This window comes from Oncorhynchus nerka, linkage group LG28 (assembly GCF_034236695.1).
Source record: "Oncorhynchus nerka isolate Pitt River linkage group LG28, Oner_Uvic_2.0, whole genome shotgun sequence".
Taxonomy (NCBI): domain Eukaryota; kingdom Metazoa; phylum Chordata; class Actinopteri; order Salmoniformes; family Salmonidae; genus Oncorhynchus; species Oncorhynchus nerka.
In genome coordinates this window covers 5062565-5134653 of record NC_088423.1, presented here as the reverse complement: position 1 = coordinate 5134653, position 72089 = coordinate 5062565, and the positions used below count along the sequence as shown (strand labels likewise).

At 41.9% G+C, this 72089-nt stretch overlaps 1 protein-coding gene across 1 annotated transcript; it reads left to right on the top strand.

Moving 5' to 3' along the window:
• The first annotated feature begins 25081 nt into the window (after window positions 1–25081).
• On the top strand, window positions 25082–32217 carry LOC135565616 (keratin-associated protein 10-1-like). The gene is made up of 21 exons (XM_065013214.1): window positions 25082–25089; window positions 27471–27612; window positions 27706–27774; window positions 27897–27906; window positions 28003–28059; window positions 28323–28379; window positions 28685–28741; window positions 28841–28993; window positions 29215–29271; window positions 29398–29454; window positions 29718–29776; window positions 29951–30007; window positions 30211–30348; window positions 30471–30477; window positions 30575–30676; window positions 30837–30893; window positions 31136–31183; window positions 31371–31429; window positions 31610–31614; window positions 31838–31944; window positions 32132–32217. The coding sequence occupies exons 1-21, from the start codon at window positions 25082–25084 to the stop codon at window positions 32215–32217; spliced, it is 1392 nt and encodes a 463-aa protein (XP_064869286.1).
• Window positions 32218–72089: the final 39872 nt, after the last annotated feature.

Here is a 72089-nt window from a genome sequence, read left to right as displayed (position 1 = left end):
TTTTCCACAGTCAAACAAATCAAAAAGCTAAAACCAAGATTTTATTTTATTTTTATTTCACCTTTATTTAACCAGGTAGGCTAGATGAGAACAAGTTCTCATTTGCAACTGCGACCTGGCCAAGATAAAGCAAAGCAATTCGACACATACAACAACACAGAGTTACACATGGAATAAACAAACATACAATCAATAATACAGTAGAAAAGTCTATATACAGCATGTGCAAATGAGGTAGGATAAGGGAGGTAAGGCAATAAATAGGCGATGGTGGCGAAATAATTACCATATAGCAAATAAACACTGGAATGGTAGGGCGTGCAGAAGATGAATATGCAAGTAGAGATATTGGGGTGCAAAGGAGCAAGATAAATAAATAAATACAGTATGGGGATGAGGTAGTTGGATGGGCTATTTACAGATGGGCTATGTACAGGTACAGTGATCTGTGAGCTGCTCAGTCAGCTGGTGCTTAAAGCTAGTGAGGGAGGTAAGAGTCTCCAGCTTCAGTGAGTTTTGCAGTTCGTTCCAGTCATTGGCAGCAGAGAACTGAAGGAGAGGTGGCCAAAGGAAGAATTGGCTTTGGGGGTGACCAGTGAGATATACCTGCTGGAGCGAGTGCTAGCTGAGATAAGTCGGGGCTTTACCTAGCAGAGACTTGTAGATGACCTGGAGCCAGTGGGTTTGGTGACGAGTATGAAGCGAGGGCCAACCAACGAGAGCATACAGGTCGTAATCGTGGGTAATATATGGGGCTTTGGTGACAAAATGGATGGCACTGTGATAGACTGCATCCAATTTGTTGAGTAGAGTTTTGGAGGCTATTTTGTAAATGACATCGCCGAAGTCGAGGATCAGTAGGACGGTCAGTTTTACGAGGGTTTGTTTGGCAGCATTAGAGAAGGATGCTTTGTTGTGAAATAGGAAGCCAATTCTAGATTTAATTTTGGATTGGAGATGCATAATGTGAGTCTGTAAGGAGAGTTTACAGTCTAACCAGACACCTAGGTATTTTCAGTTGTCCACATATTCTAAGTCAGAACCATCCAGAGTCTTGATGCTGGAAGGGCGGGCACGTGCTGGCAGCGATTGGTTGAAGAGCATGCATTTAGTTTTTCTTGCATTTAAGAGCAGTTGGAGGTCACCCAAGGAGAGTTGTATGGCATTGACGCTCATCTGGAGGTTAGTTAACACAGTGTCCAAAGAAGGGCCAGAGGTATACAGAATGGTGTCGTCTGCGTAGAGGTGGATCAAAGAATCACCAGCAGCAAGAGCGGCATTATTGATGTATACAGAGAAGAGAGTCGGCCCGAGAATTGAACCCTGTGGCACCCCCATAGAGACTGCCGAAGGTCCGGACAACAGGCCCTTCGATTTGACACACTGAACTCTATCAGAGAAGTAGTTGGTGAACCAGGCGAGGAAATCATAGCTAATTGAGCCTGCAGGAGAGGCTCAGCTTTTCTAGAGCAAGTTTGACAAACAGGCTTTACGTAGGAGAGATGGCCATTGTTTGTGTGACTCTGTCCTGCTGGCCACATAGCGACAGAGATGTTTTAAATTCTTTCGGGATCAGTGTCCCTTCCATGGGACGGTTAAGCTAACGTAGGCTAATGCGATTAGCATGAGGTTGTAAGTAACATGAACATTTCCCAGGAAATAGACATATCTGATATATTCTTGTTAATCTAACCACACGGTCCAATTTACAATAGCTATTACAGTGAAGTAATACCATGCTATTGTTTGAGGAGAGTGCCCAATGTTTAACATGAACAGTTATTAATAAACAAATTAGGCACATTTGGGCAATCTTGATGCAAAATTTTGAACAGAAATGCAATAGTTCATTGGATCAGTCTAAAACTGTGCACATACACTTTAAATTACACCTGGGATGGAATAATACATTATGGCCTTTCTCTTGCATTTCAAAGACGATGGTACAAAAAATACAAACGAACGGTTGTTTTTTTCTTTGTATTACCAGATATATTGTGTTATTTTCCACTACATTCCTTTCACATTTCCACACACTTTAAAGTGTTTCCTTTCAAATGGTGTTTCCTTTCAAATAACACCATAGTACCCTCCAAACTCGTCATCAAGCTCGAGACCCTGGGTCTCGAGCCCGCCCTGTGCAACTGGGTACTGGACTTCCTGACGGGCCGCCCCCAGGTGGTGAGGGTAGGTAACAACATCTCCACCCCGCTGATCCTCAACACTGGGGCCCCACAAGGGTGCGTTCTGAGCCCTCTCCTGTATTCCCTGTTCACCCACGACTGCGTGGCCATGCACGCCTCCAACTCAATCATCAAGTCTGCGGACGACACTTCAGTGGTAGGCTTGATTACCATCAACGACGAGACAGCCTACAGGGAGGAGGTGAGGGCCCTCAAGGTGTGGTGTCAGGAAAATAACCTCACACTCAACGTCAACAAAACAAAGGAGATGATTGTGGACTTCAGGAAACAGCAGAGGGAGCACCCCCCTATCCACATCGACGGGACAGTAGTGGAGAGGGTAGTAAATTTGAAGTTCCTCGGCGTACACATCACGGACAAACTGAATTGGTCCACCCACACAGACAGCGTTGGGAAGAAGGCGCAGCAGCACCTCTTCAACCCCTGGAGGCTGAAGAAATTTGGCTTATCACCAAATGCACTCACAAACTTTTACAGATGCACATTCGAGAGCATCCTGTCGGGCTGTATCACCGCCTGGTACGGCAACTGCTCCGCCCACAACCGTAAGGCTCTCCAGAGGGTAGTGAGGACTGCACAACGCAGGTAAACTACCTGCCCTCCAGGACACCTACACCACCCGATGTCACAGGAAGGCAATAAAGATCATCAAGGACAACAACCACCCGAGCCACTGCCTGTTCACCCCGCTATCAACCAGAAGGCGAGGTCAGTACAGGTGCATCAAAGCAGGGACCGAGAGACTGAAAAACAGCTTCTATCTCAAGGCCATCAGACTGTTTAACAGCCACCATTAACATTGAGTGGCTTCTGCCAACATACTGACTCAACTCCAGCCACTTTAATAATGGAAATTGATGTAAAAAATATATCACTAGCCACTTTAAACAATGCCACTTGATATAATGTTTACATACCCTACATTACTCATCTCATATGTATATGTACTGTATATACTGTACTCTTTATCATCTACTGCATTTTTCCATCTTTATGTAATACATGTACCACTAGCCACTTCAAACTATGCCACTTTTATGTTTACATAGCCTACATTACTCATCTCATAAGTATATACTGTATTCGATACCATCTACTGTATCTTGCCTATGCCGTTCTGTACCATCACTCATTCATATATCTTTATGTACATATTCTTTATCCCTTTACACTTGTGTGTATAAGGTAGTAGTTGTGGAATTGTTAGGTTAGATTACTCGTTGGTTATTACTGCATTGTCGGAACTAGAAGCACAAGCATTTTGGTAAATATTGCAACTGTCACGTTCTGACCTTAGTTCTGTTATTATATCTTTGTTTTAGTATGGTCAGAGTGTGAGTTGGTTTTTGAGTTCGGCCTAGTATGGTTCTCAATCAGAGGCAGCTGTCAATTGTTGTCCCTGATTGAGAATCATGCTTAGGTAGCCTGGGTTTCACTGTTGGGTTGTGGGTGTTTGTTTTCTGTGTGAGTGTTTGTCGCCACACGGGACTGTTTCCTTTTGCTCACATCATTTATTGTTTTGTTCCTGTGTTCAGTTTGTTTATTAAAAAGACATGAACACTTACCACGCTGCGTTTTGGTCCTCCGATCCTTCTCGCTTCTCCTCCTCAGAAGAGGAGGACGAGATCCCTTACAGCAACATAGAAACTGTCCATGCTATAACCTGTTTGTGAAAGTAGAATCGTGATCTGAAAGTTAAGGTAATGGGTCAGACAACAGAGCCATAGCACACATGACCATACTGACACCTAACTAAATAGCCCATTTTTTTTTCCTGGATTTTGTTCTCCTATAGTCTTGTGTTTTATCATTACTGTTATATACTGTATGATAGAGTTCAGAGTTAAAAGTGTGCTGCCTCATACGGTTTATAAGTCTCTCACTGAACTCTCTGAAATTTGAGTGAAATATCCCATTGATTTTCTCAAAGCCTTTTTGATCCGGTCCAAAAGGAAGTGATTGTATGGTTGTTCCCCTCCATTAAAAGCCTCGATTACTGCACATTAGCTATGGGCCTAGATTAAAAATAAACGGCATTGAAACTTCCTTCAATACCACAATGACCGCGGAAATGTTTTGTTACACACTGGGAACAGGAGGAGCATTTGTTTGCACTGAGCGATTCCTTTCAAGGTCTTGAATGTTCTGAACTGATCAAATAAACAGCTACATATGAGAACAAGTTTCAAAGCAAATGTTACAATTTCAATAACTACAGAGATGTAAATGCACTATTCCACTCTTTATGATATACAAAAACTCAAATGTTTTACATTAAAAAAGTACTCTTTAAAAATGTTTGATTTACTTTCAAGGTCTTTGCAATATTGTCCATACATTTTAACTCCATACAATCAAACTGACGTCAGTGTGAACAGTTTAAAACTCATGCAATTTGAGACTGCTAATCATGTGGTCAAACAGCAGAAGGCATTTCATGATTGCACTGCAGATGATTCTCAAATGGGATATTTGGCTTGTGTTTTTAGTCAATGTAAATATACCATTATACATGTATGTGTATTGTTACTGCAAATTAGTGTGAAATGCAATGAAAAATGTGATGTATAATTGCAATGTTCTAAATGATCTCAATAGAAAAATAATACATGCATGTTCTATTATCTATGTACTGTATGTAGTTTGACTGACCAAAGATTCATTGTATCTTATTTGATCAAATAATAATATTTGATCAAATCTCTTTCCTCTTGTCTTGGACGTGTTGGGGTTTACTGTAAACCCCAGAGATATTCCATAGACTGTTAGAGTGTATCAGATAATGTGAAGATTAACAGCGGACCACCCCAAACGCAAACAGGATGTAATGGCTGTCTGCATTTTTTCCTCTGTCATCAGTCATTTGGGTCAAAGGTCGCACGATTAATCAAAACTGTTTCTGCGGTGTGAGATACACAAATGAGCCTCTTAGGATTACCCAGAGCTGAAGATGGCCCCGTCTGTTTATATCTTCCAGGCCGCAGGGTTACATTAAACTCCCCATTTCCAGTCTGGTGTGAACTAATCAGCCATTCCATTTGAGTGACTTTACTCTGTCCTCCATTTCCTATTCTGCTGTCATGATGAGCTTTGTATAGGACTCGTATGAGGTCCTGCCGGTTACATTAGCTGGTGTTTGGACATCTGTGGGGCTTGGCTCAATGAGGAGGCCTGTCAACGTGGCTTTTGTAAATCGAGAGATAGTCCAAACACTCGGACACGAGGTAATAAAAACAAGCCCCTGTTCCCTGCATTAGCTATGCGTTAGTGGAGAGGGATGGGTCTGAGTGATGCATCATGCATTTCTGTTACAGCTAAAGGGTAATTTCACCCTGGGGGAATCTGGGCTTGTTTTCATGATGTCTGAGGCATTTCCAGGACAGTGAGATGTTATACTGATCACACTATGTTATACTGATTGCACTGTACGTTTTTGTGGGTGTAGATATGATTGTCCTTGTTTGACAGAGCCATTGTCCATATTTCAGCAATGCTCCTATCAGCGGATTCATTGTTAAATATACAAGCAGACACATTTTTTCCAGTCTCTGAAAGACTACAATTTGTTCTGGGCGGTGCTTTATGCTCTGGCATCCGTCCCTCCCCCAAAAGCGGGATCTTTTGAAAAGGAGGCAGACACTAACAGCAAAACTGAAAGAACTGACCAGAAGAAATAGCTTCTGGACTGCTCTCATCAACACGAATTAGACGATAGAGCATCTATTAGCTACATGGTGACATTCAACTATAAATGTTTCCACCGGAATATAGAGAAGACGATTAGAAACAAAGAGTTTGCTAACTTTAGAAGTTCAGCTCCAGCTCATGCCAGCAGAGGGAGGACAGATGACAAAAACAGTGCCTAGCTAAGTAAGTCATTTTTCCTGTAAGCCACCTAGCTAGCTAGCTAACTTCAGTTTATCTACTGAAACCCATATTGTGTATTGCTGGTCAACATACTACTTTGTTACAATGGGGGGGAAATCAAATCATTTGTATGTTTGCTAAGAGAGCTAGCTACTGCGCATTTGGAAAGTTTTCAGACCCCTTCACTTGTTCCACATTTTATTACATTGCAGGTTTATTCTAAAATGGATTAAATTGTTTTTTTCCCTCATCAATGTACACACAATACCCCATAAAGACAAAAGAAAAATAGGTCTTTAGATTTTTTTGCAAATGTATTAAATATAAATAACTGAAACATCACATTTCCATAAATGGTCATAACCTTTACACAGTACTTGTTGAAGCATCTTTGGAAGCAATTACAGTCTCAAGTCTTCTTGGGTATGAAGCTACAATCTTGGCACAGCTGTATTTTGGGATTTTCTCCCATTATTCTCTGCTGATCCTCTTAAGCTCTGTCACATTGGATGGGGAGCGTTGCTGCACAGCTATTTTCAGATCTCTCCAAAGATGTTCAATCCGGTTCAAGTCCAGGCTCTGTCTGGGCCACTCATGGACATGCAGCGACTTGTCCCGAAGCCACTCCTGTCTTGTGTTGGCTGTGTGCTTAGGGTCGTTATCCTGTTGGAAGGTGAACCTTCGCGGCCAAAATCTCATGGCTTGTTTTTTGCTCTGACATGCACTGTCAACTGTTGGACCTTATATAGACAGGATGTGTGTCTTTCCAAATCATGTCTAATCAATTGAATTTACGACAGATGGATTCCAATTAATCTCAAAGCAAACGGTCTGAATACTTCTGTAAATACGTTTTTTTAATTTTTTTTTTTTAATACATTTCAGAGACCTGTCTTCGCTTTATCATTATGGGGTATTAATTCAGATGTTTTTTTAATACATTTTTGAATAAGGCTGTGACATAACAAAACGTGAAAAAATTCAGGTGGTTTGAATATTTTCCGAATGCACTGTATATACAGTACCAAAAGATAGTTATATCATATAACTGATGTCTTTCAGAGTTCAATACAGAACTTTGACATTAGCTAGCTAGCTAAATTAACCAGCTAGGCAAGCAAGCTTATTGAATGTCTTCCATTTTGTTGTGAAGGAAAAACATGTATGGTATCTCATCACATCTCAGCTCTCGTCAAAATGGATACCCCATGAGTTCAGTTTGAAAATCTTTCTGATAATCTTTGGTCACCGCATCATTCTTGATAGCCGCAAGAATCGGAGTGAATGTCTGGTAGGTAGAATGGTGAAAGATAATTCATTTTTGTGAGTGTTTGTAATTAGCACAGCCAGGCACCATACAGGCATGATGAAAAACGTTGAAAAACAAACACTTAAAAAAAAATCTTGCCTAGGGAAAATCAGAGATTACTGTGTGTTGGTTGTTCGAAGTAAACACCATCATTATTCAAGTTTATTGGCACACCCACTCTGCCTCGGTATCAGTATTCGCTTTGAATGCTAATGCTAAGGACTGTGTGGTTCACTATGAGTACACTAATACACAAGGAGTGGAAACTTCCCGATTCTACCAGTGAAATGAAAATGTACGCGTTCTAGCTTGTGGTTCAGATAATTGTGATGGTTATGATCATTTTCAAACAATTGTTTACAGACAGATCATTTCACTCATTCACTGTATCACAATTCCAGGGGGTCAGAAGTTTACAAACACTATGTTGACTGTGCATTTAAACAGCTTGGAAAATTCCCCAAAATTATGTTATGGCTATAGAAGCTTCTGATAGGCTAATTTACATAATTTGAGTCAATTGGACCTGTGGATGTATTTCAAAGCCTACCTCAATCTCAATGCCTCTTTGCTTGACATCATAGGATAATCAAAAGAAATCAGCCAAGACCTCAGAAAAACAATTGTAGACCTCCACAAGTCTGGTTCGTTGTTGGGAGCAATTTCCAAACACCTGAAGGTACCATAGTCATCTGTACAAACAATAGTACGCAAGTATAAACTTCATACTGCTCAGGAACCGCTCCTAGAGATGAACGTACTTTGGTGCGAAAAGTGCAAATCAATCACAGAACAACCACAAATGACCTTGTGAAGATGCTGGAGGAAACAGGTACAAAAGTATCTACAGTGCCTTGCGAAAGTATTCGGCCCCCTTGAACTTTGCGACCTTTTGCCACATTTCAGGCTTCAAACATAAAGATATAAAACTGTATTTTTTTGTGAAGAATCAACAACAAGTGGGACACGATCATGAAGTGGAACGACATTTATTGGATATATCAAACTTTTTTAACAAATCAAAAACTGAAAAATTGGGCGTGCAAAATTATTCAGCCCCTTTACTTTCAGTGCAGCAAACTCTCTCCAGAAGTTCAGTGAGGATCTCTGAATGATCCAATGTTGACCTAAATGACTAATGATGATAAATACAATCCACCTGTGTGTAATCAAGTCTCCGTATAAATGCACCTGCACTGTGATAGTCTCAGAGGTCCGTTAAAAGCGCAGAGAGCATCATGAAGAACAAGGAACACACCAGGCAGGTCCGAGATACTGTTGTGAAGAAGTTTAAAGCCGGATTTGGATACAAAAAGATTTCCCAAGCTTTAAACATCCCAAGGAGCACTGTGCAAGCGATAATATTGAAATGGAAGGAGTATCAGACCACTGCAATTCTACCAAGACCTGGCCGTCCCTCTAAACTTTCAGCTCATAATCAGGCCCATGATCACTCTGGATGAACTGCAGAGATCTACAGCTGAGGTGGGACACTCTGTCCATAGGACAACAATCAGTCGTATATTGCACAAATCTGGCCTTTATGGAAGAGTGGCAAGAAGAAAGCCATTTCTTAAAGATATCCATAAAAAGTGTCGTTTAAAGTTTGCCACAAACCACCTGGGAGACACACCAAACATGTGGAAGAAGGTGCTCTGGTCAGATGAAACCAAAATTGAACTTTTTGACAACAATGCAAAACGTTATGTTTGGCGTAAAAGCAACACAGCTCATCACCCTGAACACACCATCCCCACTGTCAAACATGGTGGTGGCAGCATCATGGTTTGGGCCTGCTTTTCTTCAGCAGGGACAGGGAAGATGGTTAAAATTGATGGGAAGTTGGATGGAGCCAAATACAGGACCATTCTGGAAGAAAACCTGATGGAGTCTGCAAAAGACCTGAGACTGGGACGGAGATTTGTCTTCCAACAAGACAATGATCCAAAACATAAAGCAAAATCTACAATGGAATGGTTCAAAAATAAACATATCCAGGTGTTAGAATGGCCAAGTCAAAGTCCAGACCTGAATCCAATCGAGAATCTGTGGAAAGAACTGAAAACTGCTGTTCACAAATGCTCTCCATCCAACCTCACTGAGCTCTCGATGTGCAAAACTGATAGAGACATACCCCAAGCGACTTACAGCTGTAATCGCAGCAAAAGGTGCCGCTACAAAGTATTAACTTAAGGGGGCTGAATAATTTTGCACGCCCAATTTTTCAGTTTTTGATTTGTTAAAAAAGTTTGAAATATCCAATAAATGTCGTTCCACTTCATGATTGTGTCCCACTTGTTGTTGATTCTTCACAAAAAAATACAGTTTTATATCTTTATGTTTGAAGCCTGAAATGTGGCAAAAGGTCGCAAAGTTCAAGGGGGCCGAATACTTTCGCAAGGCACTGTATTTCCACAGTAAATCGAGTCCTATATTGACATAACCTGAAAGGCCACTCAGCAAAGAAGAAGCCACTGCTCCAACACCGCAATAAAATAGCCAGACTATGGTTTGCAACTGCACATGGGAACAAAGATCTTACTTTTTGGAGAAAAGTCCCCTGGTCTGATGAAACAAAAATAGAACTGTTTGGCCACAATGACCGTTGTTATGTTTAGAGGAAAAATGGGGAGCTTGCAAGCCGAAGAACACCATCCCAACCGTGAAGCATGGGGGTGGCAGTATCATTTAGCAGGGGTGGTTTGCTGTAGGAGGTACTGGTGCACTTCACAAAAAAAGATGGCATCATGAGAAGTAAAATTACATGGGAAGTTAAAGTTAAAGCTTGGTCACAAATGGGTCTTCCAAATGGACAATGGCCCCAAGCATACTTACAAAGTTGTGGCAAAACGGCTTAAGAACACCAAAGTCAAGGTTTTGGAGTTGCCATCACTAGCCCTGACCTCTATCCTATAGAAAATGTGTGGGCAGAACTGAAAATGCCTGTGCGAGCAAGGAGGCCTACATACCTGACTCAGTTACACCAGCTCTGTCAGGAGGAAAGGGCCAAAATTCAACCAAACTTATTGTGGGAAGCTTGTGGAAGGCTACCCGAAATGTATGACCCAAGTTAAACAATTTAAATGCAATGCTACCAAATACTAATTGAGTTTATGTAAATCTTTGACCCACTGGGAATGTGATGAAAGAAATTAAAGCTGAAATAAATCATTCTTTCTACTATTATTCTGACATTTCACATTCTTAAAATAAAGTGATGATCCTAACTGACCTAACACAGGGAATTTTTACGATGATTAAATGTCAGGAAATGTGAAAATTTGAGTTTAAATGTTGTTGGCTAAGGTGTATGTAAACTTCAGACTTCAACTGTATAATATAATAATATTATAACTGGTATATATAATAATATTATAACTGGTATATATAATATAACAACATTATAACTGGTATAAACAATATTGTAATATTATAACTGGTATATGTAATATAATAACATTATACCTGGAATATATAACATAATAATATTTTAACTGGTATATATCGTTTAATAATATCATCACTGGTATATATAATATAATAACATTATAACTGGTATACATAATATAAAAACGGTATAACTGGTTTGTATGAAATAATATCATTATAACTTGTATACATAATATAACAATATTAATACTGGTGTAAATAATACGACAACATAATAACTGGTGTATATAAAAAATTATAATATTATAACTGCTGTACATAATATAATAATATTATAAATGGAATAAATAATCTGATAATTTTATAACAGGTGTAGATAATAAAATAATACTATAAATTGTATAAATAATATGATAACATTGTAACTTGTATATGTAATATAATAATATTATAACTTACATATATAACATAATATTAAATCTGGTATAAATAATATTAACATTATAGCTGGTATATATAATAATATTACAACTGGTATATATAATATAGAAACGTTATAACTGGTATGTATAGAATAATAACATTCTAATTGGTTTACATAATAAGATAACATTTAAACGGTATATATATTATAATAATATTGTTACTGGTATATATAATAATATTATAACTGGTATATATAATATAATAATATTTAATACTGGTATTTATAATACAAATGTATACCTTGTGTGCAAAATATTATATTATTTTAACTGATATAATATAATAACATTACAACTGGTATTTATAATACAATAATATTATAAATGCTAAATATAATATAACATTCTTATGACTGGTATGTATAGAATAATAACATTATAACTGGTTTACATAATATGGTAATATTAAAACTTGAATATATATTATAATAATATTGTAACTGGTATATATAATATTATAATTTTATATCTGGTATATATAATATAATAATATTTAATACTGTATATATAATAAAATATTATAACTTTTATACAAAATATTATATTATAATATTATAACTGGTATGTATAATATAATAATTTTATAACTGGTATACAGAATATAATAACAGTATAACTAGTATGTTTAAAATATCAACATTATAACTGGTATATATAACATAATAACATTAGAACTTGTATAAATAATATGATAATATTACAACTGGCATATATAATGTAATAATATTATCATAAGCGGTATACATAATATGATAACATTATAACTTGTATATGTAATATAATAACATTGTAACTGGTACATATAATAATATTGTAACTAGTATGTACAATTTAATAATCTTATAATTGGAATATATAATATACTAACATTTTAACTGGCATATACAGTATAATAGCATTATAACTGGTATATATGTAATATAATAACATTATACCTGGTATATATAATATAATAACAATATTACTGGTATAAGTAATATGATAACTTTATAACTGGTGTATATAATTTGATAACATTATAACTAGTATATATAATATAATACTATTATAACTGGCATATATAATATAATATATAACTATTATAGCTGGTATACATAATATAATAACGTTATAACTGGTATTTCAAATAATAACATTATAACTGCTATGTTTAAAATAATAACATTCTACATTTTAAATATAATACAGTTGAAGTCTGAAGTTCACATGCACTTGGGTTGGAGTCATTAAAACTCGTTTTTCAACCACTTCACAAATTTCTTGTTAACAATCTATGGTTTTGCCATGACACAAGTAATTTTTCCAACAATTGTTTATGTAACTTATAACTTATCACAATTCCAGTGGGTCAGAAGTTGCATACACTAACTTGACTGTGCCTTTAAAAAGCTTGGAAAATTCCAGAACATTATTTATGGCTTTAGAAGCTTCTGATAGGCTAATTGACATCATTTGAGTCAATTGGAGGTGTACCTGTGGATGTATTTGAAGGCCTACTTTCAAACTCAGTGCCTCTTTACTTGACATCATGGTAAAATCAACAGAAATCAGCCAAGACCTAAGAGGAAAGAATTGTAGACCTCCACAAGTCTGGTTCATCCTTGGGAGCAATTTCCGCACGCCTGAAGGTACTGAGTTCATCTGTACAAACAATAGTACGCGAGTATAAACACCATGGGACCACGCAGCCGTCATACCGCTCTCTGTCTCCTAGAGATGAACGTACTTGTGTGCGAAAAGTGCAACTCAATCCCAGAACAACAGCAATGTAGCCAAGTAGGCTCATGTTAACTAGCTAACTAATTTTGATATATTGCGTTGTTGATTTGATGATGTTTAAATGTTTAAGTTGAAATGGTGTTGAAATAGCGGAGGCAGAGCTCCTGTTGTATGTTCTGCCTTGCGGTAACTCCATGGTTCTAAATCAGTAGTTGTTTAGGAAACTGAAACTCAGGCAACTCTCTGTCGGCGATGCTGATGTTAAATCACAGTTCAGAAAATGCCAAATAATATGGGAGACAAACAACTCTGTACCTTCAACAACTCTGTACCTGCACAAACACACACACAAACACACACGCACAGTCTTGTACAGCTAACCTTGTGGGGGACACACATCTTCTGGTCCCCACAAGAATAGTTAACACACACACACACACACACACACACACACACACACACACACACACACACACACACACACACACCCTCACACACACACACACACACACACACACACACACACACACACACACACACACACACACACACACACACACACACACACACACACACACACACACACACACACAGACACAGACACACACACACACACCACACACACACACACACACACACAACACACACACACACACACACACACACCTCACACACACACCCTCTCACACACACACACACACACACACACACACACACACACACACACACACACACACACACACACACACACACACACACACACACACACACACACACACACACACACACAAACACACACACACACACACACAGACACAGACACACACACACCACACACACACACACACACACACACACACACACACACCCTCACACACACACCCTCTCACACACACACACACACACACACACACACACACACACACACACACACACACACACACACACACACACACACACACACACACACACACACACACACACACACACACATGTATCAGCAGAGCAGCTGTTTATTTTAGGAACAGAGAGCTTTAGTGAAGCACAGCTCATCCTCGTCTCAGCTAGATTCAGTGTCTTCACAGTCTTCACAGGCACTACTGCTCTGTCTATTAAGTTGTTTTTCAAGACCTATAATCCCTGCAAAAAGCTTTCTGTCTGTAGCCTATTCCTCAACTCAAAAGGAGACAGAGATGAGATAGTGAGTAATGAAATACTGAAAGGCAAAAATAAGGGAATTCACTTCATAAATGTCAACTTCTCACAAAAAAATCCCCCGTATGGAGAGAGGAAAGACAAGGACATTATTTATTTGTCTCCATATGCATACTGTAATCTAATGTGGTAGTCGGCTAAAAAGGGCATCAGATGGACAAAAACTGTGAAAAACTATTTAGCAAATGCTTCTAGAATAATGTGCTGCAGTATTGTCTTAGCCAGCAGATTCGAGCATCTTGCTTACAGCTGCACTAGGGTCAGACAGCATTCCTCTGTATATTAAGGAGCTGGCACGAGATATGGCTTGGAAAACAGACCTCAATCCAGGCATGAGAAATGTTTTGTACTCCTAATTTTCCTATTATCCCAACTGTTACACCAAGAAGATTGAACTACTGCTAGTTGCTCTGGAAAACTGTCCTTTTCATCCTCATACTAGGTAGCAGAAGCCACAGCAGCCATTTTTGAATGGCAGTGACAGCTAATCAGCTCCTTTGTTGTTCAATGCAATGTGCCATTCCAAAATATGATATCTGAGTGAGAGTGACTAATAAAATCAATGGGGGACCCCTTGGAGGTCAGGGCCACTGGGGACGTGCCCTGTGTGCTCGGTATTCGGCCATGATTACTACATGTTTAGTTAGCTGGCGAGACTAAATCACCAATCTAAAAAATTGTTAGCTGACATGGTCAATTGAGTGACTGTCAGTGACAAACATAAGAAGAGAAAAACTGTTGCACAATCAAATTCTAAATGGTACCTTGTGTATTCTATTATTCTAACTCAGTTAGAAAGGTAACAGTAAATTGAGACCCCGACCGAGTTCCTAGCGGCAGGGGGCCCTTAAGCGACTGCTTATGTCCCTTTTGCCTGGAACCGGCCCTGCCTGCATGTAGACTTATTGGCAACAAAGCCCAATGATGATGATGCCATCGGTTTATAGATAAGCATAGGTTACTATAAACCCATACCATTTGCTATAATGATTACTGAACAATGTTTTGTAACATTAAAAATCCTAAATAACCAATATCATGTAAAAAATGTACAAAGAGGGGCAGACGGGGCAAACTCTTTATTTTAATGTAACACATCACCAAAGATTGTGGATGAATTAAGATGTCTTACTCAGGCCATTTACCATTGGAAGAAATGGTCACAGCTCCGGTGTGCATTAAAGGGGTAGCTCTCCCATAGGCACGAATGCGATTGCAACTGGTTCTGGTCTGCTTAGTTCATTGACTGTGTATGAATCAGAAAATAAGAGTGGGATGTCTCGCTTTCTCTTCCGTCTCTGATGACACCCACTTGACTTCCTCTGTTGTTTCTTCTCTGTTTCCATGACAGCTGGCAGCAGAGAGAGGACATAGGGGCCTAAGAAGGGAGGCCTACTCTTAACATCACCCATCCAGCAGGATACTCACTGTAAACAATGGCTAACCCCACCCCCACCCCCAATCTCCAGCTTCAGCCAGGTATTTATTGTTCTCTGCACTAATCCAGCTTCTTCCTGAGTCCTGTCTCTCTTCCTCCACTGTGTTAGTTGTGTCTCGGGAAGTGATTTTTTAAAGGTTTTTAATAGGGTAGACTACATAATGGGGTAGACTACTCTTCCTGAACTGCACTGTTGGGTAAGGGCTTGTAAGTAAGCATTTCACGGTAAGGTCGACCGACACTTGTTGTATTCAGCACGTGACAAATAAAGTTGGCTTTGATTTGATAATGTACATTTAGTACAAAATAGAAAACACTAAGGTAAAGAATAGGAAAAAAATATTTTCATACCCTGTTGATGATCAGTCTTGATTGTCAGGGTATCGTGTGTCTCTATATAAAATACACGGATTTTAACCCAAGTAACCATTACATACATTTTTTAACCTGACCTTGACCTTGATCTTTACCGTTTGCCCAAAGCAGGAATAGAAGTATGAGGTCGTATCTGATTACATTTGGAGTTAGTAACAGTAAATCATGGTTTGAGGGCAAATCTGTTCCGCAATATACAAACGTTCTAGGCTATTTAGGTTATATTACAGGGAATAATTTCCCTTCCTTAGAGAAGCTGAAGTTTACAGAGACAGTTGAATATGAAAATGCAGTGACTGTACTGTACTCTATGTGGTAAGCGAAAACCTCAACAGAATAGTTGTCAGTTTGTTACCTTGACTAGATGGCTTAGTGGGATGATATCTGATTGTTTTACTTGGGAGGTGATAGATTTGAAGTCTGTGGCTATTCGAGCAATAACTTAGAACATCTTAGAAATATGATCTAGTTGTTTCATGAGTGCGATGTTCGCTTCTAATGCTTGACTGAAATAATTGACAAATAACGAGTGATTTTTTTAAAGTAAAATTGCCTCATGATAGTCCAGACAGAGATCATATGTGTCACACTACCTCCCCTACACACTGTATGAGAAGACTGTTTTGAATGATCTTCACATTTCACAGAAATAGACCTATCACAGTGTATCTGGACAGAAAAGGCACCGATGCAGCAGGTTTCTTGACAAGGACAAGACCTAGCGAGCATGTTGCCTATCCATGTTTGGGGGCAATCAGAACCAGATGGGTCAGGTTGTACCTTCCCGCCAGGCTAGGGCATTGGAGCGACTGTCACTCAGACCCCGGGTGTGTATGGTGGAGGGGGGCATGTTATTGCGCTGAGGTGTAAGTCTAAAAAGAGTCTCCAGGAAATATAACTGACACTTTGCAACCGTCTGTTTCAGTGGAAGACCTGACATCCTCCATTTAACAAAGAATCAAAGAGAAATGTAGCAACAGCCAGCTAGAGAGGATGAGAAACATGCTGTAGACAGGAAAGGAATGCAGAGGTGAAAAATACTGTTTCAGCCAGGGGAGTCAGGTGACAGGAGGAAGTTTCAGCCAGGGGAGTCAGGTGACAGGAGGAAGTTTCAGCCAGGGGAGTCAGGTGACAGGAGGAAGTTTCAGCCAGGGGAGTCAGGTGACAGGAGGAAGTTTTAGCCAGGGGAGTCAGGTGACAGGAAGACGTTTCAGCCAGGGGAGTCAGGTGACAGGAGGAAGTTTCAGCCAGGGGAGTCAGGTGACAGGAGGAAGTTTTAGCCAGGGGAGTCAGGTGACAGGAAGACGTTTCAGCCAGGGGAGTCAGGTGACAGGAAGACGTTTCACCCAGGGGAGTCAGGTGACAGGAAGACGTTTCAGCCAGGGGAGGTCAGGTGACAGGAGGAAGGGAGATACCCATATAGAAAAGGCTTTATAGAGATTATCATGAAACACAGGCATATTCTAGCTCTGTCTGCACATGATGAGGTTTAAAGATGAACACACATGGAGAGGGAATGATGAGAGGGTAGAGTGGTGAGTGACTTTACCCTTCTCTTCTCCTTCCTCTCATTCTTTAATTCTGTCACTCTCTTACGATCAGGTTTCTCCCAGTCCTTCAGCTGAGCGGTCTGGTGGGGCTTGATCAATGGCAGGAAACCAGCAGATCAAATGGTGATTCATCTGAAAGCGATAGGCCAGTATCTACACAAACATACCTCTGAGACCTCTGTGGCTTTACCTCCATGTGATGTTGGGGTTGTGTGTAATCTTCTCCCCTAAGGAACACAGTAACCCTGAGGGTAGATGAATACAGTACACAGTCCTACGGGGTTGTTTAATATGCTCAATATGCTTATTACTCACTCACTCTCCGCCAGCGGTATGCAAATATAAAACATATTGCCTTGGGTCTCTGTGGAGAACCTCACTACTCGCTCAGACTCACCATAGGCCTTTATCTGTAATTAAACACACTAACTTCGTCTCTGGGGTCATTGATATTGATATTTTTTTATCATTAATAAACAACTTGCTGTAAGGGATTGCACTGCTGTTTCCTTTTGGCAGCTGTTTGTCTGTAATTCTGAAATTGTTTAAATAACTTGATTATATTATGTATCTTCAATAAATGTTATGAACTGATATTGGATTAATTGTCCACATTCTCAGAATGCTGTATACTATTATATATTAAGGTACTTAAATACGATACCTCATGAATCATGGATTTGCTCATGTATCATGTATTGCAGCAGACATAGGCCCCCCTTCTTGTCAATTAGAATTACCCCAAAGGCAAAACTCCAACTGTACTACAATGCTGTCCAATAGACAAGACAATACTATCTTTTCTACTGCATATCTGGAAACCCTTAATTCAACGTTTAACAACACAATTCATTGATCATTATCATGTTCTGTTGAATGACTGATTGAAAGACTGATGGCGGGTTGTTCTGAAAAAATCTTTACTAATCCACTAACTGAGCTGGGAGATTGTGTTTTCCTGAGGAGAGGAGTGTTCCTAATCTGGACCCATTAGAGTATAATGGGGTGTTCCTAATCTGGACCCATTAGAGTATAATGGGGTGTTCCTAATCTGGACCCATTAGAGTATAATGGGGTGTTCCTAATCTGGACCCATTAGAGTATAATGGGGTGTTCCTAATCTGGACCCCTTACAAATATTATGGGGTGTTCCTAATCTGGACACCTTACTGTGTGGTAGGGTGTTCCTAATCTGGATCCCTTACAGTGTGATGGTGTGTTCCTAATCTAAATCCCTTACAGTTTGATGGGGTGTTCCTAATCTGGGTCCTTTACAGTTTGATGGGGTGTTCCTAATCTGGGTCCCTTACAGTGTGATGGGGCTTTCCTAATCTGGATCCCTTACAGTGTGATGGGGCTTTCCTAATCTGGATCCTTTACATGTGTGATGGGGCTTTCCTAATCTGGATCCCTTACAGTGTGATGGGGCTTTCCTAATCTGGATCCCTTACAGTGTGATGGGGCTTTCCTAATCTGGATCCTTTACATGTGTGATGGTGAGTTTCTAATCTGGATCCCTTAGAGAGTGATGGGGTGTTCCTAATCTGCACCCTTTACATGTGTGATGGGCTCTCCTGCCACTCCTGGTAACTCTTTGCTTCTGTCAAAACAGACTTTCTCAAATTGAATTAAGGTCCTCTGTTCTGTGCTGCAGCCCGCTCGGACCCCCTACGAGCAACCCCCTTGGCCTGGCCCTGTTCCCCTCATCCAGCCGCCTCAGACTACTTAAACCGGTGTGGCCTTGTCTTTGCTGGATTAAACCTAACGAGGGTCCACTGACTCCAACAACATGTGCTGCTTGATGAGAGATAGAGAGAAAGATAAAGCCCTTAAATTGAAATTGAATTGAGAGAGAGAGAGAGAGAGAAATGGGGGGATTTGTCCAGGCAGCCTTGAAACCTAATACACTTAATTCCCTACAGATGATACAGAGAAGGAGAAACAGACTATTTATGTTGATAGGTTAAATCACTAGGATGTGTTCTAAAAACTGTTAGTGAACTCATCTAAATGCAGCATTATTGTGAAGAGAGTAATCTCCTTTTTATGAATCCATTTGATGCCATTATACAGATAGATAAATGCCAGTTTTCTTTTTCTGTCTGTCTGTCTGTCTGTCTTGTCTGTCTGTCTGTCTGTCTGTCTGTCTGTCTGTCTGTCTGTCTGTCTGTCTGTCTGTCTGTCTGTCTGTCTGTCTGTCTGTCTGTCTGTCTGTCTGTCTGTCTCTCTGTCTCTCTCTCTCTCTCTCTCTCTCTCTCTCTCTCTCTCTCTCTCTCTCTAGCTGTGTGTGTGTGTGCGTGTGTGTGTCAGGCGCAGAGCAACATTTAATTATTCGGCTTTGATAATGCGTAAATAACTAAATGCAATGCTAAAAACAGATGTCTAAGTGTGAGGTTCATGTATCATAATGGTTGACAACTGTTCTGGAGAGTGTCTGCATGGTGAGTATAATTTGTAAAAGGGTTTGGTTGTCTCTAGCTGAAGTCGTGGTGTTTGAGAATCATAAAGGTTGTAAAGTTATTCAATGTTGTTTCCTTCTAGTATCTGCAGAAAATTATTTTAGAACATGAAATAGCCTATTTTGATGAAACAACATGTCATTATTAAAAATCACTATGGCCTACTCTTTTAATGCTATCGGTAATACTTTTTTTTTCGAATATATGTGATAAGAAATTTAATTATTATTTTTTTGAAATGGACAACAGAAACACAATAATTAGGCCATTGCAGTCGGTATACTGTCGGTATACAGTCGTTCTTTCATGGGTCTACCTGAGTTTCCCATGTCACTCATAGCCAATCTCTGGCTGTCACAGATAAACCACTTCGTGAATGAAGTGTTCGAGTCCAGATAGTACACACATAAGGGCCGTTGATGTCTGGGACATCGCCTTTGCGGTGACTATTGAGCGGAGCTGAGGCCACAGCGGTGTAATTCCACTCTGGCTTTTTGTCCGATGAAGAGCTTGCCATGGCAACTTGTCCAACTTGCACTGTTGCACTGTGGTTTAATTTGCTTTTTAACCGTAATCCTTTAAGCACTGCTAACGGACAGATTTCAGATCACCGTGTCATGAAATCTCAGTGTTTTTGCTATATTGGCTAACACTGGATGATTTCAAAAGAAATTGAATAACCATAGCAGTTTAGGTAAGGCAATCTAGTGAACAATATCTGCATTCATTTTAAATTAGGTTATTTTCACTCAGAATAATTACTTTAAAAAATTAATTATAAAAAACGTCAGTAATAAATTCGGGAATTAATGGATTAACAAATTAAAAAGCTGTTTTATTTTGCTAAATGTTTAAACTAACATTTAAAATGCGAAATAATTGCGACCTAAATATATTGACCTAGGTATTTTATTATATCAATAAAATTCTCAGTTTAAATTAGTTACAAATGTCAAGTGAATTTCTCCCCAAGCTTAAACGTCTGAATATGACAGAAACAATTACACAACCGTTTCTGCAAGATATATTATGGCAATATAATTATTTTAAATAATTATAATTGCAGTACAATGACAATTCAAATATTATTATAATAAATATTATTATTACTATTGTCATTATTATTATTTTGATCATAATTACTTGTATTGAAAGAGAGAGGAATTACCAGGCCAGGTATGCTGATCTTTAAAGTGGTTGTGAGTAAACCGTTTTACTCTATTGGTTTATATGTGTCACCAGTAATACTGAACAACGATGCAACTCGTTCTAATGGTGAACATATGTATGTATAGCAGTCACTGTTCCTGACTGTTTAGTGTTGGTCATTAGGTTTGATTGGTGCGCGCCCTGCCTCTCATGGTTACTTCAGAGGAGCAGCATCATTGTTTGTTGTGATATTGTAATGAAGCCCTCTTTAAAGTAATTACCCACTCTGCCTACCTCTCTGCTTTGGGTAACCAGGCTTCCTGCTCAGTTCTTACTCAAGTCATCATAAAAGACACACTAAGCCTTCCTCTCTCATGTATCCATTCTATCCCAGTGTCAGTTGGCAGCTGGCTGGGCTGTAGGGGCTTCTGCCAGCATTGGCCAGCAGTACACACATTCCCATGTGTTACTGTAAAGAAGCATCTCCAGGGTCAAGCTGTGCTCCTCTGCCACATGCCTGGTTGGCCTTCTCTCCCACCTTGTGGCACCAGGATTTTACCATGCTGTCAGTATTCTACCACTCTCATTATTTTGCACTCAATGATGCCAATGCTAAACTGTAACGAACCAAACAAATCAATCCATATTTTGGGTTGGTGACTCCCGATACATATACACTTATTAGATATTCCAAATAGGTTGTTTTAACTTGAGTCAATAATCTTGTGTACATTTTATTCCTTTACTAACTTGAAAAAGCAGCCTAAAAAAATGTGTTGATGTAAACATTTCCATGTGATTTTAACTCGTTATTAATATGAACAATTAGCCTGAGAAAAATATTCCTCATTACTAAAATGAACAATTAGCCTGAGAAAAATAGTCCTCATTACTAAAATTAACAATTAGCCTGAGAAAATGGTTTGTTTCATTAGTTGTTTGCTTCTTTATACCTACTAAAATGTAAATAATTCTTAATGCTATGTTATGAATTAATTAATTACTTTCAGGTGATATTTAATGCTACGTTATGAATTAATTAATTGCTTTCACTTGATGAGTAATGCTATGTTATGAAATCCTTAATTACTTTCAGGTGATGAGTAATCTTGCCTAAGAGCAAACATTGTGTTAATTCTTAAAGATATCAAGGTTTTAGCTCAGTGTGCGAGGGCCAGCAGGTAGTCCCCGGCCAGCTAATGGAGCAGCACCACCAGCATGAAGAGGAGACGGCCCATGGAGTTGCAGATGAACAAGACAAAGCCCACGTCTAGGGAACAGTTGGCCTTTGAGTACCTATTAAAGTTGTGGATATAATTTTCATTCTTGCATGTTAGTTCTGCGTCCCCAAGGTGATACATGATGACCTGAGCATGTCTCTGTTTTATTTTATTTTTATTTCACCTTTATTTAACCAGGTAGGCTAGTTGAGAACAAGTTCTCATTTACAACTTTGACCTGGCCAAGATAAAGAAAGGAGTTCGACACATAGAACACAGAGTTACACATGGAATAAACAAACAAACATACAATCAATAATACAGTAGAAAAATCTATATACAGCATGTGCAAATGAGGTAGGATAAGGGAGGTAAGGCAATACATAGGCCATGGTGGCAAAGTAATTACCATATAGCAATTAAACAATGGAATGGTAGGGTGTGCAAAAGATGAATGTGCAAGTGGTGATACTGGGGTGCAAAGGAGCAAGATAAATACATAAATACAGTATGGGGATGAGGTAGATTGGATAGGCTATTTACAGATGAGATATGTACATGTGCAGTGATCTGTGAGCTGCTCTGACAGCTGGTGTTTACAGCTAGTGAGGGAGGTAAGAGTCTCCAACTTCAGGGATTTTTGCAGTTCGTTCCAGTCACTGGCAGCAGAGAACTGGAAGGAGAGGCGGCCAAAGGAAGAATTAGCTTTGGGGGTGACCTTTGAGATATACCTGCTGGAGCGCGTGCTACGGGTGGGTGCTGCTATGGTGACCAGTGAGCTGAGATAAGGCGGGGCTTTACCTAGCAGAGACCTGTAGATGACCTGGAGCCAGTGGGTTTGGCGGCAAGTATAAAGTGAAGGCCAACGAGAGCATACAGGTCGCAGTGGTGGGTAATATATGGGGCTTTGGTGACAAAACGGATGGCACCGTGATAGACTGCATCCAATTTGTTGAGCAGTGTTGGAGGCTATTTTGTAAATGACATTGGCGATCGGTAGGATAGTCAGTTTTACGAGGGTATGTTTGACTGCATGAGTGAAGGATGCTTTGTTGCGAAATAGGAAGCCGATTCTAGATTTAATTTTGGATTGGAGATGTTTAATGTGAGTCTGGAAGGAGAGTTTACAGTCTAACCAGACACCTAGGTAGTTTTCCACATATTCTAAGTCAGAACCGTCTAGAGTAGTGATGCTGGACAGGCGGCATTGAAGCTCATCTGGAGGTTAGTTAACACAGTGTCCAAAGAAGGGCCAGAAGTATACAGAATAGTGTTGTCTGCTTAGAGATGGATCAGAGAATCACCAGCCGCAAGAGCGACATCATTGATGTATACAGAGAAGAGAGTCGGCCCGAGAATTGAACCCTGTGGCACCCCCATAGAGACTGCCAGAGATCCGGACAACAGGCCCTCCGATTTGACATACTGAACTCTATCAGGGAAGTAGTTGGTGAACCAAGCGAGGCAAAATTTGAGTAACTGAGTCTGCCAATAAGAATGTTGTGATTGAGAGAGTCGAAAGCCTTGGCAAGGTCAACGAATACAGCTGCACAGTAATGTCTCTTATCGATGGTGGTTATGATATCGTTTAGGACCTTGAGCGTGGCTGAAGTGCACCCATGACCAGTTCTGAAACCAGAGAGCATAGCAGAGAAGGTACGGTGAGATTTGAAGTGATCGGTAATCTGTTTGTTAACTTGGCTTTCAAAGACCTTAGAAAGGCAGGGTAGAATAGATATAGGTCTGTAGCAGTTTGGGTCCAGAGTGTCTCCCCTTTTGAAGAGGGGGATGACCGCGGCAGCTTTCCAATCTATGTGAATCTCGGACGATACAAAAAAAGGGGTTGTACAGGCTAGTAATAGGGGTTGCAACAATTTGGCAGATAATTTTAGAAAGAGAGGGTCCTGATTGTCTAGCCCGGCTGATTTGTAGGGTTCCAGATTTTGCAGCTCTTTCAGAACATCAGCTATTTGGATTTGGGTGAAGAAGAAGTGGGGAAGGTTTTGGCAAGTTGCTGTGGGGAGCGCAGGGCTGTTGACCTGGGTAGGGGTAGCCAGGTGGAAAGCATGGCCAGCCGTAAAAAAATGCTTCTTGAAATTCTCAATTATTGTGGATTTATCGGTAGTGACAGTGTTTCCTAGCCTCAGTGCCATGGGCAGCTGGGAGGAGGTGCTCTTATTCTCCATGGATTTTACAGGGTCCCAGAACTTTTTTGAGTTTGTACTACAGGATGCAAATTTCTGTTTGAAAAAGCTAACCTTAGCTTTCCTAACTGCCTGTGTATATTGGTTCCTAACTTCCCTGAAAAGTTGCATATCACGAGGGCTATTCGATGCTAATGCAGAACGCCACAGGATGTTTTTGGGTCTAGGATCCAGGGGACCAGCCAGTACTTATCACAGCTGATGACCTGGACATGTCTCTGTCCTTGGGCCCAGGGGACCAGCCAGGAGTTATCACAGTTGCAATGTATTCGAGGATCATAGAATACCAGGGACCTCAGGCTGGTCAGGGTCTCTGGGAAGCTCTCCGTCACACTGAACTCTTCTAGAGATTCCACCATCAACTGCCTGAGAGAGTGGAGGTATCTGCTCAGCTCTTCCTCCAGAGTGATTTGAATTCAGGCTCTCCAGGCTGGTCAGGTTGTGAAACATGTTGGTCAGCCTCTCCCATCAGGTTCAGAAACATCAGCTGCACAAGCATGTTCAGGTCAGATAATTATTCCAGGGAGGTGAGGTACCTTGCGGTGAAGTGATGCCCACGTAGAAGTTGATCCATTACTGCTGTGAGACTGAAGACAGACTGGAAGATTGGCCTTCAGCAGTTGAGCACGTAGCTGAAGAGTGAGGCCGGGTGTTAGGGTGCTGTTGATGATGGTAAGAGGGTACCCAATGGAGGAAATGTTCAAATGAGTCAGGCCTTGAGGGATGGCACCAAATATATGTGTCACGTTCACACTGTTCTCCACCTCAGAGGGAGGAGGGAGAACATCCCCTAAATCTACATTCGTCAGCAAAGTGAGGTGGATGAATGCAGACACGTCGATATATACAAGGAGGTTTTCTCGCAACATGAGGGTATCCAAGCTGTCAAGGCCAAAGAAATTATGATCTGTAATCTGAGAGATCATGTTTAATGTTAGGTCTAATAATCTCAATTTACCCAGTCCCTGAGATGTTAAGTCTAGAATAATAGTTATGTCATTGAGTCCTGAATCTAGCCTCTCCAGATGTCTCAAGAAACTGAAATGCTCTGAGGTGATGTTTGTGATGCGATAGGCATGCAAGGACAATCTCTTTAGCCTTGTGACAGGACTTTTGAACGTCACAAAGCAAAATTAACTGAGGGATACCTTTCAAAAGAAGACCAACTGCCACATCGGTACGATTCCTCAAACAATGAATCAAGCCTAAATTAACACTGTCATTATCTCTAGAAAAAGATGACTATTTTTCAGTGCAGACCATGACTAGTTTCCAATTTTATGGATCCTTAAATCAAGTTTTGTGATTGAGAGTTTATATACTGTCCCACAAACAGACAAAAAATAAATGTTTTTGTCGTCGAAATCGAAAGAACGCAATCTACTGATACCAGACTGCAGAAGCTGAGTCTGTCATTCATCTATGTCAGGCAAAATCAGAGATGATATGTTTTCGAATCATATTTTATTATGTGACGCACCCCACTGAATGAAAAGACCGCTTCTTGCAGACAATAGAAATAAGGAAGCTCAAGAAAAGCTCTGTTTCTGTCAGAGCAGTTCTGGTGTCTCAAAATGTCTATCTCCTCTGAGTGAAAGAAATACATCCCAGCAAGAGACACTAATGACACGCCCTGACCTGCTTTCTTTATATTTTGGTTAGGTCAGGGTTGTCTAGGGGTTTTGTATGTCTAGGGTTGTTGTAGGTCTATGGTTTTTTGTATTTCTATGTTGGCCTGATATAGTTCTCAATCAGAGGCAGCTGTTTATCGTTGTCTCTGATTGGGGATCATATTTAGGTAGCCATTTCCGGTTTGTGTTTGGTGGGATCTTATTCTATGTTTAGTTGCCTGTCTGCACTGTTCGTTTTGTTAGTTTGTTCTATGTTCTTTCTGTAATAAAAGAAGAAGATACGCATACCACGCTGCACCTTGGTCTCCTTCGTATAACGAACCTGACAACTAAGTTGTTGTAAGAGTAATTTTAATAGATACCTAAAACCGGATTGTCTTCTCAGAAAGAATGCATTTGTTACTCAACCGACCCAAGGAAGCAAAAATCTAAACCGCATAAAATCCCAACAGAGGAAAGACCAACCTAATTTTTCTGGTGAATTAGAGACACCGGCAGATTCTGTTGGTGGTTTTGTTTGTCCAAGGAATTGATTTCAGTTTCTTGTTCAGTTTAATTCAGTGAAGGTCAGTTTATCCAATGTCTGGAATAGATGATTGAGCAGCAGATTACTGCTTTAATAAATGGCATGAGACCTTTTTGGGTTTACATGTCGATGGATTAAAAGTCCTGTCCAAACTGAAGTTATTTCACTGCTTTGTCTGTTACCTGTGTTCAGCTCCCCTTTGTCTGTTACCTGTGTTCAGCTCCCCTTTGTCTGTTACCTGTGTTCAGCTCCCCTTTGTCTGTTACCTGTGTTCAGCTCCCCTTTGTCTGTTACCTGTGTTCAGCTCCCCTTTGTCTGTTACCTGTGTTCAGCTCCCCTTTGTCTGTTACCTGTGTTCAGCTCCCCTTTGTCTGTTACTTGTGTTCTATCTCCTCTCTGTCTGTTACCTGTGTTCAGCTCCCCTTTGTCTGTTACCTGTGTTCAGCTCCCCTTTGTATGTTACTTGTGTTCTATCTCCTCTCTGTCTGTTACCTGTGTTCCATCTCCTATGTGAATCTCACCTTTGTTCTATCTCCTCTCTGTCTGTTACCTGTGTTCCATCTCCTATGTGAATCTCACCTTTGTTCTATCTCCTCTGTCTGTCACCAGTGTTCTAGCTTTTCGGTGTCTGCTACTTGTTTTGTATCTCCTCTGTGTCTTACCTGTGTTGTGTCTCCTCCTGTGTCTTACCTGTGTTGTGTCTCCTCCTGTGTCTTATCTGTGTTTTAGCTCCTCTGTGTCTTACCTGTGTTCTAGCTCCTCTGTGTCTTACCTGTGTTCTAGCTCCTCTGTGTCTTACCCGTGTTCTAGCTCCTCTGTGTCTTACCTGTGTTCTAGCTCCTCTGTGTCTTACCTATGTTCTAGCTCCTCTGTATCTTACCTATGTTCTAGCTCCTCTGTGTCTTACCTGTGTTCTAGCTCCTCTGTGTCTTACCTGTGTTCTATCTTCTCTGTGTCTTACCAGTGTTCTAGCTCCTCTGTGTCTTACCTGTGTTCTAGCTCCTCTGTGTCTTACCTGTGTTCTAGCTCCTGTGTCTTACCTGTGTTCTGGCTCCTCTGTGTCTTTCCTGTGTTCTAGCTGCTGTGTCTTACTTGTGTTCTAGCTCCTCTGTGTCTTACCTGTGTTCTAGCTCCTGTGTCTTACCTGTGTTCTAGCTCCTGTTTCGTACCTTTGTTCTAGCTCCTCTGTGTCTTACCTGTGTTCTAGCTCCTCTGTCTCTTACCTGTGTTCTAGCTCCTCTGTGTCTTACCTGTGTTCTAGCTCCTGTGTCTTACCTGTGTTCTAGCTCCTCTGTGTCTTACCTGTGTTCTAGCTCCTGTGTCTTACCTATGTTCTAGCTCCTCTGTGTCTTACCTGTGTTCTAGCTCCTCTGTCTCTTACCTGTGTTCTAGCTCCTCTGTGTCTTACCTGTGTTCTAGCTCCTCTGTGTCTTACCTATGTTCTAGCTCCTCTGTGTCTTACCTGTGTTCTAGCTCCTCTGTGTCTTACCTGTGTTCTAGCTCCTCTGTGTCTTACCAGTGTTCTAGCTCCTCTGTGTCTTACCTGTGTTCTAGCTCATCTGTGTCTTATCTGTGTTCTAGCTCCTGTGTCTTACCTGTGTTCTAGCTCCTCTGTGTCTTACCTGTGTTCTTGCTCCTGTGTCTTACCTGTGTTCTAGCTCCTCTGTGTCTTACCTGTGTTCTAGCTCCTGTGTCTTACCTGTGTTCTAGCTCCTCTGTGTCTTACCTGTGTTCTTGCTCCTGTGTCTTACCTGTGTTCTAGCTCCTCTGTGTCTTACCTGTGTTGTAGCTCCTGTGTCTTACCTGTGTTCTAGCTCCTCTGTGTCTTACCTGTGTTGAAGCTCCTGTGTCTTACCTGTGTTCTAGCTCCTGTGTCTTATTTATGTTCTAGCTCCTCTGTGTCTTACCTGTGTTCTAGCTCCTGTGTCTTACCTGTGTTCTAGCTCATGTGTCTTACCTGTGTTCTAGCTCCTCTGTGTCTTACCTGTGTTCTAGCTCCTGTGTCTTACCTATGTTCTAGCTCCTCTGTGTCTTATCTGTTTTCTAGCTCCTCTGTGTCTTACCTGTGTTCTAGCTCCTGTGTCTTACCTGTGTTCTAGCTCCTGTGTCTTACCTATGTTCTAGGTCCTCTGTGTCTTACCTGTGTTCTAGCTCCTCTGTGTCTTACCTGTGTTCTAGCTCCTCTGTGTCTTACCCGTGTTCTAGCTCCTCTGTGTCTTACCTGTGTTCTAGCTCCTCTGTGTCTTACCTATGTTCTAGCTCCTCTGTATCTTACCTATGTTCTAGCTCCTCTGTGTCTTACCTGTGTTCTAGCTCCTCTGTGTCTTACCTGTGTTCTATCTTCTCTGTGTCTTACCAGTGTTCTAGCTCTTCTGTGTCTTACCTGTGTTCTAGCTCCTCTGTGTCTTACCTGTGTTCTAGCTCCTGTGTCTTATCTGTGTTCTGGCTCCTCTGTGTCTTTCCTGTGTTCTAGCTGCTGTGTCTTACTTGTGTTCTAGCTCCTCTGTGTCTTACCTGTGTTCTAGATCCTGTGTCTTACCTGTGTTCTAGCTCCTGTTTCTTACCTTTGTTCTAGCTCCTCTGTGTCTTACCTGTGTTCTAGCTCCTCTGTCTCTTACCTGTGTTCTAGCTCCTCTGTGTCTTACCTGTGTTCTAGCTCCTGTGTCTTACCTGTGTTCTAGCTCCTCTGTGTCTTACCTGTGTTCTAGCTCCTGTGTCTTACCTATGTTCTAGCTCCTCTGTGTCTTACCTGTGTTCTAGCTCCTCTGTCTCTTACCTGTGTTCTAGCTCCTCTGTGTCTTACCTGTGTTCTAGCTCCTCTGTGTCTTACCTATGTTCTAGCTCCTCTGTGTCTTACCTGTGTTCTAGCTCCTCTGTGTCTTACCTGTGTTCTAGCTCCTCTGTGTCTTACCAGTGTTCTAGCTCCTCTGTGTCTTACCTGTGTTCTAGCTCATCTGTGTCTTATCTGTGTTCTAGCTCCTGTGTCTTACCTGTGTTCTAGCTCCTCTGTGTCTTACCTGTGTTCTTGCTCCTGTGTCTTACCTGTGTTCTAGCTCCTCTGTGTCTTACCTGTGTTCTAGCTCCTGTGTCTTACCTGTGTTCTAGCTCCTCTGTGTCTTACCTGTGTTGTTGCTCCTGTGTCTTACCTGTGTTCTAGCTCCTCTGTGTCTTACCTGTGTTGTAGCTCCTGTGTCTTACCTGTGTTCTAGCTCCTCTGTGTCTTACCTGTGTTGAAGCTCCTGTGTCTTACCTGTGTTCTAGCTCCTGTGTCTTATTTATGTTCTAGCTCCTCTGTGTCTTACCTGTGTTCTAGCTCCTGTGTCTTACCTGTGTTCTAGCTCATGTGTCTTGCCTGTGTTCTAGCTCCTCTGTGTCTTACCTGTGTTCTAGCTCCTGTGTCTTACCTATGTTCTAGCTCCTCTGTGTCTTATCTGTTTTCTAGCTCCTCTGTGTCTTACCTGTGTTCTAGCTCCTGTGTCTTACCTGTGTTCTAGCTCCTGTGTCTTACCTATGTTCTAGCTCCTCTGTGTCTTACCTGTGTTCTAGCTCCTCTGTGTCTTACCTGTGTTCTAGCTCCTCTGTGTCTTACCTGTGTTCTAGCTCCTGTGTCTTACCTGTGTTCTGGCTCCTCTGTGTCTTACCTGTGTTCTAGCTGCTGTGTCTTACTTGTGTTCTAGCTCCTCTGTGTCTTACCTGTGTTCTAGCTCCTGTGTCTTACCTGTGTTCTAGCTCCTATGTCTGACCTTTGTTCTAGCTCCTCTGTGTCTTACCTGTGTTCTAGCTCCTGTGTCTTACCTGTGTTCTAGCTCCTCTGTGTCTTACCTGTGTTCTAGCTCCTGTGTCTTACCTATGTTCTAGCTCCTCTGTGTCTTACCTGTGTTCTAGCTCCTCTGTGTCTTACCTGTGTTCTAGCTCCTCTGTGTCTTACCTGTGTTGTAGCTCCTGTGTCTTACCTGTGTTCTAGCTCCTGTGTCTTACCTGTGTTCTAGCTCCTGTGTCTTACCTGTGTTCTAGCTCCTCTGTGTCTTACCTGTGTTCTAGTTCCTCTGCGTCTCACCTGTGTTCTAGCTCCTCTGTGTCTTATCTGTGTTCTAGCTCCTGTGTCTTACCTGTGTTCTAGCTCCTCTGTGTCTTACCTGTGTTCTAGCTCCTGTGTCTTACCTGTGTTCTAGCTCCTCTGTGTCTTACCTGTGTTCTAGCTCCTGTGTCTTACCTATGTTCTAGCTCCTCTGTTTCTTAGCTCCTGTGTCTTACCTGTGTTCTAGCTCCTCTGTGTCTTACCTGTATTCTAGCTCCTGTGTCTTACCTGTGTTCTAGCTCCTGTGTCTTACCTGTGTTCTAGCTCATGTGTCTTACCTGTGTTCTAGCTCCTCTGTGTCTTACCTGTGTTCTAGCTCCTGTGTCTTACCTGTGTTCTAGCTCCTCTGTGTCTTACCTGTGTTGTAGCTCCTGTGTCTTACCTGTGTTCTAGCTCCTCTGTGTCTTACCTGTGTTGAAGCTCCTGTGTCTTACCTGTGTTCTAGCTCCTGTGTCTTATTTATGTTCTAGCTCCTCTGTGTCTTACCTGTGTTCTAGTTCCTCTGTGTCTTACCTGTGTTCTAGCTCCTCTGTGTCTTACCTGTGTTCTAGCTCCTGTGTCTTACCTGTGTTCTAGCTCCTCTGTGTCTTACCTGTGTTCTAGCTCCTGTGTCTTACCTATGTTCTAGCTCCTCTGTATCTTACCTATGTTCTAGCTCCTCTGTGTCTTACCTGTGTTCTAGCTCCTCTGCGTCTTACCTGTGTTCTAGCTCCTCTGTGTCTTACCAGTGTTCTAGCTCCTCTGTGTCTTACTTGTGTTCTAGCTCCTCTGTGTCTTACCTGTGTTCTAGCTCCTGTGTCTTACCTGTGTTCTAGCTCCTATGTCTTACCTTTGTTCTAGCTCCTCTGTGTCTTACCTGTGTTCTAGCTCCTTTGTCTTACCTGTGTTCTAGCTCCTCTGTGTCTTACCTGTGTTCTAGCTCCTGTGTCTTACCTATGTTCTAGCTCCTCTGTGTCTTATCTGTTTTCTAGCTCCTCTGTGTCTTACCTGTGTTCTAGCTCCTGTGTCTTACCTGTAGTCTAGCTCCTGTGTCTTACCTATGTTCTAGCTCCTCTGTGTCTTACCTGTGTTCTAGCTCCTCTGTGTCTTACCTGTGTTCTAGCTCCTCTGTGTCTTACCTGTGTTGTAGCTCCTGTGTCTTACCTGTGTTCTAGCTCCTCTGTGTCTTACCTGTGTTGTAGTTCCTGTGTCTTACCTGTGTTCTAGCTCCTGTGTCTTACCTATGTTCTAGCTCCTCTGTGTCTTACCTGTGTTCTAGTTCCTCTGTGTCTCACCTGTGTTCTAGCTCCTCTGTGTCTTATCTGTGTTCTAGCTCCTGTGTCTTACCTGTGTTCTAGCTCCTCTGTGTCTTACCTGTGTTCTAGCTCCTGTGTCTTACCTGTGTTCTCTGTGTCTTAGCTCCTCTGTGTCTTACCTGTGTTCTAGCTCCTGTGTCTTACCTATGTTCTAGCTCCTCTGTTTCTTAGCTCCTGTGTCTTACCTGTGTTCTAGCTCCTCTGTGTCTTACCTGTATTCTAGCTCCTGTGTCTTACCTGTGTTCTAGCTCCTGTGTCTTACCTGTGTTCTAGCTCATGTGTCTTACCTGTGTTCTAGCTCCTCTGTGTCTTACCTGTGTTCTAGCTCCTGTGTCTTACCTGTGTTCTAGCTCCTCTGTGTCTTACCTGTGTTCTAGCTCCTGTGTCTTACCTGTGTTCTACCTGTGTTCTCCTCTGTTCTAGCTCCTCTTTCACCTGTGTTCTAGCTCCTCTGTTTCTGTTCAGCCCTGTGTCTTCTCTCATCTGTCTGTTACTTGTGTTCTATATCCTCTGTGTTTTACCTGAGTTCTTTCACCTCTGTGTCTTACCTGTGTTCTAGCTCCTGTGTCTTACCTGTGTTCTAGCTCCTCTGTGTCTTACCTGTGTTCTAGCTCCTGTGTCTTACCTGTGTTCTAGCTCCTCTGTGTATTTCACCTGTGTTCTAGCTCCCTTTTTCTGTCACCCATGCTCTCTCATCTGTCTGTTACTTGTGTTCTATATCCTCTGTGTTTTACCTGAGTTCTTTCACCTCTGTGTCTGTTACCTGTTCGTTCTCCTGTCTTTAACCTGTGTATATTTTACTTGTGTTGTATCTCCTGTCTGTTACATGTTTTCTATCTCATCTGTGTCTGTTACCTGTGTTCTATCTCATCTGTGTCTGTTACCTGTGTTCTTTCTCGTCTGTCTGTTACCTATTCTATTTCCTCTGTGTTCAGTCTCTTTCTGGTCTATTTTTCTATTGTTTGGACAGAGAGAGAGGCTTTGAGGCACAATTACTGTTACTGATTACCACTGTCTACCACTGTCTATCTTCCCTTTCCACATGCGCCGAATACAACAGGTTTAGACCTTACCGTGAAATGCTTACTTACAAGCCCTTAACCAACAATGCAGTTCAAGAAATAGAGTCAAGAAAAACACTTACCGAATAAAAGAGAAAAAAAATCGACACAATAAATGTACATAACAATAACGAGCCTCTATACAGGGGGAACCTGTACTGATCCCTATAAAAAGGTAATGAGTTGTATGTGTTGGTATATTTGACATGCAACACAGTCTGGGGTCGCTCTTAACTAACTAACTTTGGTAGGCCCAGATCTATAGGTAACGTGGTACCTTTCTCAATAAACGCACACATGTTTTTTTAACCAATAATGTCAGTTGTATCTTAATTTTCCCATTCACTCCATATCCACATGTCAAAATAGACCTTTCGCAATTACATCACATAGTGTGATTGCCTGCATATTTGGTGAGCTTCTCTCTTTACGAAAAAATGAATGAAAATAAATTAAACCAACATGGTGTAAACTATGGTTGGATGTGGATCACCCATGTGTGTTTTGTGTGTCTATGACAATGGAGACTATGATGATTATGATTGGTTAATTGCAGGCAGGTTATATAATAACTTGCGCTATTGGGAGGGTTCATATTTCACAGATTGGAGGAGAAAGGACAAGGGTGCTGGCGATCGGCATGTAATATGTTTAACTACGGGAGTGTTTTGAGAATTGGAAATTGCTTACATCCCTCTCTGTCCACGGGGACACTGTCCAGATCTCAAGGTACACACACACACACACACACACACACAAACACACACACACAGACACACACACACACACACACGTTTCCTTATGTAGCATGTTTCAGGGCCTTCATGGCATAGTGCCAAAGCGTCACTGCAATTTCAAGGCATTGTCTGAGTGGCAAAAACAGTAGAAGGGCAAGTAAGAAAGGTTTTTCTGTTGCAGAGATCTATGCAGAGATAAATGCATCACGTTAGATACATCCAACACCACTCCTCTGTTTTGGAATCTAGGTTCATCATTTAATAATCTTCCTCTGAGCGGAGAGTGAGACAGTCAGACATAACCACAATACTACTTTTTGAATATGAGGAACTTTTCACACGTAATATTTACTCTGATGTTTTCATGACGTGGCAACACAGAACTGTGAACCTCTCCGACGTGACAATCTTCATGTCATTTAAGAACAGACTGGATAATGTTTCTTTGACCTTTTTAACTTTGCATAAATAAGACACCCTTTCAGGCCTTTCTATGTGAGCCGTCTGTGTGCCATAGGTTTACCATAATACGCTCACTTCATAGTCTATCTTTATTTGTTTGAAGGAAATGGACACCAAAACAGACAGAATTATGTGTAATTCCATGTGAAGCTTTATTTAATTTTGAAGGAACTATGAAAGGAAAACAAACTAGACAAGGGTCTATAGTGTACACCAGGAGGGAGTTCCTGATATTGTCTGGGCCAAACTGGCTGAATGGTTTCAATTTACTACTCCACCACAGTAAAATCACAAGGTAAACAGATACTTCCCCTCCTATCAGAGCGCTCGGCAAATGGGGGGTTAACTTTCACTGTTGTTTTCCTACTTATTCGGATTTAAAAACACCAGCATAATTATTTGTAAGTACCACTTTGATTTTGTGAATTTGTTTGAAAGAGGCTGAAGGTGTTTTACTGAATTATTCACTTAAGTTTGGTGGTGGAGTTTCCTTGCAGCATTTCAAGTCAAATTAGAAGGGAAAGACGGGAGCTGGGTCGTGTTACATATCTTTAGGCTTTTTTCCATTTCCTGATTCTAATCTGACTCTACCTCCTGAAGACTTTATGTTGCCCAATTATTTTTATTTTATTTTACCCATACATAAAAGTATGGGGCGGCAGGGTAGCCTAGTGGTTAGAGCGTTGGACTAGTAACCGAAAGGTTGCAAGATCAAATCCCCGAGCTGACAAGGTACAAATCTGTCGTTCTGCCCCTGAACAGGCAGTTAACCCACTGTTCCTAGGCCGTCATTGAAAATAAGAATTTGTTCTTAACTGACTTGCCTAGTAAAATAAAGGTAAAAAAATAAAAAAAATAAAATTAAGAATGCCACACTCACTCAATGAAATGAACCAATTTATTAATTCATTCTACATTTAATCACGGTGTGTAATCAATGTATCATTTCATATTGTATATGAAACATTTCATTTGTAAAAACTAAAAAAAAAAAATCAATAACATTCATTGAGATATGTTCAGCAACCATAACGTTCATTGAGATATGTTCTACAACCATAACGTTCATTGAGATATGTTCAGCAACCATAACGCTCATTGAGATATGTTCTGCAACCATAACGTTCATTGAGATATGTTCTGCAACCATAACGCTCATTGAGATATGTTCAGCAACCATAACGCTCATTGAGATGTGTTCAGCCACCATAACGTTCATTGAGATATGTTCTGCAACCATAACGTTCATTGAGATATGTTCTACAACCATAACGTTCATTGAGATATGTTCAGCAACCATAACGCTCATTGAGATATGTTCTGCAACCATAACGTTCATTGAGATATGTTCTGCAACCATAACGCTCATTGAGATATGTTCAGCAACCATAACGTTCATTGAGATATGTTCAGCAACCATAACGTTCATTGAGATATGTTCTGCAACCATAACGTTCATTGAGATATGTTCAGGAACCATAACGTTCATTGAGATATGTTCAGCAACCATAACGTTCATTGAGATATGTTCTGCAACCATAACGTTCATTGAGATATGTTCTGCAAACATAACGTTCATTGAGATATGTTCAGCAACCATAACGTTCATTGAGATATGTTCTGCAACCATAACGTTCATTGAGATATGTTCAGGAACCATAACGTTCATTGAGATATGTTCTGCAACCATAACGTTCATTGAGATATATTCAGCAACCATAACGTTCATTGAGATATGTTCAGCAACCATAACGTTCATTGAGATATGTTCAGCAACCATAACGTTCATTGAGATATGTTCAGCAACCATAACGTTCATTGAGATATGTTCTGCAACCATAACGCTCATTGAGATATGTTCAGCAACCATAACGTTCATTGAGATATGTTCAGCAACCATAACGTTCATTGAGATATGTTCAGCAACCATGACGTTCATTGAGATATGTTCTGCAACCATAACATTCATTGAGATATGTTCTGCAACCATAACGTTCATTGAGATATGTTCTGCAACCATAACGTTCATTGAGATATGTTCAGCAACCATAACGTTCATTGAGATATGTTCTGCAACCATAACGCTCATTGAGATATGTTCAGAAACCATAACGTTCATTGAGATATGTTCTGCAACCATAACGTTCATTGAGATATGTTCTGCAACCATAACGTTCATTGAGATATGTTCAGCAACCATAACGCTCATTGAGATATGTTCTGCAACCATAACGTTCATTGAGATATGTTCAGCAACCATAACGTTCATTGATATATGTTCAGAAACCATAATCATTGAGTTCATTGAGATATGTTCTGCAACCATAACGTTCATTGAGATAATGTTCTGCAACCATAACGTTCATTGAGATATGTTCAGCAACCATAACGTTCATTGAGATATGTTCAGCAACCATAACGTTCATTGAGATATGTTCTGCAACCATAACGTTCATTGAGATATGTTCTGCAACCATAACGCTCATTAATGTTCAGCAACCATAACGCTCATTGAGATATGTTCTGCAACCATAACGTTCATTGAGATAGCAACCTGCCATTGAGATATGTTCTGCAACCATAACGCTCATTGAGATATGTTCAGGAACCATAACGTTCATTGAGATATGTTCAGCAACCATAACGCTCATTGAGATATGTTCAGGAACCATAACGCTCATTGAGATATGTTCAGCAACCATAACGTTCATTGAGATATGTTCAGCAACCATAACGTTCATTGAGATATGTTCTTCAGGAACCATAACGTTCATTGAGATATGTTCTGCAACCATAACGCTCATTGAGATATGTTCAGGAACCATAACGCTCATTGAGATATGTTCTCAACCATAACGTTCATTGAGATATATTCAGCAACCTAACGCTCATTGAGATATGTTCAGCAACCATAACGCTCATTGAGATATTTCAGCAACCATAATTCATTGAGATATTGTTCAGCAACCATAACGCTCATTGAGATATGTTCAGCAACCATAACGCTCATTGAGATATGTTCAGCAACCATATCGCTCATTGAGATATGTTCAGCAACCATAACGCTTCATTGAGATATGTTCAGCAACCATAACGCTCATTGAGATAAGTTTCATTGAGATATGTTCAGCAACCATAACGCTCATTGAGATATGTTCAGCAACCATAAAAACAGATATGTTCTGCAACCATAACGTCATTGAGATATGTTCAGCAACCATTCATTGAGATATGTTCTGCAACCATAACGCTCATTGAGATATGTTCTGCAACCACAACGTTCATTGAGATATGTTCAGCAACCATAACGCCATTGAGATATGTTCAGCAACCATAACGTTCATTGAGATATGTTCTGCAATATTCATTGAGATATGTTCTGCAAGGTTCATTGAGATTGTTCTGCAACCATAACGCCATTGAGATATGTTCAGCAACCATAACGCATTCATTGAGATAGGCAACCATAACGCTCATTGAGATATGTTCTGCAACCATAACGCTCATTGAGATATGTTCTGCAACCATAACGTTCATTGAGATATGTTCTGCAACCATAACGCTCATTGAGATATGTTCAGCAACCATAACGCTCATTGAGATATGTTCTGTAATTGCAATATGTTCTGCAACCATAACGTTCATTGAGATATGTTCTGCAACCATAACGTTCATTGAGATATGTTCAGCAACCATAACGTTCATTGAGATATGTTCAGCAACCATAACGTTCATTGAGATATGTTCAGCAACCATAACGTTCATTGAGATATGTTCAGGAACAATAACATGAATTTGAGCAAGCTGAGGAAGAGTAAAACAGACAAGGGATAGACGAGGCTGAAGAGAAGGAAGCAACATGACTGACTCATGTACAGCGCATTCGGGAAGTATTCAGATCACTTGACTTTTCCACATTTTGTGACATTACAGCCTTATTCTAAAATGTACTAAACAACGTTTTTCCCTCATCAATCTACACCCAATCCCCCTTAATGACGAAGCAAAAACAGCTTTTTAGACATTTTTGCAAATGTATTAAAAATAAAAAACTGAAATATACTATTTACATACTCAGTATTTTGGTGAAGCCTCTTTGTCAGCGATTACAGCCTTGAGTCTACGAGCTTGGAACACCTGTATTTGGGGAGTTTCTCCAATTCTTTGTAGATCCTCTCAAAATCTATCAGGTTGGATGGGAGCATCGCTGCACAGATATTTTCAGGTCTCTCCAGAGTCCAGGCTCTGGCTAGGCCATTCAGGTACATACAGAGAATTCTACCTAAGCCACTCCTGTATTGTCTTGGCTGTGTGCTTAGGGTTGTTGTCCTGTTGGAAGGTGAACCTTCACCCCAGTCTGAGGTCTTGAGCGCTCTGGAGCAGGTTTTCATCAATTGTCTCTCTATATTTTGCTCCGTTCATCTTTCCCTTGATCCTGAATAGTAGTCCAATCACTGCCACTGAAAAACATCCCCACAGCATGATGATTCCACCACCATGCTTCACCGTAAGGATGGTACCAGGTTTCCTCCAGATGTGACGCTTGGCATTCAGGCCAAAGAGTTCAATCTTGGTTTATTCAGATCAAATAATATTGTTTCTCATGGTCTCAGTAACTTAGGTGCCTTCTGGAAAACTCCAAGCGGGCTGTCATGTGCCTTTTACTGAGGAGTGGCTTCCTTCTGGCCACTCTACCATAAAGACCTGATTGGTGGAGTGCTGCAGAGATGGTTGTCCTTCTAGAAGGTTCTGCCATCTCCAAAAGGGAATTTTGGAGCTCTGTCAGAGTGACCATCGGGTTCTTGCTCACCTACCTGACCAAGGCCTTTGTCCCCCGATTGCTCACTTTGGCCGTGCGGTCAGCTCTAGAAAGACTCTTGGTGGCTCCAAACTTCATCCATCTAAGAATAATTGAGGCCACTGTTTTCTTTGGTACTTTCAATGCTGCAGAAATGTTTTGGTACCCTTCTCCAGATCTGTGCCTCGACACAATCCTGTCTCTACGGAAAATTCCTTCGACCTCATGGCTTGGTTTTTGCTCTGACATGCACTGTGAACTGTGGGACCTTACATAGACTGGTGTGGGCCTTTCCAATTCATATACAATCAATTGAATTTACCACAGATGGACTCCAATCAAGTTGTCAAAACATTTCAAGGATGATCAATCTAAACAGGATGACTTAAACAGGATGCACCTAAACTCAATTTCGAGTCTCATAGAAAATTTCAATTTAGAAAAACAATTCTGCAAACAATTAATAGGCCCTGCTTTCTCTTTGTCATTATGGGGTATTGTGAGTAGTTTGATGAGGAAAAAAAGTGATTAAATCCATTTCAGAATAAAGCTGTAACGTAACAAAATGTGGAAAAACTTCAAAGGTTCTGACATTTTCAGAATAGACTCTATATGTGCTGAGCAGCGGGCTGCTCTCTCTTCTCCAGTGCTGGCTCCAGTTGTCTCGCTGCATGCCCAGTGGTGGACCGGTGGTGGTGTGCACTCTGGGTGTCCCGGGCCTGGGGGTCTGGGCCTGGGCCTGAATGTAGGCCTGAATGTAGGCCCGGGACAGGCATGCCAGCTGCCACATGTGCCTGGCTGGAGCTCAGAGGATTGTTAGCAGGCTTTATTGGAAACAAGAAGAGAGCCCCACACATTAATTACACTGGAAACAGGAAGACAGCCACACTCACGAATTACATTGGAAACAGGAAGACAGCCCCACACATTAATTACACTGAAACCATGAAGACAGCCACACTCATTAATTACACTGAAACCACGAAGACAGCCACACTCATTAATTACACTGAAACCATGAAGACAGCCACACTCATTAATTACACTGAAACCATGAAGACAGCCCCACTCATTAATTACACAGGAAACAGGAAGACAGTCCCACTCATTAATTACACTGAAACCATGAAGACAGCCACACTCATTAATTACACTGAAACCATGAAGACAGCCACACTCATTAATTACACTGAAACCATGAAGACAGCCCCACTCATTAATTACACAGGAAACAGGAAGACAGCCCCACTCATTAATCACACTGGAAACAGGAAGACAGCCCCACTCATTAATTACACAGGAAACAGGAAGACAGCCCCACTCATTAATCACACTGGAAACAGGAAGACAGCCCCACACATTAATTACACTGAAACCATGAAGACAGCCACACTCATTAATCACACTGGAAACAGGAAGACAGCCCCACTCATTAATCACACTGGAAACAGGAAGACAGCTCCACTCATTAATTACACAGGAAACAGGAAGACAGCCCCACTCATTAAACACACTGGAAACAGGAAGATAGCCCCACTCATTAATTACACTGGAAACAGGAAGACAGCCCCACACATTAATTACACTGGAAACAGGAAGACAGCCACACTCATTAATTACACTGAAACCATGAAGACAACCACACTCATTAATTACACTGAAACCATGAAGACAGCCCCACTCATTAATTACACAGGAAACAGGAAGACAACCCCACACATTAATTACACTGAAACCAGGAAGACAGCCCCACACATCAATCACACTGGAAACAGGAAGACAGCCCCACACATTAATTACACTGGAAACAGGAAGACAGCCCCACACATTAATCACACTGGAAACAGGAAGACAGCCCCACACATTAATCACACTGTAAACAGGAAGACAGCCCCACACATTAATTACACTGAAACCATGAAGACAGCCCCACACATTAATTACACTGGAAACAGGAAGACAGCTCCACACATTAATTACACTGGAAACAGGAAGACAGCCCCACACATTAATCACACTGGAAACAGGAAGACAGCCCCACACATTAATTACACTGAAACCATGAAGACAGCCCCACACATTAATTACACTGGAAACAGGAAAACAGCCCCACACATTAATTACACTGGAAACAGGAAGACAGCCCCACACATTAATTACACTGGAAACAGGAAGACAGCCCCACACATTAATTACACTGAAACCAGGAAGACAGCCCCACACATTAATTACACTGGAAACAGGAAGACAGCCCCACACATTAATTACACTGGAAACAGGAAGACAGCCCCACACATTAATTACACTGGAAACAGGAAGACAGCCACACTTATCAATCACACAGGAAACAGGAAGACAGCCCCACACATTAATTACACTGAAACCAGGAAGACAGCCCCACACATTAATCACACTGTAAACAGGAAGACAGCCCCACACATTAATTACACTGGAAACAGGAAGACAGCCCCACACATTAATCACACTGGAAACAGGAAGACAGCCCCACACATTAATCACACTGTAAACAGGAAGACAGCCCCACACATTAATTACACTGAAACCAGGAAGACAGACCCACACATTATTACACTGAAACCATGAAGACAGCCCCACACATTAATTACACTGGAAACAGGAAGACAGCTCCACACATTAATCACACTGGAAACAGGAAGACAGCCCCACACATTAATTACACAGGAAACAGGAAGACAGCCCCACACATTAATTACACTGAAACCATGAAGACAGCCCCACACATTAATTACACTGGAAACAGGAAAACAGCCCCACACATTAATTACACTGGAAACAGGAAGACAGCCCCACACATTAATTACACTGGAAACAGGAGGACAGCCCCACACATTAATTACACTGGAAACAGGAAGACAGCCCCACACATTAATTACACTGGAAACAGGAAGACAGCCCCACACATTAATTACACTGGAAACAGGAAGACAGCCACACTTATCAATCACACTGGAAACAGGAAGACAGCCCCACACATTAATTACACTGGAAACAGGAAGACAGCCCCACACATTAATCACACTGGAAACAGGAAGACAGCCCCACACATTAATTACACTGGAAACAGGAAGACAGCCCCACACATTAATCACACTGGAAACAGGAAGACAGCCCCACTTATCAATCACACAGGAAACAGGAAGACAGCCCCACACATTAATTACACTGAAACCAGGAAGACAGCCCCACACATTAATCACACTGGAAACAGGAAGACAGCCCCACACATTAATTACACTGAAACCAGGAAGACAGCCCCACACATTAATTACACTGAAACCAGGAAGACAGCCCCACACATTAATCACACTGGAAACAGGAAGACAGCCCCACACATTAATTACACTGAAACCAGGAAGACAGACCCACACATTAATTACACTGAAACCAGGAAGACAGCCCCACACATTAATTACACAGGAAACAGGAAGACAGCCCCACACATTAATTACACTGGAAACAGGAAGACAGCCCCACACATTAATTACACTGGAAACAGGAAGACAGCCCCACACATTAATTACACTGGAAACAGGAAGACAGCCCCACACATTAATTACACTGAAACAGGAAGACAGCCCCACACATTAATTACACTGGAAACAGGAAGACAGCCCCACACATTAATTACACTGGAAACAGGAAGACAGCCCCACACATTAATTACACTGGAAACAGGAAGACAGCCCCACACATTAATTACACTGAAACCAGGAAGACAGCCCCACACATTAATTACACTGGAAACAGGAAGACAGCCCCACACATTAATTACACTGGAAACAGGAAGACAGCCCACACATTAATTACACTTACACATTAATTACACTGAAACCAGGAAGACAGCCCCACACATTAATTACACTGGAAACAGGAAGACAGCCCCACACATTAATTACACTGGAAACAGGAAGACAGCCCCACACATTAATTACACTGGAAACAGGAAGACAGCCCCACACATTAATTACACTGGAAACAGGAAGACAGCCCCACACATTAATTACACTGGAAACAGGAAGACAGCTCCACACATTAATTACACTGGAAACAGGAAGACAGCCCCACACATTAATTACACTGGAAACAGGCGGACAGCCCCACACATTAATTACACTGAAACCAGGAAGACAGCCCCACACATTAATTACACTGGAAACAGGAAGACAGCCCCACACATTAATTACACTGGAAACAGGAAGACAGCCCCACACATTAATTACACTGGAATCAGGAAGACAGCCCCACACATTAATCACACTGTAAACAGGAAGACAGCCCCACACATTAATTACACTGAAACCATGAAGACAGCCCCACACATTAATTACACTGGAAACAGGAAGACAGCTCCACACATTAATTACACTGGAAACAGGAAGACAGCCCCACACATTAATTACACAGGAAACAGGAAGACAGCCCCACACATTAATTACACTGAAACCATGAAGACAGCCCCACACATTAATTACACTGGAAACAGGAAAACAGCCCCACACATTAATTACACTGGAAACAGGAAGACAGCCCCACACATTAATTACACTGGAAACAGGAAGACAGCCCCACACATTAATTACACTGAAACCAGGAAGACAGCCCCACACATTAATTACACTGGAAACAGGAAGACAGCCCCACACATTAATTACACTGGAAACAGGAAGACAGCCCCACACATTAATTACACTGGAATCAGGAAGACAGCCCCACACATTAATCACACTGTAAACAGGAAGACAGCCCCACACATTAATTACACTGAAACCATGAAGACAGCCCCACACATTAATTACACTGGAAACAGGAAGACAGCTCCACACATTAATTACACTGGAAACAGGAAGACAGCCCCACACATTAATTACACAGGAAACAGGAAGACAGCCCCACACATTAATTACACTGAAACCATGAAGACAGCCCCACACATTAATTACACTGGAAACAGGAAAACAGCCCCACACATTAATTACACTGGAAACAGGAAGACAGCCCCACACATTAATTACACTGGAAACAGGAAGACAGCCCCACACATTAATTACACTGAAACCAGGAAGACAGCCCCACACATTAATTACACTGGAAACAGGAAGACAGCCCCACACATTAATTACACTGGAAACAGGAAGACAGCCCCACACATTAATTACACTGGAAACAGGAAGACAGCCACACTTATCAATCACACTGGAAACAGGAAGACAGCCCCACACATTAATTACACTGGAAACAGGAAGACAGCCCCACACATTAATCACACTGGAAACAGGAAGACAGCCCCACTTATCAATCACACAGGAAACAGGAAGACAGCCCCACACATTAATTACACTGAAACCAGGAAGACAGCCCCACACATTAATCACACTGGAAACAGGAAGACAGCCCCACACATTAATTACACTGGAAACAGGAAGACAGCCCCACACATTAATCACACTGGAAACAGGAAGACAGCACCACACATTAATCACACTGTAAACAGGAAGACAGCCCCACACATTAATTACACTGAAACCAGGAAGACAGACCCACACATTATTACACTGAAACCATGAAGACAGCCCCACACATTAATTACACTGGAAACAGGAAGACAGCTCCACACATTAATTACACTGGAAACAGGAAGACAGCCCCACACATTAATTACACTGGAAACAGGAAGACAGCCCCACATTAATTACACTGAAACCAGGAAGACAGCCCACACATTAATTACACTGGAAACAGGAAGACAGCCCCACACATTAATTACACTGAAAGAAGACAGCCCCACACATTAATTACACTGGAAACAGGAAGACAGCCCCACACATTAATTACACTGGAAACAGGAAGACAGCCCCACACATTAATTACACTGGAATCAGGAAGACAGCCACACTTATCAATCACACTGGAAACAGGAAGACAGCCCCACACATTAATTACACTGGAAACAGGAAGACAGCCCCACACATTAATTACACTGGAAACAGGAAGACAGCCCCACACATTAATTACACTGGAAACAGGAAGACAGCCCCACACATTAATTACACTGGAATCAGGAAGACAGCCACACTTATCAATCACACTGGAAACAGGAAGACAGCCCCACACATTAATTACACTGGAAACAGGAAGACAGCCCCACACATTAATCACACTGGAAACAGGAAGACAGCCCCACACATTAATTACACTGGAAACAGGAAGACAGCCCCACACATTAATCACACTGGAAACAGGAAGACAGCCCCACTTATCAATCACACAGGAAACAGGAAGACAGCCCCACACATTAATCACACTGGAAACAGGAAGACAGCACCACACATTAATCACACTGTAAACAGGAAGACAGCCCCACACATTAATTACACTGAAACCAGGAAGACAGACCCACACATTATTACACTGAAACCATGAAGACAGCCCCACACATTAATTACACTGGAAACAGGAAGACAGCTCCACACATTAATTACACTGGAAACAGGAAGACAGCCCCACACATTAATTACACAGGAAACAGGAAGACAGCCCCACACATTAATTACACTGAAACCATGAAGACAGCCCCACACATTAATTACACTGGAAACAGGAAGACAGCCCCACACATTAATTACACTGAAACAGGAAGACAGCCCCACACATTAATTACACTGGAAACAGGAAGACAGCCCACACATTAATTACACTGGAAACAGGAAGACAGCCCCACACATTAATTACACTGGAATCAGGAAGACAGCCACACTTATCAATCACACTGCAAACAGGAAGACAGCCCCACACATTAATTACACTGGAAACAGGAAGACAGCCCACACATTAATTACACTGGAAACAGGAAGACAGCCCACACATTAATTACACTGGAAACAGGAAGACAGCCCCACACATTAATTACACTGGAATCAGGAAGACAGCCACACTTATCAATCACACTGGAAACAGGAAGACAGCCCCACACATTAATTACACTGGAAACAGGAAGACAGCCCCACACATTAATCACACTGGAAACAGGAAGACAGCCCCACACATTAATTACACTGGAAACAGGAAGACAGCCCCACACATTAATCACACTGGAAACAGGAAGACAGCCCCACTTATCAATCACACAGGAAACAGGAAGACAGCCCCACACATTAATTACACTGAAACCAGGAAGACAGCCCCACACATTAATTACACTGGAAACAGGAAGACAGCCCCACACATTAATTACACTGGAAACAGGAAGACAGCCCCACACATTAATTACACTGGAATCAGGAAGACAGCCCACTTATCAATCACACTGAAACAGGAAGACAGCCCCACACATTAATTACACTGGAAACAGGAAGACAGCCCCACACATTAATTACACTGGAAACAGGAAGACAGCCCCACACATTAATTACACTGGAAACAGGAAGACAGCCCCACACATTAATTACACTGGAAACAGGAAGACAGCCACACATTAATCACACTGGAAACAGGAAGACAGCCCCACACATTAATTACACTGGAAACAGGAAGACAGCCCCACACATTAATCACACTGGAAACAGGAAGACAGCCCCACACATTAATTACACTGGAAACAGGAAGACAGCCCCACACATTAATCACACTGGAAACAGGAAGACAGCCCCACTTATCAATCACACAGGAAACAGGAAGACAGCCCCACACATTAATCACACTGGAAACAGGAAGACAGCACCACACATTAATCACACTGTAAACAGGAAGACAGCCCCACACATTAATTACACTGAAACCAGGAAGACAGACCCACACATTATTACACTGAAACCATGAAGACAGCCCCACACATTAATTACACTGGAAACAGGAAGACAGCTCCACACATTAATTACACTGGAAACAGGAAGACAGCCCCACACATTAATTACACAGGAAACAGGAAGACAGCCCCACACATTAATTACACTGAAACCATGAAGACAGCCCCACACATTAATTACACTGGAAACAGGAAGACAGCCCCACACATTAATTACACTGAAACCAGGAAGACAGCCCCACACATTAATTACACTGGAAACAGGAAGACAGCCCCACACATTAATTACACTGGAAACAGGAAGACAGCCCCACACATTAATTACACTGGAATCAGGAAGACAGCCACACTTATCAATCACACTGCAAACAGGAAGACAGCCCCACACATTAATTACACTGGAAACAGGAAGACAGCCCCACACATTAATTACACTGGAAACAGGAAGACAGCCCCACACATTAATTACACTGGAAACAGGAAGACAGCCCCACACATTAATTACACTGGAATCAGGAAGACAGCCACACTTATCAATCACACTGGAAACAGGAAGACAGCCCCACACATTAATTACACTGGAAACAGGAAGACAGCCCCACACATTAATCACACTGGAAACAGGAAGACAGCCCCACACATTAATTACACTGGAAACAGGAAGACAGCCCCACACATTAATCACACTGGAAACAGGAAGACAGCCCCACTTATCAATCACACAGGAAACAGGAAGACAGCCCCACACATTAATTACACTGAAACCAGGAAGACAGCCCCACACATTAATCACACTGGAAACAGGAAGACAGCCCCACACATTAATTACACTGAAACCAGGAAGACAGACCCACACATTAATTACACTGGAAACAGGAAGACAACCCCACACATTAATTACACTGGAAACAGGAAGACAGCCCCACACATTAATTACACTGGAAACAGGAAGACAGCCCCACACATTAATTACACTGGAAACAGGAAGACAGCCCCACACATTAATCACACTGGAAACAGGAAGACAGCCCCACACATTAATCACACTGGAAACAGGAAGACAGCCCCACACATTAATTACACTGGAAACAGGAAGACAGCCCCACACATTAATCACACTGGAAACAGGAAGACAGCCCCACTTATCAATCACACAGGAAACAGGAAGACAGCCCCACACATTAATTACACTGAAACCAGGAAGACAGCCCCACACATTAATCACACTGGAAACAGGAAGACAGACCCACACATTAATTACACTGAAACCAGGAAGACAGCCCCACACATTAATTACACAGGAAACAGGAAGACACCCCCACACATTAATTACACAGGAAACAGGAAGACAGCCCCACACATTAATTACACTGGAAACAGGAAGACAACCCCACACATTAATTACACTGAAACCAAGAAGACAGCCCCACACATTAATTACACTGGAAACAGGAAGACAGCCCCACACATTAATTACACTGAAACCATGAAGACAGCCCCACACATTAATTACACTGGAAACAGGAAAACAGCCCCACACATTAATTACACTGGAAACAGGAAGACAGCCCCACACATTAATTACACTGGAAACAGGAAGACAGCCCCACACATTAATTACACTGAAACCAGGAAGACAGCCCCACACATTAATTACACTGGAAACAGGAAGACAGCCCCACACATTAATTACACTGGAAACAGGAAGACAGCCACACTTATCAATCACACTGGAAACAGGAAGACAGCCCCACACATTAATTACACTGGAAACAGGAAGACAGCCCCACACATTAATCACACTGGAAACAGAAAGACAGCCCCACACATTAATTACACTGGAAACAGGAAGACAGCCCCACACATTAATCACACTGGAAACAGGAAGACAGCCCCACTTATCAATCACACAGGAAACAGGAAGACAGCCCCACACATTAATTACACTGGAAACAGGAAGACAACCCCACACATTAATTACACTGAAATCAAGAAGACAGCCCCACACATTAATTACACAGGAAACAGGAAGACAGCCCCACACATTAATTACACTGAAACCATGAAGACAGCCCCACACATTAATTACACTGGAAACAGGAAAACAGCCCCACACATTAATTACACTGGAAACAGGAAGACAGCCCCACACATTAATTACACTGGAAACAGGAAGACAGCCACACTTATCAATCACACTGGAAACAGGAAGACAGCCCCACACATTAATTACACTGAAACCAAGAAGACAGCCCCACACATTAATTACACTGGAAACAGGAAGACAGCCCCACACATTAATTACACTGGAAACAGGAAGACAGCCCCACACATTAATTACACTGGAATCAGGAAGACAGCCACACTTATCAATCACACTGGAAACAGGAAGACAGCCCCACACATTAATTACACTGGAAACAGGAAGACAGCCCCACACATTAATTACACTGAAACCAGGAAGACAGCCCCACACATTAATCACACTGGAAACAGGAAGACAGCCCCACACATTAATTACACTGAAACCAGGAAGACAGACCCACACATTAATTACACTGGAAACAGGAAGACAGCCCCACACATTAATTACACTGGAAACAGGAAGACAGCCCCACACATTAATTACACTGGAAACAGGAAGACAGCCCCACACATTAATTACACTGGAAACAGGAAGACAGCCCCACACATTAATTACACTGGAAACAGGAAGACAGCCACACGTATCAATCACACTGGAAACAGGAAGACAGCCCCACATATTAATTACACTGGAAACAGGAAGACAGCCCCACACATTAATCACACTGGAAACAGGAAGACAGCCCCACACATTAATTACACTGGAAACAGGAAGACAGCCCCACACATTAATTACACTGAAACCAGGAAGACAGCCCCACACATTAATTACACTGGAAACAGGAAGACAGCCCCACACATTAATTACACTGGAAACAGGAAGACAGCCCACACATTAATTACACTGGAAACAGGAAGACAGCCCCACACATTAATTACACTGGAAACAGGAAGACAGCCCCACACATTAATTACACTGGAAACAGGAAGACAGCCCCACACATTAATTACACTGGAAACAGGAAGACAGCCCCACACATTAATCACACTGGAAACAGGAAGACAGCCCCACACATTAATCACACTGGAAACAGGAAGACAGCCCCACACATTAATTACACTGGAAACAGGAAGACAGCCCCACACATTAATCACACTGGAAACAGGAAGACAGCCCCACACATTAATACACTGGAAACAGGAAGACAGCCCCACACATTAATTACACTGGAAACAGGAAGACAGCCCCACACATTAATTACACTGGAAACAGGAAGACAGCCCCACACATTAATTACACTGGAAACAGGAAGACAGCCCCACACATTAATTACACTGGAAACAGGAAGACAGCCCCACACATTAATTACACAGGAAACAGGAAGACACCCCCACACATTAATTACACAGGAAACAGGAAGACAGCCCCACACATTAATTACACTGGAAACAGGAAGACAGCCCCACACATTAATTACACTGGAAACAGGAAGACAGCCCCACACATTAATTACACTGAAACCAGGAAGACAGCCCCACACATTAATTACACTGGAAACAGGAAGACAGCCCCACACATTAATTACACTGGAAACAGGAAGACAGCCCCACACATTAATTACACTGGAAACAGGAAGACAGCCCCACACATTAATTACACTGGAAACAGGAAGACAGCCCCACACATTAATTACACTGGAAACAGGAAGACAGCCCCACACATTAATTACACTGAAACAGGAAGACAGCCCCACACATTAATTACACTGGAAACAGGAAGACAGCCCCCACATTAATCACACTGGAAACAGGAAGACAGCCCCACTTATCAATCACACTGGAAACAGGAAGACAGCCCCACACATTAATTACACTGGAAACAGGAAGACAGCCCCACACATTAATCACACTGGAAACAGGAAGACAGCCCCACACATTAATTACACTGGAAACAGGAAGACAGCCCCACACATTAATCACACTGAAACAGGAAGACAGCCCCACACATTAATAATCACACTGGAAACAGGAAGACACACATTAATTACACAGGAAACAGAAGACAGCCCCACACATTAATTACACTGGAAACAGGAAGACAGCCCCACACATTAATTACACTGAAACCAGAAGACAGCCCCACACATTAATTACACTGGAAACAGGAAGACAGCCCCCCATTAATTACACTGAAACCAGGAAGACAGCCCCACACATTAATTACACTGGAAACAGGAAGACAGCCCCACACATTAATTACACTGGAAACAGGAAGACAGCCCCACACATTAATTACACTGAAACAGGAAGACAGCCCCACACATTAATTCACACTGGAAACAGGAAGACAGCCCCACACATTAATTACACTGAAACCAGGAAGACAGCCCCACACATTAATTACACTGAAACAGGAAGACAGCCCCACACATTAATTACACTGGAAACAGGAAGACAGCCCCACACATTAATTACACTGGAAACAGGAAGACAGCCACACTTATCAATCACACTGGAAACAGGAAGACAGCCCCACACATTAATTACACTGGAAACAGGAAGACAGCCCCACACATTAATTACACTGGAAACAGGAGACAGCCCCACACATTAATTACACTGGAAACAGGAAGACAGCCCCACACATTAATTACACTGGAAACAGGAAGACAGCCCCACACATTAATTACACTGGAAACAGGAAGACAGCCCCACACATTAATTACACTGGAAACAGGAAGACAGCCCCACACATTAATTACACTGGAAACAGGAAGACAGCCCCACACATTAATTACACTGGAAACAGGAAGACAGCCCCACACATTAATTACACTGGAAACAGGAAGACAGCCCCACACATTAATTACACTGAAACCAGGAAGACAGCCCCACACATTAATTACACTGGAAACAGGAAGACAGCCCCACACATTAATTACACTGGAAACAGGAAGACAGCCCCACACATTAATTACACTGGAAACAGGAAGACAGCCCCACACATTAATTACACTGAAACAGGAAGACAGCCCCACACATTAATTACACTGGAAACAGGAAGACAGCCCCACACATTAATCACACTGGAAACAGGAAGACAGCCCCACACATTAATTACACTGAAACAGGAAGACAGCCCCACACATTAATTACACTGGAAACAGGAAGACAGCCCCACACATTAATTACACTGGAAACAGGAAAGCCCCACACATTAATTACACTGGAAACAGGAAGACAGCCCCACACATTAATTACACTGGAAACAGGAAGACAGCCCCACACATTAATTACACTGGAAACAGGAAGACAGCCCCACACATTAATTACACTGGAAACAGGAAGACAGCCACACGTATCAATCACACTGGAAACAGGAAGACAGCCCCACATATTAATTACACTGGAAACAGGAAGACAGCCCCACACATTAATCACACTGGAAACAGGAAGACAGCCCCACACATTAATTACACTGGAAACAGGAAGACAACCCCACACATTAATTACACTGAAACCAGGAAGACAGCCCCACACATTAATTACACTGAAACCAGGAAGACAGCCCCATACATTAATTACACAGGAAACAGGAAGACAGCCCCACACATTAATTACACAGGAAACAGGAAGACAGCCCCACACATTAATTACACTGGAAACAGGAAGACAACCCCACACATTAATTACAATGAAACCAAGAAGACAGCCCCACACATTAATTACACAGGAAACAGGAAGACAGCCCCACACATTAATCACACTGGAAACAGGAAGACAGCCCCACACATTAATTACACTGGAAACAGGAAGACAGCCCCATACATTAATTACACAGGAAACAGGAAGACAGCCCCACACATTAATTACACAGGAAACAGGAAGACAGCCCCACACATTAATTACACTGGAAACAGGAAGACAACCCCACACATTAATTACACTGGAAACAGGAAGACAGCCCCACACATTAATTACACTGAAACCAGGAAGACAGACCCACACATTAATTACACTGGAAACAGGAAGACAGCCCCACACATTAATTACACTGGAAACAGGAAGACAGCCCCACATATTAATTACACTGGAAACAGGAAGACAGCCCCACACATTAATTACACTGGAAACAGGAAGACAGCCCCACACATTAATTACACTGGAAACAGGAAGACAGCCCCACACATTAATTACACTGGAAACAGGAAGACAGCCACACGTATCAATCACACTGGAAACAGGAAGACAGCCCCACATATTAATTACACTGGAAACAGGAAGACAGCCCCACACATTAATCACACTGGAAACAGGAAGACAGCCCCACACATTAATTACACTGGAAACAGGAAGACAACCCCACACATTAATTACACTGAAACCAGGAAGACAGCCCCATACATTAATTACACAGGAAACAGGAAGACAGCCCCACACATTAATTACACAGGAAACAGGAAGACAGCCCCACACATGAATTACACTGGAAACAGGAAGACAACCCCACACATTAATTACAATGAAACCAAGAAGACAGCCCCACACATTAATTACACAGGAAACAGGAAGACAGCCCCACACATTAATCACACTGGAAACAGGAAGACAGCCCCACACATTAATTACACTGGAAACAGGAAGACAGCCCCACACATTAATTACACTGGAAACAGGAAGACAGCCCCACACATTAATTACACTGGAAACAGGAAGACAGCCCCACACATTAATTACACTGGAAACAGGAAGACAACCCCACACATTAATTACACTGAAACCAGGAAGACAGCCCCACACATTAATTACACTGAAACCAGGAAGACAGCCCCACACATTAATTACACAGGAAACAGGAAGACAGCCCCACACATTAATTACACAGGAAACAGGAAGACAGCCCCACACATTAATTACACTGGAAACAGGAAGCCAGTCCCACACATTAATTACACTGAAACCAAGAAGACAGCCCCACACATGAATTACACAGGAAACAGGAAGACAGCCCCACACATTAATTACACTGAAACCATGAAGACAGCCCCACACATTAATTACACTGGAAACAGGAAGACAGCCCCACACATTAATTACACTGGAAACAGGAAGACAGCCCCACACATTAATTACACTGGAAAACGGAAGACAACCCCACACATTAATTACACTGGAAACAGGAAGACAGCCCCACACATTAATTACACTGGAAACAGGAAGACAGACCCACACATTAATTACACTGGAAACAGGAAGACAGCCTCACACATTAATTACACTGGAAACAGGAGGACAGCCCCACACATTAATTACACTGGAAACAGGAAGACAGCCCCACACATTAATTACACTGGAAACAGGAAGACAACCCCACACATTAATTACACTGAAACCAGGAAGACAGCCCCACACATTAATTACACTGAAACCAGGAAGACAGCCCCACACATTAATTACACTGGAAACAGGAAGACAGTCCCACACATTAATTACACTGAAACCAAGAAGACAGCCCCACACATGAATTACACAGGAAACAGGAAGACAGCCCCACACATTAATTACACTGAAACCATGAAGACAGCCCCACACATTAATTACACTGGAAACAGGAAGACAGCCCCACACATTAATTACACTGGAAACAGGAAGACAGCCCCACTCATTAATTACACTGGAAACAGGAAGACAACCCCACACATTAATTACACTGGAAACAGGAAGACAGCCCCACACATTAATTACACTGGAAACAGGAAGACAGCCCCACACATGAATTACACTGGAAACAGGAAGACAGCCCCACACATTAATTACACAGGAAACAGGAAGACAGCCCCACACATTAATCACACTGGAAACAGGAAGACAGCCCCACACATTAATTACACTGGAAACAGGAAGACAGCCCCACACATTAATTACACTGGAAACAGGAAGACAGCCCCACACATTAATTACACTGGAAACAGGAAGACAGCCCCACACATTAATTACACTGGAAACAGGAAGACAACCCCACACATTAATTACACTGAAACCAGGAAGACAGCCCCACACATTAATTACACTGAAACCAGGAAGACAGCCCCACACATTAATTACACAGGAAACAGGAAGACAGCCCCACACATTAATTACACTGGAAACAGGAAGACAGCCCCACACATTAATTACACTGAAACCAAGAAGACAGCCCCACACATGAATTACACAGGAAACAGGAAGACAGCCCCACACATTAATTACACTGAAACCATGAAGACAGCCCCACACATTAATTACACTGGAAACAGGAAGACAGCCCCACACATTAATTACACTGGAAACAGGAAGACAGCCCCACACATTAATTACACTGGAAACAGGAAGACAGACCCACACATTAATTACACTGGAAACAGGAAGACAGCCCCACACATTAATTACACTGGAAACAGGAAGACAGCCCCACACATTAATTACACTGGAAACAGGAAGACAGCCCCACACATTAATTACACTGTAAACAGGAAGACAGCCCCACACATTAATTACACTGGAAACAGGATAACAGCCCCACACATTAATTACACTGGAAACAGGAAGACAGCCCCACACATTAATTACACTGTAAACAGGAAGACAGCCCCACACATTAATTACACAGGAAACAGGAAGACAGCCCCACACATTAATTACACTGGAAACAGGAAGACAGCCCCACACATTAATTACACTGGAAACAGGAAGACAGCCCCACACATTAATTACACTGGAAACAGGAAGACAGACCCACACATTAATTACACTGGAAACAGGAAGACAGCCCCACACATTAATTACACTGGAAACAGGAAGACAACCCCACACATTAATTACACTGAAACCAGGAAGACAGCCCCACACATTAATTACACTGAAACCAGGAAGACAGCCCCACACATTAATTACACAGGAAACAGGAAGACAGCCCCACACATTAATTACACTGTAAACAGGAAGACAGCCCCACACATTAATTACACTGTAAACAGGAAGACAGCCCCACACATTAATTACACTGGAAACAGGATGACAGCCCCACACATTAATTACACTGGAAACAGGAAGACAGCCACACGTATCAATCACACTGGAAACAGGAAGACAGTCCCACATATTAATTACACTGGAAACAGGAAGACAGCCCCACACATTAATCACACTGGAAACAGGAAGACAGCCCCACACATTAATTACACTGGAAACAGGGAGACAGCCCCACACATTAATTACACTGAAACCAGGAAGACAGCCCCATACATTAATTACACAGGAAACAGGAAGACAGCCCCACACATTAATTACACAGGAAACAGGAAGACAGCCCCACACATTAATTACACTGGAAACAGGAAGACAACCCCACACATTAATTACACTGAAACCAAGAAGACAGCCCCACACATTAATTACACAGGAAACAGGAAGACAGCCCCACACATTAATCACACTGGAAACAGGAAGACAGCCCCACACATTAATTACACTGGAAACAGGAAGACAGCCCCACACATTAATTACACTGGAAACAGGAAGACAGCCCCACACATTAATCACACTGGAAACAGGAAGACAGCCCCACACATTAATTACACTGGAAACAGGAAGACAGCCCCACACATTAATTACACTGGAAACAGGAAGACAGCCCCACACATTAATTACACTGGAAACAGGAAGACAGCCCCACACATTAATTACACTGAAACCAGGAAGACAGCCCCACACATTAATTACACTGAAACCAGGAAGACAGCCCCACACATTAATTACACAGGAAACAGGAAGACAGCCCCACACATTAATTACACAGGAAACAGGAAGACAGCCCCACACATTAATTACACTGTAAACAGGAAGACAGCCCCACACATTAATTACACTGTAAACAGGAAGACAGCCCCACACATTAATTACACTGGAAACAGGATGACAGCCCCACACATTAATTACACTGGAAACAGGAAGACAGCCACACGTATCAATCACACTGGAAACAGGAAGACAGTCCCACATATTAATTACACTGGAAACAGGAAGACAGCCCCACACATTAATCACACTGGAAACAGGAAGACAGCCCCACACATTAATTACACTGGAAACAGGGAGACAGCCCACACATTAATTACACTGAAACCAGGAAGACAGCCCCATACATTAATTACACAGGAAACAGGAAGACAGCCCCACACATTAATTACACAGGAAACAGGAAGACAGCCCCACACATTAATTACACTGAAACAGGAAGACAACCCCACACATTAATTACACTGAAACCAAGAAGACAGCCCCACACATTAATTACACAGGAAACAGGAAGACAGCCCCACACATTAATCACACTGGAAACAGGAAGACAGCCCCACACATTAATTACACTGGAAACAGGAAGACAGCCCCACACATTAATTACACTGGAAACAGGAAGACAGCCCCACACATTAATTACACTGGAAACAGGAAGACAGCCCCACACATTAATTACACTGAAACCAGGAAGACAGCCCCACACATTAATTACACTGAAACCAGGAAGACAGCCCCACACATTAATTACACAGGAAACAGGAAGACAGCCCCACACATTAATTACACAGGAAACAGGAAGACAGCCCCACACATTAATTACACTGAAACCAGGAAGACAGCCCCACACATTAATTACACTGAAACCAAGAAGACAGCCCCACACATGAATTACACAGGAAACAGGAAGACAGCCCCACACATTAATTACACTGAAACCATGAAGACAGCCCCACACATTAATTACACTGGAAACAGGAAGACAGCCCCACACATTAATTACACTGGAAACAGGAAGACAGCCCCACACATTAATTACACTGGAAACAGGAAGACAGCCCCACACATTAATTACACTGGAAACAGGAAGACAGCCCTACACATTAATTACACTGAAACCAGGAAGACAGCCCCACACATTAATTACACTGGAAACAGGAAGACAGCCCCACACATTAATTACACTGGAAACAGGAAGACAGCCCCACACATTAATTACACTGGAAACAGGAAGACAGCCCCACACATTAATTACACTGGAAACAGGAAGACAGCCCCACACATTAATTACACTGAAACCAGGAAGACAGCCCCACACATTAATTACACTGGAAACAGGAAGACAGCCACACTTATCAATCACACTGGAAACAGGAAGACAGCCCCACACATTAATTACACTGGAAACAGGAAGACAGCCCCACACATTAATCACACTGGAAACAGGAAGACAGCCCCACTCATTAATTACACTGGAAACAGGAAGACAGCCCCACACATTAATTACACTGGAAACAGGAAGACAGCCCCACACATTAATTACACTGGAAACAGGAAGACAGCCCACACATTAATTACACTGGAAACAGGAAGACAGCCCCACACATTAATTACACTGGAAACAGGAAGACAGCCCCACACATTAATTACACTGAAACCAGGAAGACAGCCCCACACATTAATTACACTGGAAACAGGAAGACAGCCCCACACATTAATTACACTGGAAACAGGAAGACAGCCTCACACTGGAAACAGGAAGACAGCCCCACATGTTAATTACACTGGAAACAGGAAAATAGCAACACACATCAATTACACTGGAACCAAGAAGACAGCCCCACACATTGATTACACTGGAAACACTCAAACGGCATGCCATTGCATTTCTCCATCTCTGGCCCATGCATGTTAACATTCCGACACATACTGAGAGTTATTACAAATGGGTGATGTCATGCATGGCTGAATATAGTCATATAATATGAATATACTTACAGTATATGTACTCTGTCTCGCAGATTATTTCCGATCTCTGCAAGTATACATTTGAATTCAATCTAGTCATCAGAAAGGTTTCAATAATATGATGTTGATTTTTAACACAATTTCATAATTGTTTGGGTGGTTAACATTTTATGAATGTGTGCTTTCTAAAATTTAAATTGGATTATTTAAAGTTTCATAATTATATAGCAGGGGATATTAAAGAAGGAGTACCTCTAGATATACTGTACCTCTACCTACCTCTAGATATACTGTATCTATCACGTTTCAGGCATGACCCAGATGCAGACAGTGTTGAAGAAACAAACGTTTATTTTTGAAGCAGGGGCAGGCAAGCGACAGTTCAAAGGCAGGCAGGGGTCTATAATCCACAGAGGGTGAAAAGGGTCCAGAACGACAGGCCTTACTGATCACCTCCCGGAGATCCTGGTACTCCGCGGGAATGGCGGAGAGGTCCGAGGCAACTTCAGAGGCGCCAGGAAGATGGGCGTGGCAGAATGGGCTCCAGCCAATGACGGCACCGGCAGACCAGTCAATGAGGGGATTGTGTCGCTGGAGCCAGGAAAATCCCAATACCACGGGAAATGGAGGAGACTTAATGAGCAGAAACAGGATCATATCGCTATGGTTCCCTGACACACGTAGGTGGATGGGGGTGGTATTGTGGGTGACCTGGCCTATAGAGCGCCGATCCAGTGCTCTAACATCCATGGGACTGGAGAGGGGCTAAGTGCGGATATCTGGCTCAGAAGCCAGGGTAGCGTCCATAAATCCCTCATCGGCCCCAGAGTCGATGAGGACCCGGAGAAATTTTCACTGGTTCCCCCACAGCAACGTGGCATGAAAAGGCATGTCAGTAAGGGGAGAGGAAAAGTTCTCTGTATGTACCACAAGAGTACTCACTCCTACCGGTGAGCTTGGTCTTTTAACTTGTTATGGCTGCAATCCCGATATCGGGATAAGTGTCATCAACAACCGCTGAATAGCATAGCGCTACATACAGTAAATATTACTATAAATATTTATATTCATGAAATCACAAGTGCAATATAGGAAAACACAGTTTAGCCTTTTGTTAATCCACCTGTCGTGTCAGATTTTGAAATTATGCTTTACAGCGAAAGCAATCCAAGCGTTTGTGTAAGTTTATCGATCGCATGATAAACATTAAGTACACTTAGCATCAGCTAGCTCGGTCATGAAAATCAGCAAAGCAATCAAATTAATCGTTTACCTTTGATGATCTTTGGATGTTTTCACTCACGAGACTCCCAGTTACACAACAAATGTTCCTTTTGTTCCATAAAGATTATTTTTAGATCCAAAATACCTCAGTTTGTTTGTCGCGTTATGTTCAGAAATCCACAGGAAAGAGCGGTCACGACAACGCAGACAAATTCCAAATAGTTTCCATAATGTCCACAGAAACATGTCAAATGTTTTTTATAATCAATCCTCAGGTTGTTTTGAAAATATATAATCGATAATATATCAACCGCAAATGTCTTTCACAGTAGGAGAGGGAAAAGCAATACCTATCCAAATTCTGTTGCGCGAGCAAAACTCATGTGACCACTTGACGCGATGTTATCGTTCTGGCTCATTTTTCAAAATAAAAGCCTGAAACTATGTCTGAAGACTGTTGACACCTTGAGGAAGTGATAGGAAAAGGAATCTGGTTCATATCCCTTTAAATGGAGCAAAGGGAGGCTATGGAACATGGAGTTTTCAAAATAGAAGCCACTTCCTGTTTTGATTTTCCTCAGGGTTTCGCCTGCAATATCAGTTCTGTTATACTCACAGACAATATTTTGACAGTTTTGGAAACTTTAGAGCGTTTTGTATCCAATACTAATAATACATATGCATATATTAATATATTAGCAACTGAGACTGAGGAGCTGGCCGTTTACAATGGGCACCTTTTCATCCAAGCTACTCAATACTACCCCTGCAGCCATAAAAAGTTAATGGACAGGTGGAGACGAAATAACCAGTAGTCCCGCAATACAGGCAGTCTTAGTATGAAGCCTGTATAGCCATTCATCTGGAGACAGCCTAGCTCTGCCTAGTTGCATGGGCTTGGGAAGAGGTGAATCGGCAGCCTTCGGAGACTCTCGGAGCAATTCGGGCACCCTTGGGTTCTCTTGGCAACAGAGCTGTCGGGGACTTCCGGGATACCTCGGAGATGAGGTGGAATCGAATCTCCTCTCCTTCCTTCGTTCCCGTAGTCACCCATTGATCCGAATGGTCAAGGCGGTGAGGGAGTTGAGATCCGTCGGTAGTTCCTGGGAAGCAAGCTCGTCCTTTACTTCCTCTGAAACGCAGTGCAGGAACATACCGTACAGTAATTCTGGGTTCCAGGCACTCTCCGCTGCCAGTGTGCCGAAATCCACTGCATGGTCTTCCACACTGCGGGAGCCTTGCCGAAGCTGGAGTAACTTCCGGGCAGCCTCTCTCCTGGACAATGGAGCATAGAAAACCTTCTTTACCTCTGACACAAACTCCTCCAGACTGGAGCATACGGCCAACTGTTGAACCCATACTGCCATAGCCCAGGTGAGAGCCCCCCGACATCATCGTGATGAGGTACGCTATCTTAGAGGGTGTCCGAGGGAAAGGAGGAGGGCTGCAGGTGGCCGACTCTCCATCGATGCGCTCCGGGGAGGTAAGTGGGATTCCCGGGAAACCAGGGTGACGGCGCTGCTAACAGCTGGGTTACTGAGGGGCTGGGAGGTTAACGCCACAGAATTTCTCCAGCAATGTGTTTAATGATTGGTCGTGACGTTCGGACAAGGTCTGGAACTCTTCCATAAGACCACAAAGCAACTCCTTTTGCCTTCCAGTGGGGGCTCTTTGGGAGCAGAGGACATTGTAGAGCTGGTCTGAGTCTGCAGGGCCAGTTCGCACTATCACGTTTCAGGAATGACCCAGATGCAGACAGTGTAGAAGGAACAAAACTTTATTTCTAAAACAGGGACAGGCAAACGACAGGTTAAAGGCAAAAGCTCAAATGTTAAGTTAAAGAACAGCAGGCACTATCAGGGTCAGTGCAGGCAGGGGTCAATAATCCAGTTAGGTGGTGTAAGGTACAAAAACGGCAGGCAGGCTCAGGGTCAGGGTAGGCAGAAGGGTCAAAACCGGGAAGGACTAGAAAACAGAAACAAGAAACAGGCAGGAGCAGGGGAACAAAATGTTGGAAGGTTTCACGAACAAGACGAACTGGCAACAGACAAACAAGAAAACAGGTATAAATGCAAAGGGAATAATGGGGAAGATGGGAGACTCCTAGAGGGGGTGGAGACAAGCACAAAGACAGGTGAAACATTCAAGATGGCAGACTGAACACAGCTATGTAAGACCACCTCAAGATAAAAACGTAATATTCAATATTGGTAAATTAGACTAAATATTAGCACTACACAATCTGGTTGGTAAAAACCTTCAATCTGAATAACAACATAAAACAAATCATAAGACTAGAGAAATTTATCGACAAATATTACGAAAAGAAGCAACACCCAAATTGACGGCAATTAAGACAAGGGAACTTGTATTAAAAATGTAAATGTGACTCTTCTACAGACACAGAGGATTTAATACTTTCACCAGCGGGAATAGTAAAGGTGGAAACCGATCTGTTAAAATCAATAAATGACAATCTGGGCATACTTGAACCAGTCAGAAAAGAGTTGACGGTATGCATCGAGACGAAAAGCTGCGACATTGAAGAAAGACACAAACAAGCTAAAAGGAACAGTCAATAACATTGAAACCAAAGGTAAACCTTGTTATGGAGGAGTGTTCCTGTGGCGGGATTAGATCAGCGGAAATTTTAGAGTGCCACCTATAGTTTTTGATAAAACTCAAACTTTCATTAAAACACACATGCAAGGTACTGAATTAAAGCTACACTCGTTGTGAATCTAGCCACCAAGTCAGATTTGTAAAATGCTTTTCGGCGAAAGCATGAGAAGCTATTATCTGATAGCATGCACCCCCCAAAATACTGGAACGTCACCTAAAACAACAGATTTTGCGGTAGACGGCGCTACCCAAAACGCAGAAATAAAATATAAAACATTCATTACCTTTGACAAGCTTCTTTCTTGGCACTCCTATATATCCCATAAACATCACAATTGGGTCTTTTTACCGATTAAATCCGTCATTGTATAGCCAAAATGTTGTTTTCCTTAGACCGGTCTGATCCAGGAATATTCAATTTTACAAGACGCAACGTCACTTTTTAAAATTACAAAAGTTGCCTATAAACTTTTACAAATCACTTCAAACTACTTTTCTAAACCAACTTTAGGTATTAATAAACGTTAATAATCTATAAAATTGATCACGGGGCGATCTGTATTCGATAGCAGCAAGTCTTGAAATCATCGTCCATGTTTTCAATTTCACAACATCCTGTGGTGAGCCTAAAACAGGAAGGGCCAAAACGTCATCCAACCAAGGATAAAGCAGACTGGAAATGCCAGTACTGGCGACATCGCGTGGAAGCTGTAGGCGTTTACACGGCATCCTCATTTATTTTCTCTCGCCTTAGACAATACATTGACTGGCGGATTAATATATTTTTTGTGTTTTTGGTGAACAGTTTTTCGAGGGATTTTTACTCCTAAACACGTTATGTTATAGCCACAGACACGATTTAACCAGTTTTAGAGACGTCAGAGTGTTTTCTATACACACATACTTATAATATGCATATACTATATTCCTGGCATGAGTAGCAGGACTTTGAAATGTTGCGCGATTTTTAACAAAAAGCTGCGAAAATTCGCATGATCCCTAACAGGTTTGAATGAACTTAACAAAATACAGTTTATCAACAAAGAGAGCTACACATTTCCCTTTCAATCTATTTTCCTTGAAAATTGGATACAGAACTTTGAGCTGTTCTGGAACTTCCTTCGGGAAATGGTCATTCATGCCTATTTTCGTTCCAGCAAGTATTTTACCAAGGCTTTTAACCATTATTTTATCTTTAACCAGTTGTTCAGAGGCACAAAGACTACTCCTTGGCAATTCTAAAAATTACAATGTTCTCAGAGGAGACAAATAATGAAACACACAATTATAGCCCTGTTATAGATTGTAATAACACAACGACAAAAAATACATATTTTCTATCTTCAAATTGAACTAATTGGAACACAAAGGCACTAATTTAACATGGTGGACATTAAAACACAGCAGACAGAAGGCACAGTATGTGGGTATGTGTGGATGTATTGAGATGGATGGTGTGGTGTGTGTTTATTCATGTTTGGGAATTTGTGGTGCTGAGTGAGAAAGGAAATGGTTGCATATCCCAGAACCAATGTGTGTCTGTGAGCAGGGGTTGTGAGAGAGCTTTCAATTTTGCTAATGAGAACCTTGATGACCTTGGACCTAGCCGGTGGGGATTCCAGTGGGGAGCCCCCACCCAGGCAGTGGCAGTGCTGCCAACACTAGCAGCTGCAGTAACCCATGGGGAGGTGGTCACATTCGGACATCATAGAGCGGGGGCATAATATTGTGGCCCTGGTGGCACAAAATCAAAGGTCGGACTGCACGGAGATGCTTGGGAATATGGTCACTACGGGGTACCATGTGTGGGTGTTTCAGGGGAAGGGGTTATATCTGACCTCCATCACCTAGGACGGGACAATGGTTTATCAAATCTCCCCAGCTGCAACTGTATAAGCATAAATCAAGCGTAAATCAAGACCTTTCTTGAGTTGGGCTCTGGGATGGTGCAACTGTTGAGAATCTCTGCTTATGGTTGTTGTGGGGGAAAGGGTTTGAGTGTGTATGATTGTGTGTTGTGTGTGTGTGTGTGTGTGTGTGTGTGTGTGTGTGTGTGTGTGTGTGTGTGTGTGTGTGTGTGTGTGTGTGTGTGTGTGTGTGTGTATCCCACAACTGTTGCGAATGAGTAAAAGACGTTAGGGACAATATAGGTGTTTGGTAAAATAATAATTGCTTGCCATAATGTCATTTTGGTAATGGCGAGACTGGTGAGAAGTAATATTCCTTTGCATAAACTGCCAAAATTACAACAAATATTGACAGCTAATAATGGAAAATAAGATAAACAATATATATATTTTGTAATGGCTATATTTAATCCAAATCGAGGTGAGGGAGATGGAAATGCATTTGGCTGTTGATCTGCTTCTGTTTTGGATGGGTCCCGGTCCCTCCGGGGCCATGGGATCCGGGGGGTCGAGGGTGGTCTGCAGGCATTGGGATGACAACCCAATTGTGGATGAGGAGGGGTTTTAGCAGGTGGAATGGTGGGGACCAATTGGAGGTTTACTTCGTAGCAATGCAAATGTCATGGTACAGCTATTTAGACACTCAATCAACATGTTACTTTTTAATGCTACAATTACAAACATATATTATGACTAATAGAATTGAAACGTGTGTCTCATTATGGTAGTTGGTGAAATAAGTATAGCCAGTTATAATTGTAATGGCCTAGCAGATAATAAGAAAAGACAATAAGTATTTACCTGGCTGAAAAGAAGGAATATAATATCTATTGTTTACAGGAAACTAATTCAACAATTTTAGAATACGTTTTGTGGAAAAAGGCTGGGGGGGGAATATGTTTCTCCCATGGGCAAAGAAATGTATATTAACTAAGAGTAATTTTGATCCAAATGTTCAAAATGTCCAAACAGATCATCAAGGTAGATGGATTATTTTAAATATGTTATTGGACAAATAACAGATATGGCTTATTATCCTATACAGCCCAAATAATGATGATCCAAGCTTCTTGAAAATACACATAAGAATTGATCAACTCTACAAGCAACACAGGACTCTATTTTATGGTCAGGGATTTTAATACATTTTTAAATACCTCTATGGACCGTAAAGGAAATCACACTACAAACTATCACACTCAGGCACTTAAGGACATCATGAATGTCATGGATATATTGGAATTAGTGGATATATGGAGGCTTAAATACCCTGACCTAGTGAGATGTCCATGGCAGAGTCTTAATCAAGCTAGTCGTCATTTTCTCTGGCACCAAAAAGAGCCAGTTTGCGGTGTCTGTGAAGGGAGTAGTACAGAGCGTTCTACGAGATTTTCAGTTTCTTGGCAATGTCTCGCATGGAAAAGTCTTCATTTCTCAGAACAAGAATAGACGGGCGAATTTCAGAAGAAAGTTCTTTGTTTCTGGCCATTTTGAGCCTGTAATCGAACCCACAAAACTGATACAAAACTGATACTCAACTAGTCTAAAGAAGGCAAGTTTTATTGCTTCTTTAATCAGGACTACAGTCTTCAGCTGTGCTAAAATAATTGCAAAAGGGTTACTAATACTCAATTAGTCTTTTAAAATGATAAACTTGGATTAGCTAAAACAATGTGCCATTGGAACACAGGAGTGATCATTGCTGATAATGGCACTCCGTACACCTATGTAGATATTCCCCCCAAAATCAGCCGTTTCAAGCTACAATGGTCATTTACAACATTAACAATGTCTACACTAGAAAATGTGCTTATCTTTAAAAAAACAAGGACATTTGTAAGTGGCTCCAAACTTTTGAACAGCAGTGTACATATACAGTGGGGAGAACAAGTATTTGATACACTGCCGATTTTGTAGGTTTTCTTACTTACAAAGTATGTAGAGGTCTGTAATTGTTATCATAGGTACACTTCAACTGTGAGAGACGGAATCTAAAACAAAAATCCAGAAAATCACATTGTATGATTTTTAAGTATTTAATTAGCATTTTATTGCATGACATAAGTATTTGATTACCTACCAACCAGTAAGAATTCCGGCTCTCACAGACCTCTTAGTTTTTCATTAAGAAGCCCTCCTTTTCTCCACTCATTACCTGTATTAACTGTACCTGTTTGAACTCGTTACCTGTATAAAAGACACCTGTCCACACACTCAATCAAACAGACTCCAACATCTCCACAATGGCCAAGACCAGAGAGCTGTGTAAGGACATCAGGGATACAATTGTAGATCTGCACAAGGCTGGGATGGGCTACAGGACAATAGGCAAGCAGCTTGGTGAGAAGGCAACAACTGTTGGCGCAATTATTAGAAAATGGAAGAAGTTCAAGATGGCGGTCAATCACCCTCGGTCTGGGGCTCCATGCAAGATCTCACCTCGTGGGGCATCAATGATCATGAAGATGGTGAGGGATCAGCCCAGAACTACACGGCAGGACCTGGTCAATGACCTAAAGAGAGCTGGGACCACAGTCTCAAAGAAAACCTTTAGTAACACACTACGCCGTCATGGATTAAAATCCTGCAGCGCACGCAAGGTCCCCCTGCTCAAGCCAGGGCATGTCCAGGCTCGTCTGAAATTTGGATGATCCAGAGGAGGAATGGGAGAAGGTCATGTGGTCTGATGAGACAAATATAGCTTTTTGGTCTAAACTCCACTCACTGTGTTTGGAGGAAGAAGAAGGATGAGTACAACAACCAAGAACACCATCCCAACTGTGAAACATGGAGGTGGAAACATCATTCTTTGGGGATGCTTTTCTGCAAAGGGGACAGGACGACTGCACCGTATTGAGGGGAGGATGGATGGGGCCATGTATCGCGAGATCTTGGCCAACAACCTCCTTCCCTCAGTAAGAGCATTGAAGATGGGTCGTGGCTGGGTCTTCCAGCATGACAACGACCCGAAACACACAGCCAGGGCAACTAAGGAGTGGCTCCGTAAGAAGCATCTCAAGGTCCTGGAGTGGCCTAGCCAGTCTCCAGACCTGATCCCAATAGAACATCTTTGGAGGGAGCTGAAAGTCCCTTTTGCCCAGCGACAGCCCCGAAACCTGAACGATCTGGAGAAGGTCTGTATGGAGGAGTGGGCCAAAATCCCTGCTGCAGTGTGTGCAAACCTGGTCAAAAACTACAGGAAACGTATGATCTCTGTAATTGCAAACAAAGGTTTCTGTACCAAATATTAAGTTCTGCTTTTCTGATGTATCAAATACTTATGTCATGCAATGAAATGCAAAACACAATGTGATTTTCTGGATTTTTGTTTTAGATTCCGTATCTCACAGTTGAAGTGTATCTATGATAACAAATTACAGACCTCTACATGCTTTGTAAATAGGAAAACCTGCAATATCGGCAGTGTTTCAAATACTTGTTCTCCCCACTGTATGTATAAGGCTATGTGTATGTATGTATATATGCATATGAGTCTATATATTTACCCCAAAAATATATGGGGAAATGACGCAGACAATTACATTGATGGAAGCAACAATCTATCCTCAAAATTAAAGCTGATCTACCCCATAAGAAAAAAAGAAGAAAAAAAGACAGGTGAAACAGATCAGGGTGTGACAATACCTCTCCCTACCTCTAGATATACTGTACCTCTACCTACCTCTAGATATACTGTACCTCTCCCTACCTCTAGATATACTGTACCTCTCCCTACCTCTAGATATACTGTACCTCAACCTACCTCTAGATATACTGTACCTCTACCTACCTCTAGATATACTGTACCTCTACCTACCTCTAGATATACTGTACCTCTACCTACCTCTAGATATACTGTACCTCTCCCTACCTCTAGATATACTGTACCTCTACCTACCTCTAGATATACTGTACCTCTACCTACCTCTAGATATACTGTACCTCTCCCTACCTCTAGATATACTGTACCTCTACCTACCTCTAGATATACTGTACCTCAACCTACCTCTAGATATACTGTACCTCTACCTACCTCTAGATATACTGTACCTCTACCTACCTCTAGATATACTGTACCTCTACCTACCTCTAGATATACTGTACCTCTCCTACCTCTAGATATACTGTACCTCTACCTACCTCTAGATATACTGTACCTCTCCCTACCTCTAGATATACTGTACCCCTACCTACCTCTAGATATACTGTACCTCTCCCTACCTCTAGATATACTGTACCTCTCCCTACCTCTAGATATACTGTACCTCTCCCTACCTCTAGATATACTGTACCTCTACCTACCTCTAGATATACTGTACCTCTCCCTACCTCTAGATATACTGTACCTCTACCTACCTCTAGATATACTGTACCTCTCCCTACCTCTAGATATACTGTACCTCTACCTACCTCTAGATATACTGTACCTCTACCTACCTCTAGATATACTGTATCTCTCCCTACCTCTAGATATACTGTACATCTCCCTACCTCTAGATATACTGTACCTCTACCTACCTCTAGATATACTGTACCTCTACCTACCTCTAGATATACTGTACCTCTCCCTATCTCTAGATATACTGTACCTCTACCTACCTCTAGATATACTGTACCTCTCCCTACCTCTAGATATACTGTACCTCTACCTACCTCTAGATATACTGTACCTCTCTCTACCTCTAGATATACTGTACCTCTACCTACCTCTAGATATACTGTACCTCTACCTACCTCTAGATATACTGTACCTCTCCATACCTCTAGATATACTGTACATCTCCCTACCTCTAGATATACTGTACCTCTACCTACCTCTAGATATACTGTACCTCTACCTACCTCTAGATATACTGTACCTCTCCCTACCTCTAGATATACTGTACCTCTACCTACCTCTAGATATACTGTACCTCTCCCTACCTCTAGATATACTGTACCTCTCCCTACCTCTAGATATACTGTACCTCTCCCTACCTCTAGATATACTGTACCTCTACCTACCTCTAGATATACTGTACCTCTCCCTACCTCTAGATATACTGTACCTCTACCTACCTCTAGATATACTGTACCTCTCCCTACCTCTAGATATACTGTACCTCTACCTACCTCTAGATATACTGTACCTCTACCTACCTCTAGATATACTGTATCTCTCCCTACCTCTAGATATACTGTACATCTCCCTACCTCTAGATATACTGTACCTCTACCTACCTCTAGATATACTGTACCTCTACCTACCTCTAGATATACTGTACCTCTCCCTATCTCTAGATATACTGTACCTCTACCTACCTCTAGATATACTGTACCTCTCCCTACCTCTAGATATACTGTACCTCTACCTACCTCTAGATATACTGTACTCTCTCTACCTCTAGATATACTGTACCTCTACCTACCTCTAGATATACTGTACCTCTACCTACCTCTAGATATACTGTACCTCTCCATACCTCTAGATATACTGTACATCTCCCTACCTCTAGATATACTGTACCTCTACCTACCTCTAGATATACTGTACCTCTACCTACCTCTAGATATACTGTACCTCTCCCTACCTCTAGATATACTGTACCTCTACCTACCTCTAGATATACTGTACCTCTCCCTACCTCTAGATATACTGTACCTCTACCTACCGCTAGATATACTGTACCTCTCCCTACCTCTAGATATACTGTACCTCTACCTACCTCTAGATATACTGTACCTCTACCTACCTCTAGATATACTGTACCTCTCCCTACATCTCGATATACTGTACCTCTACCTACCTCTAGATATACTGTACCTCTACCTACCTCTAGATATACTGTAACTCTACCTACCTCTAGATATACTGTAACTCTACCTACCTCTAGTGATATTTGTTTATAACATCAGAAACAGATCTCAATTCAGAATTGATAATCACACAGATGACACAGTAGGTACTCCATACTAATTTCTCACATTTAATTTAGGGAAATATATTCAGTGTCTGTCATCAGTCTAAAGCATGAGGCAGCTTGTCTCAGTGTCAATATTTACCCAGTAGTGTGTCTTAGTACTTGCCCACGTATTACAAAACTAGTTGTTTAGTATAGTTGTACAGTGAGCTGCTCTCTAAAACCCAGTACTGGAGTATTAAGTTTATCCCGTATGTATTACAGTGTGTCTTATCGAATGACCTGGTGTTGCATCTTATGTTGTGCGCAGGGATCAAATACTATATTATACAGCGGTGTGATAGTCTGCTTTCAAAATATAATAATGTTATTAGGGATTTGATTTAAGATAGGTAGGCCTAGTTCACTCCAAATATCATAGTTTGAGGGTTCATGTTATTACGATGCTGCTGTCTAATCACCCTGGGCAAAACAGGTTGAATCCACTTCATTTCAACCCCAAAATTAAATGTGATGACGTTGAATCAAGATAGAAAACTGGTTGGATTGGCAAAAAGTCATCAACGTAAGAGAATTTTTGTATTTTTTGTTCACCCAACTTTTAACCTAAATCATTGGATTTAGGTTGAACGTTTGGTGGAAAGCCTCCCGAGTGGCGCAGCGGTCTAGGGCACTGCATCGCAGTGCTTGAGGCCTCATTACCGATCCAGGTTTGATCTCGGGATCTCCTTTCCCCCATCGCACTCTAGCAACTTCTTGTAGCGTGCCGGGTGCCTCCAAGCTGACTTCGGTCGCCAGCTGGACGTGGTTTCCTCCGACACATTGGTGTGGCTGGCTTCCGGGTTAAGCGAGCGATGTGTCAAGGAGCAGTTTGGCTTGGCAGGGTCGTGTTTCGGAGGATGCATGGCTCTTGATCTTCACCTCTCCCGATTCCGTAGGGGAGTTGCAGCGATGGGACCAGACCATAACTACCAATTGGGAAGAAAAAAGGGTCAGAAAGTACAAAACAAAAATAAGAAACAAAAGGTTGAGTGGAAAAAAATCCACAATTTCCTTAATGATTTATTAGGCTAAAAGTTTGGTGAATAAATACTTTTAAAAAAGACTTACTTTGATGACTTTTTGCCAAGACAGTCAGATTTCCAAATCGAATCAACATCATCACATTTGCATTTCGGTTGATTTCACATTGAATTCACTTTAGTTGACACCTCAACCAAATGTAAATAAAAACTAGACGTTGATCCAACGTTTGTGCCCAGTGGGATGTGTATATCTTGTGGTGGTGCTGGACAGCTCAGTGCATCATAGGTGTCTGCATGTGGTTAACTGGGACATTCCTGTTATTAATAAGTAGGGATAGACTTTTAGAGTGTGTTTGTGTGTTTATTGGTTCATTAGGGTTTGAGTTACACTATAATTAGCTCCGGTGTTCCCACATCATACCAGGATCACATTTCAACTGATATGCATAATTAGGAAAATAAACAAGTACCACTTGTTGGCTGTAATATATCAATTAAATTACATTT

Excerpts from the sequence above, each read along its gene's own strand:
- LOC135565616 (XM_065013214.1), top strand. Across the intron at positions 30,677-30,836 it reads CTCTGTGTCTTACCTGTGTT|CTCCTGTGTCTTACCTGTGT; the intron begins GTAGCTCCTGTG and ends TCTGTGTTCTAG. Across the intron at positions 30,894-31,135 it reads TTACCTGTGTTCTAGCTCCT|CTCCTGTGTCTTACCTGTGT; the intron begins GTGTCTTACCTG and ends CCTGTGTTCTAG.